Genomic DNA, 72,089 nt, shown 5'->3' with positions numbered 1-72,089 from the left:
CAATGAAAAAAGAAATCTTTGCCTGCGGGTGTCGCTGGTGAGGGATTTTGCCTGTCAATCATCGCCTCTGCTCCGCCCCCCCCAAAGGAAAGGATAGGGGAGGGGAGGGGCAAGGTGGAGAGTGGGCGGGATTAATAGACTGTGACCTCACTGTCGAAGGGCCAAGCTCAGATTACTTTTCAGCCTAATTATTCAGAAAACCCCAGACCACAGAAAATCCACTGAATGTTCTAAGTTCAGGTTTTTTGGGTGTAATTGAGGTCATAAAACCCCAAATAAAACATTGAAAATAAAAAAAGTGAAAATGAATGTCATGATACCTTTAAAGTGCAGAATTGTTTGTAGGCATAACTATGCTCTTATAAGGATGAATTCCATATCCTCGTAACTTGAAAGGTTGTGCCAGTTGATCCTGATTATCATAGGTAGATGCCCCACCAAGCATCCTAATTAGCATAGTTAGCCGCCCACCAATCTCTATAAAATGACATGACTGCATGGCTCTGAAGTCACATCTGTGTTTCATTTTTTTATCTAGATGTTTTGAAAATAGCTGATCTACAAGCTCAAAATGGGTCACGATGCGTTGTGAGCTTTAAGGTTTAAGTGGTTAAACATGTCCCTCATTTTGCTGGGGTCCCCTGGGAGCCCCAAAAGGATGCCTGGGCGTCTCCAGACCCCACTTTGAGAACTACTTCAAAAATATGTTATAAATGAATAATGAATACTATAAAAAAAATATTATTGTAATTTAAATCCTATAGAATTAAAGAAAACAAAATTACAAATGATATGGGCAAACACTATATGTGCCTTTGAGAGTGCGTAGATTCTGTTCTAAACTAAAAACATATTGCAGCTAAGAAAACATTGGTGAATGTCAGAATCTTTGTGAAAACTGTGCAAGTGGGTCTTAAGGGCGCGCTCCCACCGCACTTTTATTTTACCTCAGGGGCAGAATCTGCCAATGCTTTGTCAATGCAAATGCGTGGATTCCTGGTCTTGCGGATTTTTTCCAAGAATCCACGCATTTGCATTGACAAAGCATTGGCAGATTCTGCCCCTGAGGTAAAATAAAAGTGCGGTGGGAGCGCGCCCTAAAGGAGTAGTTCACCCAAAAATTACTTATTGTCTATCAATTACACACCCCATGAAGCCTTGAATTCATGGAGATTTTTTGTTTTTGACGCATTCCTAAGCCAATAATTTGATGACTGGGTGTATTTCCGGTAGGAAACACAAAGAGTCTCCTTTGAGTCTCCGACCGGATACATTCGCATCTTTCCGCCGGTAATCAAATTATTGGCTTAGGAATGCGACAAAAACTAAAAACTCTCCATGAATTCAATGCTTCATGGGGTGTCAAATTGATAGAAAATAAGTAATTTTTTGGGTGAATTACTCCTTTAAAGCTGCACTTTGTAACTTTCCTCTTCTACCCCGGATTTGAACCCGGTGTCCTGTGCAAGTGCTGCATTTCTTTTTACCATTGAGCCAATAGAGCCTGCCTGCTTGCTCAGAATTGAATCTTGAACTTCAGGTCAAAATTCATGTCAGATCCTGTGTCGAGGTGAGACATGACCTTTGACACGATTTGTCTCAATAGAAGAGCAGGGAGACAAAATACAATCAGCCCAATTGTGTATATAACTACTCCTTTAACATACTCTATCATAAAGATTGGACACAATTAAATTGTATTCATTAAAAAAATGCCACTTTAAGAAGAAATGTCTTCTTGAGAATGTTGGTGAATGAGGCGGGTAATCTAGTTTGTGTACGTTATGACCCTGTTGTTTATTTACTAGAGTTAATGCTTACTCTGCTTATTTCTAACTCACACTAAGTCACTCTAGACAAGAGTGTCTGCTAAATGCATAAATTGTAAATTGTATAAAGAGGAAAATAAATAAAGATCATGAGATTTAAGTGCTCAGTCAGTGAATATGACATCTGTAATTAGCCTAAATAAATAAGAAAGATTGGTCTTGGAATGCTACAAGCACAAATCGTATTGAGTTGACTGAATCTGTTTTAATGTAAGACATTTTATAGATCAACTATAGCCCTTTTTCAACAGAAGTTAAAGCTGTTTTTTTTAAAAGCTGTTTTTAACATGATGCGTTGATATATACTGTACTGTACATCTGCCAATATGGTTGTTTATTTTGTCACCTGTATGTCATATTTTATTTATCTATCAATGTACTGTCATCCCTCAATGACCAGAACATGAAACTGTACTGTATTGTACTGTACTGTACTGTACTGTACTGTAGCACTTTGAGATTCGTAAGAATGTAAAGTGCGTTATAAATAAAATTCATTATTATTATTACTGTACTGTACTGTACAATCCAGGCACTGCATGTATAACCCACAGACGTCTGTTATGGTTAAGGCGGAGTGGCATAGATACCATCTTAAGGCCAGTCCATACCAACGCAACTGCTTGCAACAAAACTGTTTTAGAGACCGTTGCAGTGGTCTGGACTGACCACTTGTAGACCGGTGCCATTTAGAGATAATGGTTGCAAGTAGTTGCAAGGAGTTGCATTGGTGTGGTGGACTGGCCTTAAGACCTTTTCTGCAAGAAAACCCCTGCACACACACAATTGGGAAACTGTTCTGCATACCTGATTGGAGGAGGAGAGTTGTGTTAAAGGGATGTCTCGGTTCCAGATGTGATCAGCCAGGAGGAGAGTGGTGTTGAGGTGATGTCTCTTTTCCAGATGTGTGTCAGTCAGGAGGAGAGTGAGAGGGACGTCATGGCAGTGTTTCCACAGGTGTTTATATAGCAACTCTGACATCAAATATCCAACCTCTTTTTGAAAGACAGCCAACCCACTTTAAGTCATGTGATTTCAGGGAATGCAGGCAAGTTTTCAGCACTGGTAATTTAAGTCATAGACCGAGTAAATGAATAACTTAAAGGTCAATGTACACTGTAAAGCCATAACAGGCTTTCTTTCTTTGTTTAGGCTCAGTGCCAGTGTAGCCCCCACAGTCAAATTAACCAGAACAGGCGTGCAACAGACCTGCCAATCGGGCTCAGCCCTATTGGCATGACTGGTAACACGTCGGACTGGCAAGTGGGAGCTTTGGGTTCAATCCCAGCTCACTGCGTTCCACTGCACCAGCATGCCAGACCTTCAGTGAAATGACAGTGTTGACATCTTGCTCTACAGTAACTGATAGTTACAACGCAATAACTAGACTACATATGGTATATTAATAATTCAATGCTATTAATTCCATTGTACTAATCTACTCTTAATTCCCAAATACTAGTAGTCTAATGTACAGTATCCTATATGTTCATGTTATCATGCCATTAAATGTTCTATTTTATTGTATTTGTCCTGTTTAGTTTCATTCTATGTCATGCTATCTGCTCAATACATGAGCAGTGCCTTAGGTAAACAAAATATTACTCAAAGGAGCACTTCACCCATTTTCAATATCTTCATATAACTGGTCTTTATTAATAATATAATGATAATGAAATAAGATATGCACATTATAAGATACGAAGGTACCTTCATCAGTAGGCAGGTTTGGAATAAAAGTGCAAACATAGCACTTCACCTCACCATCATCCTTCACCTCATCGTAGGTGTATATATGTTACAGGGAAATTGGAAAACCAGGGAAATTGAAAAAGGAGTGCTCGTTTTCAACCCCCCCAGAGCAATTCTGTAAAACCAACACTAGAGGGCAATGCAAGCCACACTAGACTAGAGCCCCCCACCACACACACACAGTTCTGTAGTGCGTGTGCGTGTGTGCGCACATACACACACGCACACATGTGTGTCGTGGATAGTAACCCATGAAAAGATCTATTCTCCCCCTATCGGTTTACAACTTGGACCAGACCATCGGATCATTTTGAATGATCAGATTCAGAAATTGAATTGTTTTTTTTTCTTTCTTGCTGTAAACAGTACTGTAAAGAGCCACAGAAAATGTCTAGCTAAATAAAGATTCAGAAAACTGTTTTTCAAAAACTGTTTTTCTTCTTCTTCCTTCTATCCTCATGTTGGAAACATTTGCCATCAATCATCTTTAAACATCACTTTTCTCACTTATAGAGAATTCAATATTTGTACAAACAAATTACAGACATATGAAGTAGGCTACTGTACAAAAAGTGTCATGTATTGATAATTGACTTTTTTGACACTTTAGCTTGAAATATGCCTAAAGTGACATCCCTCCCCTGCTGCTATTGTTAAATCCTACTGCTAGTGCTCTCAGAAGGAAGTGGTAGCAGAGTGGAGGTTGTTAGTGGGAGGAGCTGTTTCAGTGCTCTGTTTAGGTCCAGTGTGGTAAGAAGGGCAAACCTAGTCTTGCACAGTCAAACGTTTCTATAGCTAGGTCTCTGAAAGTCTGGTTGTAATGTGAGACTAGGGAAAAACTGCCTTTTAGCCTTAGTTAGGCTTTGTTTACTTTAGAGTAACCTTATGTGGGTTTAGGTCAGCGTTCTGTGAAGGGAATCCATGGTGGTACAGAAAAAAAAGAAGCTTAACACTGAATAGAATCCAAGGAGATCTTTCTAAAGTAGAAAGCTTTGACATGACAGTTGGCTCAAAGACAGTTACTTCCCCAGACAACCAGGTTTATGAACAATTGATACTAAAAGCCTGTCTGTCTACTACACACATGCAAGCACGCACGCACGCACGCACGCACGCACGCACGCACGCACGCATGAATAACATTGTTATTCTTGATTCTTGCTACAATGTTGAGGAACCGAAACCAATATTTACCACATCAAACTGCTGGCTATAGGCTGACAAGAGTGATGAGCCCCCCTGTAGAGACCACTAGGAACTTTCCACTCTGTCTCAATACAAGAAGAGGTTTATTACACAGGAAAATGTGGTCTGCTGGTACATCACACATCACATTGTTCTCACACATCTCAATTCACAAAGTGTACTTTTAAAAAAAAACTCTCACGTAAGTAAAGAAAATGTACCTTTGAAAAACAATGATTCAACAACATTAAGTCATATTAATCACAGATTTTGATAATATAAGAAATATCATATATTAAAGATAGTAAAATAAGTAATCTAATCTAGAATAGTCTAATCTAGAATAGTCTAATCTAGAATAGTATAGAATACAATAATAGAATAATAATATTTTTGTTCATAATGTCTGTCTGAGTCTGTCTGATAAAGCTATTTTGGATGCAATTGGAAATATTATAATGGTGGCTTTATAGAGCATTATGAAACAAAATCAGATGAAGAGGGTCAGCAAGCTAAACAAGTGAGAGACAAATAATAATTTATGTATTGTTATCTGTCCACAAGCTGACATAATGTCAAGTCTATGTACATTTTCTGCTCATGTAGATGATGGTGAAGATGAGGACACAGCAGAGCACAACTCCAATTCTGCTGATGGAAAGAAACACCAGCATCTTCATCTGGTTACGATACTCATCTTCCTCACCTTCTACACCCCCTATCTCCTCACATGAGGCCACAGCATAGTCAGCACCAGCAGTGTGGACGGTACAGTTCAGATTCACAGAGTCTCCTGGCTGGACTGACTTCTCTGGAGGCTGCTGGACAATCGCCTGGATGCTGGGCGATGAACCTTTAACATGGAGCCTGATTCCTTCTTGGAACTGAATTGCAGTAACCCGCAACATCCCACAATAATACACTGCAGAATCTGACATTTGCACATCCGAGATTTTGAGATGATTTATTAGTTCCCCTGGGATCACAGAGAAACGGGAACTTTGAAATTTCTCGAACCAAGTAGCTTCCTTATCGTACTTGGACCGGAACGCTATCGGCTCAGGTTTATCTCCAAAACTTTGCTTGTACCAGTAGTACATCTGGAAGCTATCTTGACCGAAGCAATGCAGAGTCACGTTGTCTCCAACATCCTTCTGCTGTTCAACCACTGACAACTGGGCAAAATGAACTGCAACAGAAATATATACATATAAATAAAAATAAATAGTTGTTTATTTATTTATTTTTAAAAAGGAAAAAAAGGAATTGTGGTATTTTACCTTCTCCCCATAGAAGGAAACACATTAGATGCAGGGCGGTCTTTGATGCTGCCATCCTCTTCAAGTTTGTCTCTTGAGTGGAAAGGGTTTACGGGTGTTTTTGACCACATCTAAAGAGGTGGAGCTACGTGTGATTTGACAAACTGATTGCTTTGTCTTGCGATGATGTCAAGAGAGATTGCTTGTGACTACCATGGCCATGGAAACATTATAAGTGAGGGGTGCTGTGTGGCCGACCGGGGGTGTGGGGGTTGGCTACTGGCTCGTAGAAAAGACAGATTAAGACACAATAAATGATAATAACGCAGCGAACCCCAGCACTATTGTTAACTCACAATGCAGGCGGTGTTCTGATAGCAGGCATGTACTACGTAGCCAAGCTGTAATTCTCAGCAAACCACCTGGTGGTAAGGTTAGTCATGTACTGACTTGCCTATTTTAGTACTGTACCATGGCTGGGAGTAGAATGATTACAATAACATGTAGCATTTAGTAAAACTAATTAAACCTCCTCCCACATTTACACTGTTGCTCAATTGATGCAAAACTCACAGACTTCCTTCCACAAATGATCCAGCAACATTTTTTATTTATAAAAAAATTAGCCCACCGGGCATTAAGATGTTTTTTCGGCTCAGAAAAGCTTCAGAACTGTATCTCAAAAACATGTTTTGACAGTATTTGTATTCATCCTCACATGTCTAATTGCAGTCAATGCAAATAGAGCATCTTTAACCAAAAATATTTTCCCCACTTATAGAAATTAAGCTTTGTAAAAGACTGGTACTGATTATGCTCTACTCATTAGTGGAAGGTGCTCTGTTTGGATCCAGTGTGGTATGGTCAAAGCGTTGGTTAGCTGAATAATTTTACTTTGGTGTATTTTGCAAATAATGAGTTGCTGTTTTCTGTTAGCAGTTACCTCTGACTTTCCCATTTCTCTGTGTAGCTCAATGTGATCACAACATGCCATTGTAAGAATTGTTGTGAGTTCACTGCCTGGGTGATGCAGAATGAGCATCGTATCATCTATTCAGGCATTGTGCTGTGTAAATTAGACACATTCCATCAATGTTTAATGATCCAGACAGTTCTGCTGATCGATCCTCCTGTATTTCTCATTTGTTTAACTTTTCCTCCTCTTCCTATTTTTCTCAGTCCTCCTCTTCCTCCTTCGTCTTCCTACTCAAAATGCCCAGCCCTGACCCATTATACTATATACTATAATATTTGTTTTTTAAAGCTTGACAGCTTATGTTAGTTTATGTTCACCTTTTACTTTTTTACTGATTATAATCAACCTCAAGCATGTTGCAATTAAATTAAAGGGATGTATCACTTTCCAAAAAACTTTTGGTCATTTCATCGTCTACACAGGCTTGTGTGAAACCCCCAGACCGTTTCTAAGTTGCTTGATTCAGTATTTAGACATTTGATATTCATTTTATCAGACACGCCCCTTCCTATACAAACCCATTATAACTTTTTAACATCTTAGATTCATCAAAAACACCCGTCCTTGGTTCTGGTGACTCACCCTGCCCTCCTAATACGCGAGGGGGCCGTGTTTTTTCGATTACTTTTTTCATTTATTTTAGTTTAAAAAAAAATTGTATTTAATTTTTTTCATTTTCCCAAAAAAATATAAAAAATAAATGAAAAAAAGTAATCGAAAAAACACGGCCCCCTCGCGTACTAGGAGGGCAGGGTGAATCACCAGAACCAAGGACGGGTGTTTTTGATGAATCTAAGATGTTAAAAATGGAGTTTGAAGTTATAATGGGTTTGTATAGGAAGGGGGCGTGTCTGATAAAATGAATATCAAATATCTAAATACTGAATCAAGCAACTTAAAAACGGTCTGGGGGTTTCACAAAAGCCTGAGTAGACAATAAAATGACCCAAAGTTTTTTTTAAAGTGAAATATCCCTTTAAGCATGCATACTTTTTTTTAATTCCAGTGCAGAGGGGGAAAAAAGGTTTAATACTGAAGAGATAACAAGGAGATCTTTATATTTATATATATATATATATATATATATATATATATATAGAGAGAGAGAGAGAGAGAGAGAGAGAGAGAGAGAGAGAGCTTTATATTTTTAACAAAAACCTTTTTGTTATGTTATCTTTATATAAATACAAAGCTGTGACATGACCAGTAGGCTCTGAGACAGCTAATTCCCACCAAACAACCAGGTTTATGAACAACTGTTGCCTGTTTGCCTACTACACACTTACACATGCACGCACAAACGTGCACATGTACACACACACACACACACACACAAACACACACACACACACACACACACACACACACACACACACACACACACACACACACACACACACACACACACACACACACACACACACACACACACACACACACACACACACACACACATACTCTATACCACATTTTCAAACTGCTGGCTGCAGGCGGACAAGGCTATAGCAGTGATGAGGCCCCCTCAGAGATGTAGAGACCACCAGGTACTTTCCACTGCCTTAGCAAGAAGAGGTTTATTATACAGGAAATGTGGTCTGCTGGTATATCACATAGCACACTGTTCTCATACATCTCAATGCACACAAAAAATTACGCCTACGCAAAGTAAAAGAACATTTGAAAGACAATAATTCAACAACATGAATACAAGAAATACAGTAAAATGTGTCATAATTGCAACTTTTTGACAATAATATAAAGACGTGTCATTATATAATAAAGACAGTGAAATAAAGAATATAATATAATATAATATAATATAATAAAGTATAATAGATTTTTGTTCTGTTATAAAAGTTAAGCTATTTTGGATGCAAATGGCATTATTATAATATTGGCATTAGAGAACATTATGAAACAATTGAAATGAAGTAATGTGAAAATATTGGTGTGTTTTTATCTTTCCTCAACATAACAGGTGTATTTTCTGGCCATGTAGATGATGGTAAAGATGAGGACGATGCAGAGAACAACTCCAGTTCTGCTGATGGAGAGAAACACCAGGATCTTCATCTGGTGACAACAGTCATCTTCCTCACCTTCCCCAGCCTCTATCTCCCCACTTGACGCCACAGCACAGTGGTAAGTACCAGCAGTGTGGATGGTACAGTTCAGATTCACAGAGTCTCCAGGCTGGACTGACTTCTCTGGAGGATGCTGGACAATAACTTGGAAGCTGGACGAGGAACCTTTAACATGGAGCCGGATTCCTTCTTTGAACTGGATGTCAGTATACATCTGCATCCCACAGTAATACGTTGCAGAGTCTGTCACCTGCACAGCCGAGATATTGAGATGATTTATTCCTTGTCCTGAGAGTGAGACCACAGAGAAACGAGGATCGTTTTTGAATTTTTCGGACAAAGTAAGTTCCTTAGTGTACCTGCTCCGGGATGCTAACAGCTCAGATGTATCGCCAAATCTTTGCTTGTACCAGTAGTAGCTCTTGAAGTTATCTTGATCGAAGCAGGGCAAAGTCACGGTGTCTCCAACATCTGCCATAATGAAACCCTTCCGCTGTTCTAGCACTGATAACTGAACAAAATGAACTGGAAACAGAAATAAATGTATTTAAATATATTGAAACACATTGAATAATGGATGTATGTTGTGGTTGTACAGTAGGTAAAATAATACCTTGTCCCCATAGAAGTAGACACATTAGATGCAGGATGATCGTTGATGCTGCCATCGTCTTCAAGTTTGTCTCTTGAGTGGAGAGTTTACGAATGTAGACCACATCTTAAGAGTTGCGTGTTGTGTGTGGCTGAGTGTGATTGGCCAAACCGATCTTTGTCTTGCGATGATGTCACGAGAGACTGGTAACAAATCTATTAGTGGCCCAGGCTACATTAGAACTTGGAACATGATAGATTCAAGCATGCAGTATGTAGATGGTGGAGACAACAGAACTTTTCTATTATCAATACTCTACCACAGAATTCTTGCACCAAGTGTACAGTATATTGATGCATGCAAGGTATTTAGATATGTTATTTACATAGATGTTAGCTATGTTATTTAGATAAATATGTTGTTTATACAAATGCTATTTATGTTTATGTATGCTAATTGTGCTACATAAACAAAGTGGGGTACAGGGACCCTCGGGTGTCCTTGAGGGGGTTCCAGGGGGTCCCCAGCAAAATGAGTTGAACCACTTTAAACCCATACAACGGCCATTTGAAAATAGCAGATCTACAAGGTCTTTTTTAACATTTTAACAATTCACACATTTTGAATGGGGATCCCTGGCACAAAATGTTTTCAGATGGGGGTCTGTGGCCAAATACATATCAATTTGGGGGTCACTGACATGAAAAAGTTTGAGAACCATTGTGATAAAGACCTGTAGTGGTCTTGAACACTACCCTGTGTATACTAACTCCTCATTTGGACAAACATTATTGTGCAGCTAGGAGACCTTTTATTGATTTATGTTTGCAGGTCTTTAACTTGCTATTTGCCTTACTGGGGGTCATTGTGCCTTAGTTTTGTGTTTCTTATTTGTTGTATCAGTGTCTGATTTTTGGAATCAGCTAGTCTTTTCCTTTTTACAGCTGTCCTGCTAAAGGGCAGCAGGTTGAGGGCCAAGTTTGGGACTGACTTTCTTTCCGAGCGATGGGATGTTACAATGCATTTCAATAGACTGTGGAGATTTCTGGGGGGCTGACTTTGCCAGCGATGGGATGTTCCAATTTGAATGGGCCGAGGGAACTATTTGGAGACTGACTTTGCCAACCAATCAGGGCAGTATACTCCCGGGAAAAAAAACGATTTGGGAGCAATGGAGGCCCAGACAGACAGACATGGGAACGGGCCAGTGGCGCAGGTACCTCCGGTGGGAGACTGACCGTGGATACTCTCAAATTGGGGTCCAGGGACACCCAGGGGTCCTTGATGGGTCCCCAGCAATATGAGTTGACAACCCACCTCTTCAGGAAACAGTACTCTTCCTCTTTGCCTTCCCTACTTGTTGTTAACTAGTTGTACAAACTCTTGTTTTATTTTTTTATTGTATCTTGTTTATTCGATACACTTATTTGTTTTAGCTCTTGCTCATTTGATTTTCCTATTTTGTCTCATCTGTTTATGAAATTAGGTAGCTGATATATTGCACTTTTACTTTAGCGCTAGGTATACTCCTGGTTGCATGTTTTAGAAGAGAATGCACTTAATGCTTCTGGTGATTAGTAGTTTCGTTCCCTACGTATGTTGAATGCACTTATTGTAAGTCGCTTTGGATAAAAGCGTCTGCTAAATGACTGTAATGTAATGTAATGTAATGTAATGTAATGTAATATCAGTTGATCACTTTAATCACACTATATGCATCGGCTATTTCTAAATTGTGAGCACGTAGACCAGCGATTTTCAAAAAGTCTTGAAGAAACGTGACAAATTTGGAATAGTTTTGAAACATTTTAACAACAGAAATCTTGTATGGGGGTCCCTGGCACAAATTATCAACAAGTATAGGCCTGCATCTGCACATTGTTTTATACAGCAAAAGAATAAAACCAAATACAGAAATTCACTATAGGGCACTAGATGTGTCAGACTGGCTATGATGTTACGTTGCCACTGCACACAAAAGGTGTGCCAGAACAGTTGGGATGAAATGGCCAGCATTAATAAAGACAAATGGAGGTCAATATGTGATTGTTTTGTTGTCTTATCCTGCCCTCTAGTGGATGAAATGAACCTCTATTATCCACTTGCATCATTGCAACTTATTGAGGTTGCATATTGCAATGCACAACATTATTTATTGGCTGGGCAGATGTGCTGGACCAGGCAGCTATTATGTCACTTGTATTTCTGATGCTTCTTCTTTCCTCTATCTAACCAGGAAATGCCTTCCCATGCATACACATAAACATTACTTGGCACATAGGTCGAGTCCTATGCCAAACATACTCAACTGGCATTGTGGGCTAATAGTCCTGATGATGGCGCTACAGCAGCCATCTAAATAATTATTTTTGTATTTATTATTAATTACAAACCAGTCATCATCACTTTGCAACTTTTAATCAAAAAGTTACTAATAATAAAACCTATTTCCTCCCACATTTGTTGCTCAATTGACATGCTACATAGACTTTCCTCCACAAATGATTCAGCCATATTTTTGAATAATCAGAAATCGAGCCCATCAAAATGCTTTACTGTAAACTGACAGGCCTACTGTCAACATCTGCAGAAATGTCTTGCTCATTACATTTTCAGAATTGTATCTCTGTTCTGTAGATGAAGTAGCCTATTGTACAAATATTGTCTTGATAATTGACTTTATAGTTTTAAATCTGGCTTAAGTGATATCCCCCCCCCCCCCCCCACTGCTGCTATTGTTATATCCTACAGCTTTCCCTCTCCTCCATGAAGTGGTAGCAGAGTTGGTGGGAGGTGCTCTGTTTTGGTGCTCTGTTGGTCCTAGTGTGGTAAGGGCAGAACTGGCGTTTGGCCTTAGGCATTGTTTAGAGTCTCTTCCCTTTTGGTAGGTTTAGGCAATCACAGCTTCATCATTAGTTACTCATACTGTTAATATGAGTAGGCCTACTGGAAGTATTGTTATTTTTAAAGGATATATGATCAGTCTGCAAAAATACTGTTACTGTAATAGGGTCTCTGCAACCCTATAAATCACTACATCATTAATACACTATGGCTAAAGATTTCTTTAGATTTCATTCTAACCCTCACACATCCTCACACACCCTTTCTGCACAGAATGATATTACAATTAAATAACAGTAATATGTAGTTTTGTGGGCTTCCTTCATTTAAGAAACGTGTGTAGACAAAGTCTAAGTGTTGTGTTAGCCAGGGTTTCTTTACATAGATATTTCTTGACCTTGGGGTGAAATTATGTGTAGTCTGGTTATAGTGACCCCTGTCACTAAGTTATTTAGACAGAGACTTGGTTTGTTGTCTACTTTTCTATGTCCTTTAGTATATGATCTAAAGCTTGTCTTTATTGTAAACCACAATGTGTCTGTCTGTATGTGTGCACTACTGTGTGTGTGTGTGTGTGTGTGTGTGTGTGTGTGTGTGTGTGTGTGTGTGTGTGTGTGTGTGTGTGTGTGTGTGTGTGTGTGTGTGTGTGTGTGTGTGTGTGTGTGTGTGTGTGTGTGTGTGTGTGTCTGTGTGTCTGTCTGTCTGTCTGTCTGTCTGTCTGTCTGTCTGTCTGTCTGTCTGTCTGTCTGTCTGTCTGTGTGTGTGTGTGTGTGTGTGTGTGTGTGTGTGTGTGTGTGTGTGTGTGTGTGTGTGTGTGTGTGTGTGTGTGTGTGTGTGTGTGTCTGTGTCTGTGTGTGTGTGTGTGTGTGTGTGTGTGTGTGTGTGTGTGTGTGCGACATATGTGTATGTTTGTGTGTGTGTGTGTGTGTGTGTGTGTGTGTGTGTGTGTGTGTGTGTGTGTGTGTGTGTGTGTGTGTGTGTGTGTGTGTGTGTGTGTGTGTGTGTGTGTGTGTGTGTGTGTGTGTGTGTGTGTGTGTGTGTGTGTGTGTCTACCATGAGTGAGTGTGGCCTTTAAAACCGATCTGTCTGAACAACATAAGAGGTAAGATAAACACCAATAGAGACACTGCAGATGATGTGTTTCACTTATAATTTACCCCTTGAATGTGTTTTACCCATAACGTTAACAGAGCAGAGGGGAGACGGCACACAGACAGGTAGTCCCATTTCAGAGGGGAGACGGCAGACAGACAGGTAGTCCCATTTCAGAGGGGAGACGGCAGACAGACAGGTAGTCCCATTTCAGCAGTGGTGGAAAGTAACTAAGTACACATTGTAATGGTATTATTAACCCTCCTTCGGTATAAAGGAAATAATTCCCACAAAGGGTAGAGTGGAATGAATCAATGTATTTATTATACAATAAACAAGAGCTCTAGGAGACTGTCCCATGCAGATGCAGCCTCCCAGTTGTTAGACATGTGTCTCCTTTATACACAACAAGAAGAGAACACAAATAGCTGGAGGTGTGGTTAGTGGACACAGTCATACATGGCTCTATAAAGTAAAAGTTATATATTTTTTTACATATAGACACACTCACAACAGTCAACAGTGCAACAGTCACCTAGGCACACACACGATACACACGCTCATGTCTGGGGAAGTTCCATAAGACCGTATTCTCACCAGAGTATCGGCAGGCTTTTTCTCTTGCACCTCGTTCACATTTCAAGCATGAAAGGTATAAAACATGACTTTTTCTCTATTTTCAGATGAAATATATTTGGTGTCAGATGTTTAAACCTTCCTAGATTTTATTTATATTTTTATTTATATTTAAGTACACATTTGAATTGTGAATGTAGCTGAATTGTGAATGTAGCTGAATTGTGAATGTATGCTGAATTGTGAATGTAGCTGAATTGTGAATTAGCTGAATTGTGTAACTAAACTTGGGAGAAACGCAGAGTTGCTCCAAGCAGTAGGTATATGATGAGAGTTGGTTACGGCCATTTGGCACATGTGTACCACGCACAGTGCATATAGGGCACCACGGTGCCGAGGGGGAACCACGGTGCCGAGGGGGAATTAATTTGCCCCTTGAATGTGTTTTACCCATAACGTTAACAGAGCAGAGGGGAGACGGCAGACAGACAGTTAGTCCCATTTCAGCAGTGGTGGAAAGTAACTAAGTACACATTGTAATGGATATTATTAACCCTACTTCAGTATAAAGGAAAGAATTCCCACAAAGGGTAGAGTGGAATGAATCAATGTATTTATTATACTATATAATAAACGAGAGCTCTCGGAGACTGCCTCATGCTGATGCAGCCTCCCGATTGTTAGACATGTGTCTCCTTTATACACAACAAGAAGAGAACACAAGTAGCTGAAGGTGTGGTTAGTGGACATCATACATGGCTCCATAAAGTAAAAGTTATTCTGACAGGATACCAACAGGTGAGACCATGGCTTGCCTATTACTGTGAGTTGTAAATAGACCTGCAGAGTGAGCAAATGTCCTTTCTGTAGAAGGAATATGAGTTATAACTATAATCACATGGAGAAATGGGTGCTTTTTTGCCTGCATAATGACTACTGTCTACTTTTAGTACTTTAAGTACATTTTGATACCAATACTTTTGTACTTTAACTGAAGTCAATTTTGAATTCTGGACTTTTACTTGTAACAAAGTAGTTCTAAATTGCAGTATTGATACTTCTACTTAAGTAAAAAAGGTGAGTACTTTTCCACCACTGCTAAATAGGAGAAATAGATTCAAGTTATGTAATGTCCACCAACACAACACTCCTTACAGAGAAATATGGAAACACACAGGACACTTCTGATCGCCGGTAGGGGCGAAAACCCTTTCCTTTCTATGCATTCTTTTGGGAAATTCCACCTACGATCCTCTTTACTGTTTTTTCGTGAGCGATCACTTGAAAGCCAGCATTTTTTTTAACATGAGCTCAAATGTCATTGAATCTCTCTTCTCTCCTCGTGGCTACAGTTCCAAGCTGTATGGCATTTGTCTTTTTCTCCTTGTTTGGGCACCGACAACTGTGCTCGCTTGGCCTCCCAAAAGGATCTGAAACAAGGGGCGTTTACGGTAGCCTGGAACCAGACGAATATGCCGTCGCATATTATGCTATTAGTCGGCCAGGCTAGGTTCACGGTGCTCCTCTCAACCAGTGCACCCATCACAGCTGTCACTGGGGATATAGGATAGGCGGGCACTAGGGACATCCGGGCACCTTGACGCAACATTGGCCATCCTGTTACAGTCACTGGTACCCATACGTCACTGCATATCCTTTGATTTTCCATTACTTTCACTATGTCACTTTTTGCACTTTTAAGTAAACTATTTTTGAATTTAAAGAGCCTCAATTTGTTTTTTTCAGTGTGCAAGCCTTTTTGGTGTTTATTGTCTCCGCCAGGCCGAAAGGCATGGCGAGAGAGTATGTTTTCGCCCCTGTCCGTCCGTCCGTCCGTCCGTCCGTGTGTGTGTGTGTCCGTCCGTCCGTGTGTCCTGTCTGTGTGTTAGCACCAAATCTCCGGCACCGTAGGCCCGGTCGCTCCGAAACTGTGCACACACACTCCCTGGCTGCCAATTCAGAACCTCTGCCTCAAATTTTTCACATGGGTCCGTTATAGCGCCACCTGGAGGCCGATTTGTTCAAAACCCATTTTTTTTACATTACTCCTACAGATTTTTTCCAAACGTCATGCAAATCGGTACACAGTATCTCTATAGTCATGTGATCAACACGGATCTGTCCCATTCCCCATATTCCATCCTCATTGGCTAAGGTTGCCTTCCAAAATTTTCAGGATTGGTCCGTTTTGAACAAAATGCCTCAAATCATGAACGCAGCTTGTGATTTCCGTGAAATTTCACAAACACATTCCCACTAGGCCGAGGAAGAAATGCCACCTGCCATTTTTCACATCAGCCTCATGGTGGCGCTATAAAATGCTGATTTGTGTTTTTAACTATAACTGCACCGATCTGCGTGAAACTTTTCACGCACACTCCCTAGAGGCCAAGGAAAAACATCCGCCCTGCATTTTTCACATTTGCCTTTTATAGCGCCACCAAGAGGCCGACTTATGTAAAATACATATTTGGATATTAAGCCTTCACATTTTATCCAAAATTCACACAAATCGGTACACATGATCTCTATAGTCATGTGATCAAGATGGAACTGTTTGATTTTTCATATTTCATCCTGATTGGCTAACAATGACATCTAAAGTTTGCAGAAGTGGCCCGTTTTGAACAAAATGCCACAAATCATGAACGCAGCGTCCGATTGAGGTGACACTTTACAAGCACATTCGCACTAAGTTGAAGAACAAATGCCACCCTTTAACATTGCCCTATTATAGCGCCACCAGGAGGCCGATTTTTTCAAAACTTTTCTTTGTTGTATTACTCCTACAAATGTTGTCCAATCATCATGCAAATCGGTACCCATTATCTCTATAGTCAAGTGATCAAGATGGTTCTGTCCCATTTTTCATATTCCATCCTGATTGGCAAATTCCGAACATTGTTGGCCCACTATAACCTACCTGACCTGGCGGAGACCTGTGCTCCGAGGAGCACTTTTTCTAGTTGTTTATGTCTTACATATAGAAACATCAAGCTATCAGATTTAGATTGTAACGTTTGAAGAAGCACCATTTAGGAAGAGTCAGCAAATCCACCATCAACCCCTGAGAACTCAGGGTCCAGCTGTTAAAGTGGAGTGTAGCCGTAATAGTTGTTGACAAGATGGGAATTTTATTAGAATTTATTTTATGTTGAAAAGCTCACTTTAGGATATAGGCTTAACATTATATTATCAGTACATATGCTTAAAGAAGGAATACGATAGAGGAAACTACAGTTTGTATTGAATGGTTGAACAGACTGCTGAGGCACACTCGAACACTAGCAACAGGAAGAGGCTTTTTGTGGTTTTACATCCTGTGTGTGAGCTGCACACGCTATCTGACATACAGTCTATATTTACAAGTAAGACGCGCGAACGCGGGAAGCGAACGCAATTTTTTTTAAATAAATATGAAAAAAAAAGATTAAAAAAAAAGTAACCAATAAAAAGATAATTCACTAAAAAAAAACTTTGAATGTTTTTGAACAATTCAACAAAGTGTTTGAAGTGCCTGTTTCACCCACTTCCGGGGGGCGGAGCCAAAATCCGAGCCCGAAGTATTTGTTCGTAGAAAGGTAGAAAAAGTTTCGGAGCGATTCGGGCACTTTTCATTTAACATGGGGTTTCAATGGGGAGTTTTTAGGAGCCTTCTCCAGGGCGTGGCTTCCGGGGGAAGGGGCGGGCTTAAACGCAACCTTGACAGGTGTGTTCAGTTTTCAAAGACCTTTCATTTGATGTATGGTACGTCTAAATTGGACATTTACTTATCTCAGAGGAGCTGCAGGCAGGCAGTGCACACAGACACACACACACACACACACACACACACACACACTCACAAGCCGAGCACGGTTTCATAGTAAGCTCCACTTGCGCGGAGGCGCGCCTCCTTCCGCTGCGTTCGCAATGACTGATTAGTGAGAGAACTTGTTCCATATTTTGAGAGATTAGAGGTTACATGCACACATGTAAGCGTCAATCATTAGATTTTCTCATTTATTTAACATGATATTAATAATTTAATTTACTCATATAAATGTAATTGCTGATAATATACAGTTTAGTAGCTTTTAACTGAATTATTATGCTCACTTATAAGACACACATGTCATGGGGGGGGGGGGCTTCCCCTTCCCCTGATAAACCACAAATCCTGTGTTGTCTAGACGTTTCTAGCAGACAGAAAACTGAGAAAAATAAATAATGAACTGAAATCTCAGCCTGTTGTACTGGGAGCTGACCAGTACAACCCTGACTGGGGCATACCAAAGACTACGCCCCCCCGCTCCCCCCCCCCTCCCTGTTGCCACATGATGTTGCCACACGCACGCACGCACGCGCGCACGCACGCACGCACACACACACACACACACACACACACACACACACACACACACACACACACACACACACACACACACACACACACACACACACGCACGCACACTCATGTCTGGGGAAGTTCAATAAGACCGTATTCTCATTCAGAGCATCGGAGGGCTTTTTCTCCTGCACCTCGTTCACATGGAAGATTACTTTGTAAATTTCTCCATGTTGAGATGAAACATATTTGGTGTCAGATCTACTCTGTGGGTGACAGTTGGCTGCACCGGTTGCTTGAAACTCCCTTCAACAGCCGATCTTCACCCTGTGTAGGTTTATTATCTAAAACATTTTGGACCTACCAAATTTAGACTGGCCTTTATGGCTCAATGAGATCTAAATGGAACATTCTCTTAAAAAAAATAAAAAAATAAAAAAAAATATTAATTATTATAACAAGCCCAAATTATGGCATTAGTAAATCTGATCAGACCGACATGAAACCTTCCTAGATTTTAATTATATTATTATTTTATATTTTCATTAAAAAAATGTAAGTACACATTTGTAATCCCACCATAAACTGAGCAAATAAAGGGAAGCTTTTAAACTTCCAAAAAGACACATTTCTGAGTTAGTAGGCTACTACAAAGGTAAATGGACTAGGTTTCTTTGGAAGGACATCTGAATTCCACACGACAGCTGCAACACAACTGATAAAAACTTCACATACTGTAGGTAGAGAATGTAGCTGAATTGTGAATGTAGCTGAATTGTGTAACTAAACTTAGGACAAACCCAGAGTTGCGCCAAATAGTATATGATGAGAGTTGGTTATACCGTCACTTGGCACTTGTGTACCACGTACTGTGCGTATAGGGCACCACGGTGCAGAGGGGGCACCACGGTGCAGAGGGGGTAACACGGTGCAGAGGGGGCACCACGGTGCAGAGGGGGTAACACGGTGCAGAGGAGGGCACTACAATGACCCAAGCCGATCATCATAATAACTAAATTATTAATTATTTAGTTTAACCCCTATGCCTTGCTAAAACGTAGGGAGTGTTAAGTACAAGATTTGTATTTTGAAAGATATTCCCCCCGCCATTATTTTCATAAAGTAGTTCTTGCTTAAATTATATTTTGATGTATTTATCACATTACAATATTAACCCTTTAGATGGTTTTGGTTTTGGTTTAGTGGTGGGAAAAGTACTAAAATGTTTTAAGTAAAAGTATCAATACTGCAATGTAGGAACTGCAAAAAGGCCTGTGTTCAAAATGTTACTTGAGTAAAAGTACAAAAGTATTGGCGTCAAAATATACTTAAAGTACCAAAAGTAAAAGTACTAAATGTTTGAAAATAGCCGATCTACAAGCTCACAACGCGTCGCGGTGCCACACGTTGTGAGCTTGTAGATCGGCTATTTTCAAATAGCCTATAAATAGGGCTAAAGTGGTTAATGTATATTTTATAATATAATAATTTATATGTGAAAAGTAACTAGTAACTAAAGTTTTCAAATAATTGTAGTGGAGTAAAAGTAAAATATTTTCCTCATGAGGGTTCTGGGGACTGTACGAGCAAAAAGACATAAATGTAAGTTTGCTCATCCTAGCGCTTCATTCACTATTTCAGGAATATGCTTTGCACAACAATGTTCACTATAAAGATAACGATGTGGCCATCCACATTGATGAATCGTCTATTCTTATATTCTGTATTATTCTATACCTGAATATTATTCTATGCATGCATATTTTCATCCAAGGCTCTGGTCCAGCTGTGTGAGACGTCATAAGTGATCGCGGAATTTGCCGTCGCTTTGAAATGACGCTTGAGTGCATTCCGATCCTGTGAGGCCAACCTGTCGACCACTCCGTCCTCGCAAATAATCCTCGGCTCCTCGCAGGGGCTTAGGCGCGAGTGGAGGAAGCGAGGAGAGTGAGCGAGTGACCGAGCTTTGGGGAATGGAATTTAGCTTATGAGATTAATATGAGAGTTAGCCTATGTAGCAGGATGGGCGTTGGTTCCCACTCTACCCACGGCCCATCCTCCGCCCACTCATCAGTGGGCTGATTGGCATCAGTATTAAAGCAGCGCACCTCCTACCACAGTTAGCTGTCTGTCTCCAGACAATGGCGGCTCGTTCCATTTTTGTCGGCTGCACTCGGTTCCATTCGGTTTCACTCGAACAGTTCACACGGACACGCACATGCGTGCGTTTCATTTACGTCCCTGATACCCGGATGTCAAAACATAAATAGTAGGGAAAATACGGATTTCAGAAAGAGGACTGTAGGAAAACACCCCAGCATAATTATATAGTGGCTGATAGAGGGGAAAAAATGCTAAATATATATATGTAAATATTTTTTTAATTTAGGCTTAATGTTGCCTAGAATCCCTTTAAGTCATAATTTGTATTGTTTTTAGTCTATCGAATGTCTTGCTATTTTATTATTGATGATGATCTCCATCTAAGGTTACAATAAAGCGTTTTATACTTTTTGCTAAACACTGTTTCTGCCTTTATTGTAAACGAACTGTGTGAGGAGCAATCATATGTTCAGGTGGCGTAGTTGGCTATACCTTACCGACGATATAGAGATGAATAAAAATATGTTCCCAAATGTATAGAGTGTTTTTATCAACATATCTTCTGGTTTGCTCAATAGTTTATGTGTTTCACATTTAATTTGTCACTTGAATGGGTTACCCATAATGTTAACACAGCAGAGGGGAGATGGCAGACAGACAAGTAGTCGCATTTCAGTGACATCACTGTCTTTACGCATTGAGAGCTGCAGTTCATCGTTCTAACTGACCTCGAGTAGCGTCTCAAAAGTGGGCATGAAATTTGTAGTTCCTGTGTGTCTTTATGTGCCGACCTGGTAGCCTTTAACAGTATAATCTGAGCACATTTTCATTGGATTTCCTGTGTGCCTCTCAGTGCGTGAAAAAGCAAGTGCTGCCTTTGTGTTTCATCATAATGTTGCCTGCAGGTTAGCCGAACATTCTAGACCAGGGGTAGGCAACCGTAGGCACGAGTGCCAACATTGGCACAGCGGAGGGTGATCACTGGCACACTGGCATAAGTGTGAGAGAGAGCTTTTTTTCTTTTAAGAAACAGTCCACACTCACATAATACATTTTCTGTGTGTTTTTTAATATACTGCAGCAGCAGTCTGACAAACAAACGGACGTGTTTCGTCTCTCAGGACTTCATCAGTGTTTCTTTATTCTGTGAGTGCAGGATGTTTCTTAAAAGAGGTTTTACTCCCATTACATCAAAGAACACGGAACAGTGCTGTTAATGCATTTATACATGTATACCATTCATGTACATATACCATTTGAGCCATCAAACTATTTAAACTATTAACTAATTAATTTGACAAACTCATTTCTATCCTTTATGGCAAACATGTTGTACTATTTGTATGTGCATTGGTAAAAATGCTTTAAAAAAATAACAATAAACTGACCTCTAAATGAGCGAAAAATAGAACAAAAAATGAACAAAATATATTAAAATATTTTCATAATTTTATGAAAGCTAATGTGAACTAAATGCGTTTTGATAATTTTATGATTTAAATTTAATTTTTGTGTACCACAATCAACATTATTCCTTTTGCAAAAATATTAACCAAATAGGCTATATCATAATAGCCTACGTTATTTTTCCCAAAATGTATTTTGCGATGAGAAATTGTGCAAATAAATGCCAAAATCTTCTCATGCCTTTTTCTCAGAACTACAATTTTGACAAACATGAAATATAGATACCAGTGACCTGGGCACTAAAACAAAAATCTCACCATGAGATGGCGCTGGTTACCAAACAATATGGTGTTCTTTTACACATGGACAGACATAAGGTAAATATTAAATGCAGCTGTATATGGTTATGTTGCATGTATGATTTTAATTAATTTGTTTATGGTCAGTGGTGGACAGTAAATAAGTACATTTACTTGAGTACTGTTGGCTACTCTACTCAAGTTGTGTGTGTGGGACTGTGTGTGTGTGTGTGTGTGTGTGTGTGTGTGTGTGTGTGTGTGTGTGTGTGTGTGTGTGTGTGTGTGTGTGTGTGTGTGTGTGTGTGTGTGTGTGTGTGTGTGTGTGTGTGTGTGTGTGTGTGTGACTTACCACACTGACTACGTTAGTCAACGTCTTGAAAATGTTGACGACGACCTCTCTTCTTTTCAGTAACGTAGATGTGGCGTGTGTGTGTGCGTGTGTGTGCGTGTGCGCGTGTGCGTGTGTGTGGTGAGGCTCACAGAAGCAGCCTATTTAAGTTACCACGTGCTTGTCCTCAGGGGACCTCGCTTCATCAACTTTCCACAGTAGCCTACCAGTCTGATTCTAGACTCTAGACCAGAGGTCTTCAACAGGGGGTCCGCGACCCCTAGGGGGTCCGCGGAGGTACTGCAGGGGGTCCGCGAAATTGTTGTTTGATTAAACAATATTTTTGTTTGGAAAAAAAAACGTTTTTTTATTTTTTTCTTCAAAATTTCAAATTGTCTTTAAACATTACATGAATCCATAGCAAACAGATAAATGGAGGCACAATGCACAATAACATGGTATGTTTATACATATTTTGTAGAGATTTTTTTTATTTTAGACGCCTACTGGGGGAGGTGCGTATAGGAGCAGGCAATGTAAAACACAATTGTATACATAAATATACAATATATGTGGTAGCCCCCCCTACCCTACGAGGTAGGGGGTCCCTGCTCCATCTCCCCATCAGTTTGGGGGTCCCTGGTCTGAAAAGGTTGAAGACCCCTGCTCTAGACTGGTTACATGTCGACAATTCGACATGCCGCCATCCCGACATGTCGGCAATTCGACATGTTGCCATTTCGACATGTCACCATTTCGACATTATTCTAACTGTCGGAGTGGAGGCACTTTCCATAGTTTTCAAACGACCCACCATTCCGACTTGATTTTGGCCAAGGATGAGACCTCCGTTGGGGCCGTCAGCATCGATGTTGGGACCTCCATCCGCCGACGCTGCCATGATGCAGCCCCGACCCGCCGCTGACCCACCGACCCTAACGACCATATCTGTAGTCTTCTGGCCCAGCTGTCCCCCCCCCCCCCCCACCCTGGGTGCCCCCCTCCACCGCCCCCCCCCCACCCACCGGGATCCCCCCCCGGACCCCCCCGTGGCCCAAGGTGTCACTCATAATAATGTTTTATTTTGCGCAATTACACAGAGCGGTTGAGATTTCATTAAGCCCGATATTTGTCAATTTTACTTGAATTCTTATCATTTTAATGTGTATATGATCTGTAAAGTTTATTTCATTTGGTATCAGTCATGAATTTTTTGTAATTTATTATAATTTATTTTCTTATTTTCTGTAATTTCTTTCCACGCGCGTAATTACGCACGTAACATAATCTATCTATCTATCTATCTATCTATCTATCTATCTATCTATCTATCTATCTATCTATCTATCTATCTATCTATCTATCTATCTATCTATCTATCTATCTATCTATCTATCTATCTATCTATCTATCTGTCAATTAAACTATCATCTGTCACAAGGCTTTTCAGCCCAAGGACCCCCTAGCTGACAGAGAGATGAAGCAGGGACCCCCTCTATATTGCATATAAGCTCACAGCGCTGCGAGACGATGGAGCTGGTAAATCTGCTTGTAGATCGATCTGTCTGTCTGTCTGTCTGTCTGTCTGTCTGTCTGTCTGTCTGTCTGTCTGTCTGTCTGTCTGTCTCTGTCTGTCTGTCTGTCTGTCTGTCTGTCTGTCTGTCTGTCTGTCTGTCTGTCTTTAAATCTATCTAAATATCTATCTATCAATCTATCTATCTCCAGCAATATGTACAGCTGCCCCCCCCCATAAATAATATCAGTCCAGTAATGACAGCCCCAAATGTAAGCTCCCAACGCGGTGATTAGCAACATGTTGTTCAACAAATAGCAGATCTACAAGCTCGGTTATTGTGAGCTTGTAGATCTGCTATTTTCAAATAGCGTATGTATAAAATCGGTCTGAAGTGGTTATTGTATGGTTCATAATATAATGATTTATATCTGCGAAGTGTAGGATTATTATAATTATTATTATTATATTATAATTAAAGTAAGCCATCAGTTAGTGTGATTGAGTGCGCTCCCACGGCTTGGGTCGGTCTGTCTGTCTGTCTGTCTGTCTGTCTGTCTGTGTGCGTGCGCGTGTCTGACTGTGCAGCGTGTGCGCACAGACAGACAGACATCTTTCCTCTACAAATGAGACTAACAAGTCTTTCGAATCCCATGCTATCAGCTTGTAGATCTGCTGTTTTTGAAAGCATCTCTCTCCTATAGTCAATCAGACCAAGACCACAACGTCTTTTGTTATTACCATTCATGTTCAGTCCATTAATGTTGTATTCAGAATAATAAAAAAAATATTATTATTATTATCATGCTATTATTATTATTATAAATATTATTGATATTATAAATATTATTCATATTGCTACAACTACTATTACGCTATTGTTGTTATTATTATTATTATGCTATTATTATTATTATTATTATTATTACTACTACTATTATTATTATTACTACTACTACTATTACGCTATTATTATTATTATTATTATTATTATTATTATTATTATCATTATTATTATTACATTAATGTTGATGTTCTGTCACAGCTGTTGTGCGCACGTTGATTGACGGGTCAGTAATCACGTAGGCCTACTCAGAGACGATGCTCAGGTTCCTCAGATGTTTTCTCGTTAATTAAACCACAGCATCTCGTCACATCTCACATGAAGTAGTATACGCATCAGTGGTGGAAAAAATACTCAAATGTTTTACTTTAGTAAAAGTAATAATGCAATGTAGAAATAGGCCTACTCTGTAACATGTAAAACTCCAGAATTCAAATTTGAGTAAAGTATCCTACATAGCCCAAGTATTGTTATCAAAATGTACTTAAAATACCAAAAATAAAAGTACTCGTTATGCAGACATAGCCGGGGGAAGACATTTTAAGTGTTTTTTTTTTTGCAGTTCTGGGCGGATTGGGTTAATTTTGTTGCGGTTCTGGGCGGATTGGGTTAGTTTTCCCCCCAGTTTTTGGTTTCTTTATTTCGGTTTTAGGGTTAGGATTAGGGTTAGGTTAGAGTTATCTCTCCGCGGACAAAAAAAAAACACTTCAGCACCACGGACAGTGGACAGCGACACTGTCACTGCCGTTGCATAAACCCCTGCCAGAGAGGGGGTGGTAGGGGGTGCGGTACCACCTGGGGGGAGGGGGGGCGGCTGCACCCCCAGCACCCCTACTTCCCGCGGTACTGTATGCAGAAGGTCAAATCTACAAGCTCACACAATACAATTATTTATTTATTTGATATATTTGACGCAGCTGGGGGGGAATGAGTTTACAAGCAACAGCTGTGCAAACTGATTTTGGGTGACATTGAGTGGTTATATTTGCGTATAAATAAAGGCTATATTTACATCGTCTAAATGTAACCTAAAAAATGACCCTATCCCCGTGCCAACCCCCCCCCCCTCCCATAACTGCAGTGTGTATTTATGTAGTAACGTAACAGCCAGGATGGGCACCGAAACATTCTGGGACGGACAGACAGACAGACAGACAGACAGACAGACAGACAGACAGACAGACAGATCGATCCACAAGCAGATTTACCAGCTCCATCGTCCAGCTTATATACAATATAGAGGGGGTCCCTTAGCCTGGTAAACCCTCCCTCCGGAAATCTCATTTCTATTTGATTCCTGGAGTGATCAAATGGAAATGAGATTTCCGGAGGGAGGGTTTACCAGGCTAGGGGTCCCTGACCATGTAAGGTGAATGAGAGGAGGCAGAGGCAGAGAGCTCGATTTAACCCCGGTGTGGTATATGTACTGAAGGAATTTGTGTGCTGTACAAAGGAAACAGAAATACAATATTTGTGCATTAATAATGATATCCAATATAAATAATAATTAGCAATTCAATTCATCTTCAATATTACAATAAGGAATAAGTCATCAATATTTATAATGAAATCATTCATAATGTCATTGAATTAAAGCATCGAATAATATATAGATAATAAACAGTTAAGCAGGGCTTTTAATTTTCGTGTCGGGAGGTTTGAATGTTTGTGGTGAAGATCTGAACCGAAAGGAGTGGCGTATATGTGTTTAAATAGTCCCCAGCAGCTGAGTGGGGCCGGAGAGCAAGCTGCCATGCACGTGCACACATGGCTTGAGCCCCTGCCTTTTTACCCATTGGTAAAAAAGGTGCCCTCTCCAGACCATGAATGCAGCATTTATTATGGTGGAAAATATGTGGTGAAAAAAACGCAAATGCCCTACTCAAAGGCAGCATTCAAGGCTAAGAGAATTGCCCCTTTCTTACTCTCTAAACACCGCATCTCCAGTAAAGCTTGAGTATACCTAATTGAGCGCTGTCGACGCGTTGTGAGCTTATAGATCGGCTATTTTCGGTACGTGATACAGCGCGCAACAAAGTAGCCTATATGTCCAATCGAAACCTATAAACCTGCCGGGCGCACGCACTCACATGTCCATTGTCCATTCAACGAGGAGAGCAGACACACACAGAGAAGCGCAGACAATCAGTTTTCCGTCTTAATTTGAGACAGATAGCCTACAGTAGGTATTTGTGGACAAAAAATAATTATACTGTTCATTTCCTCTCTCTCTCGCTCTTTATCTAATATAGCCTTAGATAAAGACTCTCGTAGATGTATTTTATCGATTTTAACATGTTTTATCTCTACGAGAGTCTTATCTACCTACCACCCCCCCCCCCCCCCCCAGATTGCTGTGGAATGTCAGCTCCAAAGACCGTACTTCTCCAAACATGTACAGATGCTAAATATAAGGTGCTTACCCGCTTGCCCCAAATGTTAACTTTAAGGCGTGTTTGTGCAATGTATTAGTCCATATCTTTCAATAAATAAGTATTTTAATCCCGTCTGTGGCCAATTCTGTCGGAGTTTCCCAATGGGCGGTGGTGACGGGGCGCATCCGGTGAAATCCGGAATTACACTCAATGTAAACAGGAAGTAAATGAGGGGGGGAAATGGCCTTTGGCCACAGACGGGAACAAAACACGTCTTTATTGAAAAATATGGACTAATACATTACACAAACACAACGGACACCGAGTTAACATTTGGGGCAAGCGGGTAAGCACCTTATATTTAGCATTTGTACATGTTTGGAGAAGTACGGGCTTTGGAGCTGACATTCCAGGGCAATCTGGGGGGGGGGGGGGTTGGTTAATGCTCTCGTAGAGATAAAGGATTTCAAAATCGATAAAATACATCTAGTCTTTATCTATTTAAACTGCTCATTTTACTTTGTTAACCAGTAATTTAAGGCTATACTGGATTGTTAGGGCAGGCTGGGTGGTTGTTGTGGCTGTTCTGGCAAATATTGTTTTTTTTGTCAATGTGATCAGGACAAGAAGGTTGTGTCCCACTGTTGTAGAGTAATATGCTGAATTGCTCATATAGATCATCAGTGACAGTAACTTTTGTGTGAATATTGTTCATGTTTGTGGAGTTCTTTTTTCAGTTTAACCCTCGATTCATAGTGTTAATTTAAAATGAGATATTCCTCTAAATCTGGGTAGAAATGTAAAAAAAATGGCGCCAGCAATAGGTGCCCTTTTGAAATTCCAGCCCCTGCCTCTCCAAATCCCTCTGCACGTCTCTGCGAAGCTGCCATTCAATCATGATTGATTTAGGTGATTGAGATGACATCATGATTTCTCCATGAGTCTTTTAACAACTTTGCTTTCGAGGAAAAAAACAACAACAATTAAATAGGTGTGGATTGCTTCAGTCAATGAATCAACAGCGGTCGTTAGCTCCCCACTGGTAGATCAGACAAACTTGATGGCTCATTCGCGCACACATAAAAGGTGATTAGGATCAAATGGCACTTAGTTTGTAGACAGACGCACAAGCCATGAATGGATGCCAGTGATCGTTGGTTTCGATGACTGTCGGGAGGTTTGTAGCGAGCTGTGTGCGGCCGGGGAACGAGCGGCCATTAAATTATAATTATTATGATTATTATGATTATTATGATTATTATGATTATTGTCATAACATAGCTAAACAATCCATTTTACGCACAGCAGCCCAAATACATGTCATGGTCCAGTTCCACGGACAGTTCATTCTTCAAATAGGCCAGTAACATTAGTATTTATCTGATGAAGGTAAATACTATTAGAACATTACAGTCATTTAGCAGACGCTTTTATCCAAAGCGACTTACAATAAGTGCATTCAACATAGGTAGGGAACGAAAACTACTAATCACCAGAAGTCTTTAGTGCATTATCTGCAAAAACAAGCAACCAAGAGTATACCTAGCGCTAAGGTAAAAGTGCAATATATCAGCTACCTATTTCTTTAAACAGATGAGACAAAATAGCTAAATCAAATGAGCATGAGCTAAAACAAATAAGTGAATCGACTAAACAAGATCCAATAAACAATCCAATAATCCAATAAACAATACAGCAATAGAAAACAAGCGTTCGTACAACTAGTTAACAACAAGTAGGTCAGGCAGAGAGGAAGGGTAGTGTTTCCTGAAGAGGTGAGTTTTCAGCCTGCGGCGAAATATGGGCAGTGACTCTGCTGTCCTAACATCAGTGGGAAGTTCATTCCACCACTGTGGGGCCAGAACAGAAAAGAGTCGTGACCGTGTGGATCGGCCAGAAGGACCCTTGAGTGACGAGGCAATCAGTCGCCCCGAGGTGGCAGACCGAAGTGGTCGGGCAGGGGTGTAGGCATCGACCATAGCCCTATACAGTTCTTATAGTATTAAATAAGGTGCTTAGGCTATTTCAATGGCATTCGTCCTGGGTTGTCAAACAGAATGATCACAACACCGTCACCAAGTGATCCAGTTGTCACTGTGCCTACGCTGTTATGTTATATGATGGTTGCAGTCACGTGTAATTGCGCATGACACATGCGTGCCACATATGTCTGTTTATTATAATACAATACACATGACGTTATACAAGCATTATATGATTTTGTTTTGATATTATTTCAACGGGGCATCATTCGAGAAGGCTTTCTGTCCATCAGTCATTCACTGATAGTCATTTTAATAATAATATGAATAATAATAACCATCTTATTGATATGCGCGGACTTTTGATTGGCTCTTTATCCGTCAATGATTCATTGTTTGTCAGGATAATAATGATTGGATCCGTTGAAATCATATTCAGATGTGCATGCTGCCTGCATATAGATAGATAGGTCGAAATGGCGGAACTCTTGAAAAAAAAGAAAAGTGCCATGCTGCCAGTCCGACACTGTCGGAATGGCAGGTCGTTTATGGAAATGGAAAAGTGCCGCTACTCCGACAATTAGAAGTCAATGTCGGAGTGGGGGGATGTCGAAATGGAAGGCTGTTACCCTCTAGGTTAGAGCCCGCCTACTGTATCCGGCAATTTGCACTCACTCATATGAAGGCACGAACCGTTTCCGTATCCGCTCTAGACCAAGACCAGATCAGCAACCTGCAAAGTAAATCGATTTCATGCTAGCTAGTTACAGCGAGCAACTGGTGGAAAACACCACACCCACATTCACACAGAGATGACGTTGAAGTTATCTGATCTTCATTCTTTTTCTCTTTGTCCCGAGTCGACTCCCAACCTGATTCTCTGTACATTCAGTAAATAAGTAAAAGCGGCGTAAATTCAACAGTTTGATGAGCTGTTAAGTGTTAATTCCCTTTGGATTAATCTGTGTGGGTGAATCAAAAAGTAAGTGCGTGCATGATGCCTGCCTTTGTGTTTAATACATGATCTATGTAGCCGAACATTCTAGGTGCAGATACTTTCACAATTCATATTATAAGAAGTGTTGTTATATGTTGTGGGGCAGTTGCACACATTTTCTGCAAGCTAAATTATTGTTTAAGTCAATAAAGGATATTTGCTGACATTTTTTTTTTATTGAGTATTTTATTAGACAAAAATGTAAAACAGCACAAAGTAGCCTACATTAAAAAGCACTTTGTCAAAAAGGTCTGTCCAAAAAAATCCTTAATCTTGTTTCCATTGAGGTCCTTAATTCGTAACCTCACACTAGCTGACGGTTGGAATAATGGGATGTGAATTATGAGCGGACCACGGCATAAAGATGACCAGTGTTGCCATGTCGGCTTTTTATAAGCGACTTTGGGCTTATTTTTCTGTAAAGTTGCTTGTAAAAATGGTAGTTGCGGGTTGATTTTTTTTTTGGGTTTGTTTCTAAAGTGCAGTTGTTTATTTGGGCTTGTTTCCCATTTTTTCCATTATTTTAACCAGTGGTTCTCAAATATTTTCATGTCATGGATATTAATTTGGGGGTCCATGACTATGACTCATGGTAATCATGGACCCCCAAATGAATATGTGTCCCCAACCCCCATCTGAAACTGTTTTGTGCCAGGGAACCCCCCCATACCAGATTTGTGTTGTTAGAAAATAGCAGATCCACAAGCTCACAACGCGTTGCGATGCAACGCGTTGTGAGCTTGTGGATCTACTATTTTCAAATACACAATTAATATAGGTTTAAAGTGCTCATGTGACCGAATAAGTTGCTTCTTTTGGGCTTGTTTTCCTAGACCTGGTTGCTTGTTTCTCTCGCTAAACCTGGCAACACTGAAGATTGATTGAATACTTTATTAACAGTGTCCTGTGACCTTAATGATGATGATGACCTCAAGACCCCAAGACCTTTTTTTTGCTGCGTGTGGCTGTGGGGCAAAATGAACCAAATAATGTGTGCTGAATTGAGCCAATGGTTCAATATACCCCTAATATGATTAACTGTTATTATTATTATTATTTGTATTATTATTGTTTGTTTTATTTTTTATTTTTTTTACTTGTTCACTTTAATTCAGACAAATACCCTCATTGAATAGATCTTTTCAATATTGTTTTACCACTTGCACATATTACCTTTAAGAAAAACAATAAAACAATAAGACTATTTGGAAATGTTTTATTACATTATGTTTAATAATTGAGTACTTTTTACAAATTAAATATCAGATGGGTCAACTTACCCAACTTACCCCTTGGCTTGGATCAATACTGTTAATTCAGGCTTTTTTTGGGAAGTCATATTTTTATGTCCCTTTGTCCTAAAGATGCGTATTACTCAGGATTTCAATCATCCTGAAATAAGAGTAGATAATGTTATTTCTGTCGCATTTTGCCTTGCCTCAAGGACAACTTAAGTATTATGTGGCTCATCTTACCCCACTCTCCCCTAATTGATGCATATCAGGGAGGATACAGGTTGAGTGGGCACAGGGCACCTAAATATTGTGGGCACCTCAATATTAAATTGGTGATTTTTTCCACACAAAAAAAAGGTATGCTTTGTAAATGGATGGTAGGACATAATGTAAAGTATACATGATTTGAAAATGCATGGTACATCATTCATTATCAGACCTAAATGTACCCTTCACTGTTTATTCCCAAAATGGCTTGATATATCCACAGGTTTTGTAACAATTTGTAGCAATTGTAGAAATATTAGGCCTGAATTGTCATTAATTGTTATATGTATTTGGCCCCCCATGTATACAATAAATGTAGGCTTTATATAAAATAAATGTAAAATCAATAAATTAATTTTTTTAAATGGTGCCAAGAGTTGTCAGGTGCCCACTCTTCCACTTATACTACTACTACTACCATATCAGTAGTGTCATTTAAGTGACATTTATGCTTACAATTTAGTGTTATTAACATAACTTTTATGATTAATGAGATCTCCATAGCCTATGAGAAGGCAATTCCTTACAGTTAAATATATGTTTAAACGTAGGGGACTAATAGGTTTATACATAGATTATTCATTAATTCATTAACCTTGGTCCTTGCTGTAACAAAGCATTTTTTTTTGTTATCTTGTATTTGCTGTATTTCTTTCATGGACAGTTAACAGTAGTGTGTATGTAGGCCTTAGTGATTGCATACAATGTGTAACCTGATTCTCCTCTGTGGATAAGTACTGCCTGCTCAGTGTTTGATAAACACAACACACCTTTGTGACCAACAGATGGTTAGCACACCTGAGCCACATCTACATTACTGAAAAGAAGAGAGGTCGTCGTCATCATTTTCAAGACGTTGACTAACGTCTAGTGGATCAGCAGTGTGGTGAGTCACACACGCACACGCACACACACACACACACACACACACACACACACACACACACACACACACACACACACACACACACACAACACACAACACACAACACACACACAGGCCTATTATCTGTGACTGGGCTATGGCCCTTCTAAACCACCATTTGATATGTTATTTATTTATTACAGTACTACTACAATACAATATAAATTGTTATTATTACAAGACATGCCATATGGTACAGACTCACGTGACAAAAATGATTTATTTTCGACTGAAAATGTAACGCTGTCGACAGTGTAAAACATTAAGAGATAATAATAATAAGAAGAAGAAGAAGAATTTAAAATGACAGTAACATTAAACTTTGTCATGTGTGGTGGGTAGCAGGGATTAAAAACGTTATACTGTGAATTATGATGGACCATGGTAGGAGTGGACTCAAGCCTTGGATGTTTTAGCAAAGTCACAGTTCGTATTTTATCTATTTTTTATCACCATGTTATGATGTGCGTCACATTCAAACATATCTTATCCAACTTGCAGTGCAACAATCCTGACAAGCTGCGACATGACTGCATCTGTGTATTCAGACATGTTGGGGGCGGTTCGACACTGAAATAGCTTTACTTCCTGCAGCACTGAGTGTGTGCAGGAAGTTCTTATTTCCTGCTGAGCATAGATCCCACGTTAATATATCAAAATACCAAGTGTTTTATTTAACCAGTTCTTGTTTTTTCTTATGAAACTGAATGTGTATCTACTGCATAATGAAGAGGAACTATGCTAATTCTCCTTCCACCCTCTCTGTTCCCTTTTGTTCTCCTTTTGTTTGTCATAAACACACAGGCATGCAGTCACATGCACAATACCACAAGCCTGTTGAACCATCAAAACAAACTTAATCACATGAAAGAACATGATGACTTAAAGCACAGTTTAACTTTGGTTGAGGTTGGGGGCACGGTGGCGCAGTCGGTAGCGCTGTCGCCTCACAGCTAGAAGGTCCTGGGTTCGATTCCCGCAGGGGACGCTGTGGGCGCTGGGGGCGTGTTCTCTCCTCCGCGCCATCAGTGCCCATACCCTAGGTGGGGTTGGCGAAAGGGCCTTTCTGTGTGGAGTTTGCATGTGCTCTCCGTGTCTCCTAGTGTAGGTACCCTCACAAAAACATGCAGTAATCCTGGTCACTATACTGCCTCCCCCTGGCCAGCCGGGGCGCCTGATGGAGGGGAAGGGAACTGGTTGGAATAACGTGTTCCTTCCACGCGCTACGTCCTACCAGGGAAACTCTCCCCTGTCAGGTGACAAGAAGGTCAGTTGGCTCTCATGCATTGAAGGAGGCATGAGCTCGGCCCTGGCCTCCCTAGGTTGGCAGAGGGAAGGTAGTGCCCAGGATTACATAGACAATTGGCTGAGGTTTGGGTTTTGTAGTTACTAACTTGTTACCTTGCTATAATGTAGCAAATATGGGATGGATATATTCAGTAGTTGCTCCATTGATTAGAAATGGACTTGCATTGCATGGTGAAACAGGTGTCAAGTCACACCTTTAGCACACAAACTAAGCAGATTATGTCAATGTATAAAATCACAAAACACAGTTAAGTGTTTTTATTTGTATTTATTATTTTTACCTCAGTCTAGTGTGCATCAAATACAGAAAATGTATGACAAACAAGTCAAATATACATCAAATGTATGAGGACATACAGTCAGATGTATGAGTATGTAAAATAGAGCATGGAAAAAACAAACAACACACGCAGAACAGTTTATGGTCAGAAGTGCAGCAGGTAGTTCTATGGGTGAATACCTGTACAGACGTCAGGGCACAGTGCCTGTTCAGCAGTCTGATGACCTGGTTATGGAAACTGTATGAAAAAGACATGCTTCACATTCTGAACGGCATACAGATTGTTATCTTGCTAACCAAGTAAAGATAATTTCTTGGCTGTTAACATTTCGCATCCTAAAATCAAATCCCTTTTCTTTAATTGTGCAGTCTGACAGCGGAAACTGTGTGCCAAACAAAGAGCACTTAGATATTTGAATAACTTACAAACAAACCTATCAAGCTCTCATTTACACGTGTACATGGACACGGAATTATTGTAGAATCCGTACATGCATGTAATATTCAGACGCTGTGCTGGGACATTAGCCTGGTAAACCCCCCTCCCTCCGGAAATCTCATTTGCATTTGATTTCAGGAAGGAGTCTGGTCTACAGCCTGTATGGGCAATTTGGGAGCTGGGCTGGATTAGTACAGTTGACTGACAACCCCTTCAGCCAATCAGCAGTTCCTTCCCCTTCAGCCAATCAGCAGCTCATTTCCCCCATCCCCAGCCAAGTATGACGCAAGGGGACTTTTGAAGGGGCAATGCCGAAAATAGGTTGCTTTATTGAATAAAGCAACCTATTTTCGGCAGTGACACGTATGTATCCGAAGAAAGTTTATTCGGATACATACGTGTCACTGCCCGCCCCTGCTGGTTCTCTGAATTTTATCTTTTAAATAGGCTCTGTCATGATTAATTGACCACATATATGAATTATGAAGTTAAACAACTAAATTCTATCCAAACGATATCTTAAAAGTAAATTCCGTGCCTCAAAAAATAAGTTTGAGAGCGTTTTAAAGTTTTAAAGCCGAAACCAAAAATAGCGATAGACAAGATGCCTGTTCCATTTTTGTCGGCTACACTCGGTTCCATTCGGTTTCACTCAAACTCGACACCTGATTAGCCAACCTTCGCTGTCAATCACAGAACATTGAGCGAGGACGCTGATAGGACAGTTCATGTTATGAACTGTGGAGAAACGCCCAGACAGGCCTGTAAGCCAGACTCACTTATGATTCATTCACATAATCATTGTATTCCCTCGCTCTAAACTGAGAATATGGATTCATTTTGGACCCCCCCCCCCCCAACATTCCTCCGGTGGTCACAATGTCGAGAGAAGCCACCGTGCGCCAATTTTTAGCAATTGTAGAAATATTACACCTTGATTGTCGAATGTTTTAGCATGATCTAATCATGTATAGTATACTTAACTTTACTTACACAAACCCCCCGAATTAAAGCCTAAGATACACAGTTATTACATGATGTGATAATATACATTCTGGACATAGGTTCTGTCCTTGAGACCCTCAGGGACAGAAACTGGAGAAATGCAGATATTAAACGAAAATTATACTATACTGTACTGTACATATGAACCCACATTGAATGACAACTGACATAGGAAACCTAAAGCTACTTCCGGAGGAGACTGGGGAGGTGGAGGGAGTTTGTTTACTGATGAGCTGTCAATAGTTTAGTAGAGGGAGATATGCTGATCATGTAAGAGGGAGTGTTGGTCTGCTTGAATAGATCACAGTTGAACTATTAAGATTCGTGAGGGTATGTTATTGCATGGTAAATGAGCATGCAACCGGTTCACCTGCATAGTCGAACTATTAGATCATGACTAGACAGTGAATGAGCGTGGAACCGTTTTGACTGCATAGTTGAACTCTCTTGATTGGGCGGTGAATGAGAACGTTGGTAGTTGCAGGTTGAGGTTTATTGGGCTTGTTTCTAAAGTGTAGTTGTTTATTTGGGCTTGTTTCCCAATGTTTTAATTATTTAAACCTGTGGTTCTAAAATTTTCATGTCATGGTCATGGACCCCCAAATAAATCTGAAAATGTTTTTTGCCAGGGAACCCCCCCCCCCCCCATACCAGATTTGTGTTGTTAGAATGTTTCAAAAAAATAGTTTTTGAAAATAGCAGATCCACAAGATCACAACACGTTGTGATGCGACCCAAATAGCCCATGAATATAGGTTTAAAGTGCTCATTTGACCTAATAAGTTGCTTCTTTTGGGCTTGTTTCCCTAGACCTGGTTGCTTGTTTCTCTCGCTAAACCTGGCAACACTGAAGATTGATTGATTGACCTTTTTTTTTGCTGGGTGGCTGTGAGGCAAAATGAACCAAATACTGTGTGCTGAATTGAGCGAAAGGTTCAACAATATACCCCTAATTTGAATAACTGTTATTATTATTATTAATATTATTATTATTATTATTATTATATTATTACCCTTATTATTATTATTATTATTATTATCATGCCTATTCTTTTATTTTGTTGTTTTTTGTTGTTTGTATTTTAGTTTTTTTTACTCGTTCACTTTAATTCAGACAAATATACCCTCATTTAATAGATCTTTTCAATATTAGAGTAATAAGACTATTTGGAAATGTGTTATTAAATTATGTTTAATAAATGAGTACTTTTAGTTTAACCTTTGAACAAATTAAATATCTGATGGGTCAATTTACCCAACTTACCCCTTGGCTTGGATCAACATACTGTTAATTCAGTCTTTCTTTAAGAAGTCATATTGTTATGGCCCTTTGTCACAAAGACGCATAGCCTACTCAGGATTTCAATCATCCTGAAATAAGGGTAGATCATTTTTATTTCTGTCTCATTTTGCCTTGCTTCAAGGACAAGTTAAGTAAAAAGAGTCTCATCTTGTCCCACTCTCCCCTAATTGATGCATATCAGGGAGGATACAGGTTGAGTGGCCACCTAAACATTGTGGGCACCTCAATATTAAATTGGTATTTTTTCCAAATTTTTTAAAAGAAAGAAAGAAAAATGTATGCTTTGGAAATGGATGGTAGGACATAATGTAAAGTATACATGATTTGAACATGCACGTCATGCTTGTTGTTTATGCTTACTATTTAGTGTTATTAAAGATGGGGTGCCATGATATTTTTCAACCTTAAAACCTGATCATAAGGTATTATTATTATGTAAGGATTTTTTTCAAAAAAAAAAAAAGTGTACAGTAAGTGTAAAATGTTGTTTTTATGTGGACACGCCTCCAGTTCATTAAGTATACCTGGTTCTCACCTTAGCACCTCCTCCACCACCTTAGCACCACCCACCTGTCCTAGTCCCTCCTCCTCCTCATGCCCACACCTGTTGTGTTATGATAATGAGGGGGAGGGTATGGCATTGTGATGTCACTAAAGCGCTGTTTCTCTATTGGCACGTTTGACCCTCAAGGTTTCAGCCTCCAGGAAGAAACTCCAAATAGTCAGAGAAGACATAAAACACCATAAAAACACCACCGGGGGGCTTAATGAAGTTCTATCAACCTCATAGACACATGAAAAACAGAAAAAGTGCAAAACCATGGCACCACCTCTTTAACATAACTTTTATGATTAATGAGAACTCCATAGCCTATGAGAAGGCAATTCCTTACAGTTAAATATATGTTTAAACGTAGGGGACTAATAGGTTTATACATAGAATTTTGAAGTGTAGATTATGCATTAATTCATTAACCATGGTCCTTGCTGTAACAGAGCAGTTTTTTACTTATCTTGTATTTGCTGTATTACTTTCATGTACAGTTAACAGTAGTGTGTATGTAGGCCTAGTTAATGATTGCATAATGTGTAACCTGATTCTCCTCTGTGGATAAGTGCTGCATGCAGTGTTTGATCAACACAACACACCTTTGTGACCAACAGATGGTTAGCACACCTGAGCCACATCTACATTACTGAAAAGAAGAGAGGTCGTCGTCAACATTTTCAAGACGTTGACTAACGACTAGTCTGATCAGCAGTGTGGTGAGTCACACACACACACACACGCACGCACGCACGCATGCGCACACACACACACACACACACACACACACACACACACACACACACACACACACACACACACACACAGGCCTATTATCACACTGTGACTATGGCCCTTCTAAACCACCATTTGATATGTTATTTATTTATTACAGTACTACTACAATACAATATAAATGCATCATACATGAAAGTTTAACACTGTCCACAGTGTAAATCATTAAGAGATAATAATAATAATAATAATAATAATAATAATAATAATAATAATAATAATAATAATAATAATAATAATAACAATAATAATAATAACAATAATAAGAAGAAGAAGAATTTCAAATGACAGTAACATTAAACATTGTCATGTTTGGTCGGTGGCAGGGATTAAAAATGTTGATGGACCATGGTAGAAGTAGATTTAAGCCTTGAATGTTTTAGCAAAGTCACAGTTCATATTTTATCTATTTCTTTATCACCATGGTATGATGTGCGTCACATTCAAACTTATCTGATTCGCCATGCAGTGCAACAATCCTGACAAGCTGCGACATGACTGCGTCTGTGTATTCAGACATAGGGGCGGTTTGACACTGAAATAGCTTTACTTCCTGCACTGAGTGTGTGGCAGGAAATTCTCATTTCCTTTTGAGAATAGATCCCCATGTGATCCCCACACAATTACACAGTTTTATTTAACCAGTTCTTGTTTTTTCTTATGAAACTGATCTGTATCTAATGCATATTGAAGAGGAACTATATGCTACTTCTCCTTCCACCCTCTCTGTTCCCTTTTTTTCTCCCTTGGTTTGTCATAAACACACAGACATGCAGTCACGCACAATACCACAAACCTGTTGAACCATCAAAACAAACTTAATCACGTGAAATAACATGATGTTCAACTTTGGTAGAGGTTTGGGTTGTGTAGTTACTAACTTGTTACCTTGCTATGATGTAGGCTTACTCCCAAATTTTGGATAGATATTCAGTAGTTGCTACATTGATTGAACTTAAATTACACGGTGAAACTGGTCTCAAAGTCACACTTTTAGCACACAAACACAAACAAAGCAGATTATGTCAATGTATAAAATTACAAAACACAGTTCAGGATTTTTATTTGTATTTATTTTTTACCTCAGTCTAGTCAAATGAGTGCATTAAAAAAATAAAACAAAAATAAAAACAAGCAGAACAGGGTATGGTCAGAAGTGCAGCAGGTCTATGGGTGAATACCTGTATATGTACAGACACCAGGGCGCAGTGCCTGTTCAGCAGTCTGATGACCTGGCTATTCAAACTGTCTGAAAAATGTATGAATCCAGGGACTATGGTTTAAAATTAGCCACTCACCCCAGCGCATTTACAGTGTTTATTGTAGGTTAATGGGCATGGTTCCTATAGAATAAAAAAATAACGCTAAGCTTCACATTCTGAACGGCATACAGATTGTTATCTGGCCAACCAAGTCTAAAGGTAATTTCTTGGCTGTTAACATTTCGCGCCCCAAAATCAAATCCCTTTTCTTTAATTGTGCAGTCTGACAACAGAAACTGTGCCAAATAAAGATCACTTAAGATATTTTGAGTGGACATGGACACAAAATGATTGTAGAATCCGTATAATCACGTAACAGAGGCTGTGCTAGGACATAGCTCTATAGACATATAAAAACTAAAACCCACATCCCTCTGCTAACAGTTGGCAGATGGATGTTGTTCCTCTTTTTTGCCAACAGAAATTCACACAGCCTTTCCACCAACCAACACTTTTGGCCAAACTTGTAAACTTTATTCTGAGACTAAAACTAAATCCCTTTTGATTCAGTTGAAAAAGCAACCTTTTTTAAGGGGCCAAGGCCAAAGGGCCTTTTGACCCTTTTTGCATCTCTACACTTTATTATTGAGGGGCCAAGGCCATAGGGTCTTGAACCCTCTTTGCATCTCTTCACTTTATTATTATTATTTTTTTCAGGTTCTTTTAGCCGTTTTTTCTGTCCTGGCCTAACCGTGCAGTCGTTTTTTACGAAACCCGGCAATATGGTAGAGGGCTATGCCAAACAGCTAAGACACGGAACTCAAACTATTGGCGCAATAGACCTCAATTGAAAAATGCAAACTTTGAACAGGTATAACTCATGCCCTGTTTGAGCTACAGCCATGAAACTTCAACACGCCTCAACACGTCTCCTCATGACAAACAACTTCTGACCTTTGACCTTCATTTTAATGATATGAAAAACTTAAACAGTTAAAACCTCCTGTGATTTTTTATCAACGTAAACTAAAATGTCTACACACTGGACCTATACCGACACAAAATCCAGGTGAAATGTTTTTAAATTAAGCTTTTATGAGCCAATGAATATTGCAGTTTTATGAAAATTATTCATCTGCCCCTAACACATACATGCAGACTCACATATTTATTTATTTTACTTTGCAGTAATGTAGAGGGTCATTCCAAATATCACTGAAACCAATCTTACTCCAATTGGCCAAAGGGGGGCGCTATAGCAATTGTTTGAAAATGCAAACTTTAAACAGGCATAAGTCATGCCTCGTTTGGCCGACAGCCATGAAACTTGCTTACACATGTACCTTGACTCATGAGGAACACCTCTATCACTTTGACCAGTAAGCTCCGCCCTTAGATTTTCCGATTTTTTTATAGATAACATGAAATGCTTATTTGAGAGTATATTTTTTTCAATGTATGACATACTTTCTTGTAAAAAATAGCCGATCTACAATCTCACAACTTTTCAGTAGATCAAACATGCCTATAACTGTCCAGCTACGTCCATCTATAACAATAGATCAAACATCTATTGTGGAGAGTTGTTGGGAGTTGACCAAATGTGGGTGCACCAAGGCATGTACTGGAAGGTGTAAGTGCTTCAGATATGGTCTCAGTTGCACATGCCTATGTAGTTGCCCCTGCTAGAACCTATTTGTATGTTTCTTTTGCCAGAGTTATTCCCCGACCGTTGTCCTCTGTGTTTTCAGGTGTAGGCCTATGGCTCGGCTTCCCCTCGCCACATAAGCACATCATGTTTTACTTTGTCACCAGCCTATTACTGTGAGATTTTCAGTTGTTACTTTGTAACATTGCTTCCACTGCCTATATCTAACAGTGAAGCACATTTTCAGTTTAGTTCCTTAGTATTGTTTGAGATACTCTCTGTTTGTCATGCCATTCAGTAATAGCCATTGCTCAATTATTATTTTGGAGCACTGTCTGTTCAGCACGAAACTGTGCTAATGTATTAATCTTATTTTTTGTTCCCCCATCCCTTAGTATTGGGGGAACAAATAAAAAAAAAAAAAATACGAATAAAAACTCCCTTGTGACTGTTACCTTGTCGTGGTAAGGGAGCTTGTGTGCCTCAGTGAACCCCAAGAGCTATGTCGGTGGGAGGCAACCCCTGACAGGTTTTACCAAACTGGACCGGTCGTGGGCGAGGAGTCAGACAAAACACAGTCAAACAACCTCTCTTGACAGAGCCTTTTGAGGAACCCAAAACATTTCTCTGAGAGAATGTATCATTTAAAGATCCACAAGGCGGGCGGAAGTCATCCTGAAAAATGGCCGCCATCTTGAATTTTCAAATGGCTGTGGGCGGTTTCTTGTCAAATGACCCTTTGAGACGGCTCATGGCAATGTTCATGCTTGTATAACTAAATTATTTCTTAAGCCTAACTGTTCCACTAAGGTGGTGGCCATCTTGAAAAATGGCCGCCATCTTGAAATTTCAAGCAACTGTGGGTGGCTTATTGTCAAGTGACCCACAGAGACTGCTCAAGCCAATTTTCATGCTTGTATCACCAAATAAACCATTATATCACTTAACTGCTCCACTAAGGTGTCGGCCATCTTGAAAAATGGCCACCATCTTGAAATTTCAAGTAGCTGTCGGTGGCTTATTGTCAAGTGACCCACAGAGACTGCTCATGCCAATTTTCATGCTTGTATCACCAAATAAACCATTATATCACTTAATTGCTCCACTGAGGTGCCATCTTGAAATTTCAAATGTCTCAGACAATTTTCTTGTCAAGTGACCCATGGAGACTACTAATGCCAATTTTCACACTTGTGTCATCAACTGAAAGATTCTGAAGAAAATAAGCACTTAGCCGCTCCACTATAACTCTGACTGGCTAGGGAGTCTGGGAGATATGTGTGAGTCTAATGATCATTATCCTGATGTGAAAGAAATTATTTCTAAAGAAGAGAAAAATAATAAAGGTTGTTAACCATAAACCATAAACATTGGTCCTGGCATAAGAGCAGTTTATTACTAACCTACCTGTCAGTTTACAGTATATTGGCCTAGTGAATGATTGCATATAATAACCTCATTGTCCTCTGTGGATCTCATGTTTGTTTAGGCTGCCTGCTCAGTGTTTGACAACAGACCTTGGCAACCAAAGACGGCTAACACACCTGGACCACCTAAACTGAAAATAGAGAGGTCCTCCTCGACAGCATTGGCTAACGTCTAGTCTGGACATCACATCAGTGTGGTGAGACACACACACACACACACACACACACACACACACACACACACACACACACACACACACACACACACACACACACACACACACACACACACACACACACACAAACACACTATATATATATTAAGTATGTTAAGTAGCCTACAGATACTAAATGTTACCTTTCCAAGCTAAATATTGTACACTCGACTACATTTAGAACAGGAAAAAAGTACATTTTTAATTAAACTCTTATTAAGCCATTTTTTTTTTGTGTTCTCTCCTCCGCGTCATCAGTGCCCATACCCTAGGTGGGGTTGGCAAAAGGGCCTTTCTGTGTGGAGTTTGCATGTTCTCTCCGTGTCTCCTAGGGTAGGTACCCTCACAAAAACATGCAGTAATCCTGGTCACTATACTGCCTCCCCCTGGCCAGCCGGGGCGCCTGATGGAGGGGAAGGGAACTGGTTGGAATAACGTGTTCCTTCCACGCGCTACGTCCTACCAGGGAAACTCTCCCCTGTCAGGTGACAAGAAGGTCAGTTGGCTCTCATGCATTGAAGGAGGCATGAGCTCGGTCCTGGCCTCCCTAGGTTGGCAGAGGGAAGGTAGTGCCCAGGATTACATAGACAATTGGCACTGGGTGTAAAAAATAGGGTTACAAAATCGTGGGATAAAAATTTAAAGAAAAAAAAGAAATGTGATCACATAGTTAGGTATTTAAAATGAATAAAACATTTTACAGTGTCTGATGGTCCATGGTAGGAATGGATTTAAGTATCGTATCTTATCTCTTTTTCACCACCATGTTATGATGTGCGTGACATTCAAACATAATATCTGATCTGCCAGTGCAATGATCCTGACAAGCTGTCGTGCCAGACATGACTGTGTGTTCAGGCACCATAGTGGGTGCTTCAGTACTGAAATAGTTTTACTTCCTGCACCTTTTGAGAACAGACACCTATTTTTATGTAACCAGTTGTTTGTTTCCTTATTAAATTAAATGTGTATATAATCATGCATAATGAAGCGGAAATATGATACTTCTCCTTCCACTCTCTCTGTACCTTTTTTCTCCCTTTGTTCCTCCTTAACACACAGTCATGCAGTTACATGCAGTATTTATACAGTTATATAATTTTGAGGCCACGTGTCACGTGATGTTATGGCAATACCACAAACCTGCTGAACTATCAACACAAGCATCAAAATTAGTCACATGAAAGAACATGATTACTTAAAGCACAGTTTAACTTTGGTAGAGGTTTGGGTTGTGTCGTTACTAACTTGTTACCTTGCTATGGTGAAGGCTTATGGGATAGATATATTCAGTAGTTGCTCCGTTGATTAATAATTGACTCCCACCGTGAAACAGGTCACAAAGTCACACTTTTAGCACACACACAAAGCATATACTGTCAATGTATAAAATAAATTATTGTTGTTATTACTATTATTATTATTATTATTAGCCTAGTATTATTATTATACGTTTGCAGTGATTAATAAAGGTGCTATTGTCATTATTTACATCTAAACAACAGCCATCTTGATCCTTCTCCACAATATGTTTTAAATTTACTAACACCCAGTGGTGGAAGAATTCAGATATTTTACTTAAGTAAAAGTAGCAATACCACAATGTAGAAATGTAGTAAAATCCCTGTGTTCAAAAATGTACTTGAAAGTTGTTAAAATGTGTCACTGTGTTCAAATCGGCAAATACTTGAATCCAGTATACATGTAGTTGAAAATGAACTACTTTGCTAACTCCAGTACATTCACAATGATTATTGTTGGTTATATGTACTGTCCCTGTAAATATATAAATTCTAACCGTCACATTTTGAATCTGGCTAGAGAAGTCTAGAGGTCATTTTTAAGGTAGCTCTCCACCGCACCAACATCAGCAGCGGTTGCCGAAAATCTGCTGTTGAATGGGCGATGGGTACGCTGTTGCGTCGGATCGCAAGTTGTAGGGAAGAGTCGGATAGCAGCAGGCTTGTTGTTGAAAAACACATCAAGCCATAGGTTATTTTTAGCACCATAGTAGGGTGGGTGTCGGCTCTCAGGTGCATTCCGCAACTTTTTCTCACACCTTCCAACCGACTGATCTCCCGACTTCATTTGACTGCCAGCCTGTAGCAATCTGTAGTAGCCTATAGTCTGCTTGGTGGAGAGATAACCTTTTGGCATTAACATTTAGTGCCCCACAATCAGATTGTGCAGTCTGACAACAGAAACTGTGCGCCAAACAAAGAGTGCACTGAAATTGTGGGGGGAGCAGGAGCAGAGTTACAACAGGGCAAAACAGTGGCACACTAGATAGGACAGGGCTTACATGACAAGGGCAGGTTATACAGGGCAGGGGCAGAGGCCAAGATCGTGACAGAAATTTAGAATAAGCAAGAACAAGGAGATGATAAAATGAACAAGGTTTTCCCCTTTGATTCAGATGAAAAAGCGACCTCTGCTTTATTGATTTATTGATTGATTGATTGATTGATTGATTGATTGATTGATTGATTGATTGATTGATTGATTGATTGATTGATTGATTGATTGATTGATTTGTGTGTTTATGCCTAGCAACTTATTAAGGTTTTGCTCAAGTCTCCAGTAAATATCTTATTTCATAGAATACAAATATTTCTGTTCATGAGTTCAATGATCTATGGCATAATGCGAATTCCATTACATTTTTATATGCGATCTAAGAGTGCAGTCTAACCAACACTAACTCGGGACTCCTGAATCGCTGCCCTTACACCCTCTAATATCAGGGTCTTGAACTCTATGGTGTTGTTAGCTAAGCTGTCGCGCCGCAGTGCATCTACATAGGTGGCGCTCCTCTTTCCTTTCCTGGCTTTGCCCTGGGTTGGCTCCCATTGTGTCACTTTGCTTGCCACTAGCTGGTGCCTTACGCAGTACCCTACCAGCCTCATCCTTCTCCCTCTGACTTTGTCTGTGACCTATGGTAGCATAGGCGGAGGTTAATGAAGGCTGGGGTAGGCTAAGCCTTCCCAAATAATATGCTGGGAAATTCTGGGAATTGTGCAAATTATATATAATATATGTGCACAGCATTATTTAGTAAAGTTTTTTATAATAAATCAGTAAAATCAGGCAAAAATAGGAATTAAATAACAACCCTAACCTAACCCTAACTCTAAAACCGAAATAAAGTAACCAAAAAACAATTGTTGATGCCCGCGCGCAACCGACCCCCCCACCCTCAAGCCAGAACTCCTAGCCTTCCCAATTGTCAGGCCCAAGCCTCCTATGCATGGTAGGTCCCCGTAGAGGACCACATTCCTGATATGGTCCGTCCATGTGACACCTAGTGCTATTCGTAGCATTCTTGCTATACTCCATCCTGTTGTGCTGTCTCAGCCTCATACAGCAGTACTATACTTACTCCACTGTAGCTACGAACAGCTGCCTCCTGAGGTCTTCTCCCATGTCTAATTTCCACACTCTCCTCATCCTATGCAGGGTATTCCAGGCAAGTGCCCTCCGGACCTTCAGGTCCTGTTCCGTTGAAGCAGTCCAGGCCAGAGATATTTGAAAATAAGAGTAAATCAAATAAAATAGAGCAGTCCACTGCATGAACTGTTATATACACATGACGACAACAACACTAAATTCAGTCAGGACGCTTCCAGATGAAGCCATTTATTGCAATGATATTGCATTGTATGTGGTGGTGTGGCTCTGTTCTTGTGATGCTCCAGGACAAATCTGTGCAATAATGACATACTTGCACAGTACAGCATACAGATACACTTATTATGTTGATATGATATGAACCCCTCAAGGACAGAACCTAAAGATACCTAGATATTAAAAGAAAAGTATAATATACATATGAACCCACATTAAATGACAACTGACAGGAACCCTAAAGCTACTACAGGAAGAGGCATGCTGAGGGTGTTTCCTTAATCAGGCAATTTCAGATGACAGTTTGAGTTAAAGTTACAGGAATGAACAATCATGTCATGATAACACCAATCTGGGAACCGGTAACAGCCTTCCATTTCGACATCCCCCCACTCCGACATTGACTTCTAATTGTCGGAGTAGCGGCACTTTTCCATTTCCATAAACGACCTGCCATTCCGACAGTGTCGGACTGGCAGCATGGCACTTTTCTTTTTTTTCAAGAGTTCCGCCATTTCGACCTATCTATATGCAGGCAGCATGCACATCTGAATATGATTTCAACGGATCCAATCATTATTATCCTGACAAACAATGAATCATTGACGGATAAAGAGCCAATCAAAAGTCCGCGCATATCAATAAGATGGTTATTATTATTCATATTATTATTAAAATGACTATCAGTGAATGACTGATGGACAGAAAGCCTTCTCGAATGATGCCCCGTTGAAATAATATCAAAACAAAATCATATAATGCTTGTATAACGTCAAGTGTATTGTATTATAATAAACAGACATATGTGGCACGCATGTGTCATGCGCAATTACACGTGACTGCAACCATCATATAACATAACAGCGTAGGCACAGTGACAACTGGATCACTTGGTGACGGTGTTGTGATCATTCTGTTTGACAACCCAGGACGAATGCCATTGAAATAGCCTAAGCACCTTATTTAATACTATAAGAACTGTAGGGCTATGGTCGATGCCTACACCCCTGCCCGACCACTTCGGTCTGCCACCTCGGGGCGACTGATTGCCTCGTCACTCAAGGGTCCTTCTGGCCAATCCACACGGTCACGACTCTTTTCTGTTCTGGCCCCACAGTGGTGGAATGAACTTCCCACTGATGTTAGGACAGCAGAGTCACTGCCCATATTTCGCCGCAGGCTGAAAACTCACCTCTTCATGAAACACTACCCTTCCTCTCTGCCTGACCTACTTGTTGTTAACTAGTTGTACGAACGCTTGTTTTCTATTGCTGTATTGTTTATTGGATTATTGGATTGTTTATTGGATCTTGTTTAGTCGATTCACTTATTTGTTTTAGCTCATGCTCATTTGATTTAGCTATTTTGTCTCATCTGTTTAAAGAAATAGGTAGCTGATATATTGCACTTTTACCTTAGCGCTAGGTATACTCTTGGTTGCTTGTTTTTGCAGATAATGCACTAAAGACTTCTGGTGATTAGTAGTTTTCGTTCCCTACCTATGTTGAATGCACTTATTGTAAGTCGCTTTGGATAAAAGCGTCTGCTAAATGACTGTAATGTTCTAATAGTATTTACCTTCATCAGATAAATACTAATGTTACTGGCCTATTTGAAGAATGAACTGTCCGTGGAACTGGACCATGACATGTATTTGGGCTGCTGTGCGTAAAATGGATTGTTTAGCTATGTTATGACAATAATCATAATAATCATAATAATCATAATAATCATAATAATCATAATAATTATAATTTAATGGCCGCTCGTTCCCCGGCCGCACACAGCTCGCTACAAACCTCCCGACAGTCATCGAAACCAACGATCACTGGCATCCATTCATGGCTTGTGCGTCTGTCTACAAACTAAGTGCCATTTGATCCTAATCACCTTTTATGTGTGCGCGAATGGGCCATCAAGTTTGTCTGATCTACCAGTGGGGAGCTAACGACCGCTGTTGATTCATTGACTGAAGCAATCCACACCTATTTAATTGTTGTTGTTTTTTTCCTCGAAAGCAAAGTTGTTAAAAGACTCATGGAGAAATCATGATGTCATCTCAATCACCTAAATCAATCATGATTGAATGGCAGCTTCGCAGAGACGTGCAGAGGGATTTGGAGAGGCAGGGGCTGGAATTTCAAAAGGGCACCTATTGCTGGCGCCATTTTTTTTACATTTCTACCCAGATTTAGAGGAATATCTCATTTTAAATTAACACTATGAATCGAGGGTTAAACTGAAAAAAGAACTCCACAAACATGAACAATATTCACACAAAAGTTACTGTCACTGATGATCTATATGAGCAATTCAGCATATTACTCTACAACAGTGGGACACAACCTTCTTGTCCTGATCACATTGACAAAAAAAACAATCTTTGCCAGAACAGCCACAACAACCACCCAGCCTGCCCTAACAATCCAGTATAGCCTTAAATTGCTGGTTAACAAAGTAAAATGAGCAGTTTAAATAGATAAAGACTAGATGTATTTTATCGATTTTGAAATCCTTTATCTCTACGAGAGCATTAACCAACCCCCCCCCCCCCAGATTGCCCTGGAATGTCAGCTCCAAAGCCCGTACTTCTCCAAACATGTACAAATGCTAAATATAAGGTGCTTACCCGCTTGCCCCAAATGTTAACTCGGTGTCCGTTGTGTTTGTGTAATGTATTAGTCCATATTTTTCAATAAAGACGTGTTTTGTTCCCGTCTGTGGCCAAAGGCCATTTCCCCCCCTCATTTACTTCCTGTTTACATTGAGTGTAATTCCGGATTTCACCGGATGCGCCCCGTCACCACCGCCCATTGGGAAACTCCGACAGAATTGGCCACAGACGGGATTAAAATACTTATTTATTGAAAGATATGGACTAATACATTGCACAAACACGCCTTAAAGTTAACATTTGGGGCAAGCGGGTAAGCACCTTATATTTAGCATCTGTACATGTTTGGAGAAGTACGGTCTTTGGAGCTGACATTCCACAGCAATCTGGGGGGGGGGGGGGTGGTAGGTAGATAAGACTCTCGTAGAGATAAAACATGTTAAAATCGATAAAATACATCTACGAGAGTCTTTATCTAAGGCTATATTAGATAAAGAGCGAGAGAGAGAGGAAATGAACAGTATAATTATTTTTTGTCCACAAATACCTACTGTAGGCTATCTGTCTCAAATTAAGACGGAAAACTGATTGTCTGCGCTTCTCTGTGTGTGTCTGCTCTCCTCGTTGAATGGACAATGGACATGTGAGTGCGTGCGCCCGGCAGGTTTATAGGTTTCGATTGGACATATAGGCTACTTTGTTGCGCGCTGTATCACGTACCGAAAATAGCCGATCTATAAGCTCACAACGCGTCGATAGCGCTCAATTAGGTATACTCAAGCTTTACTGGAGATGCGGTGTTTAGAGAGTAAGAAAGGGGCAATTCTCTTAGCCTTGAATGCTGCCTTTGAGTAGGGCATTTGCGTTTTTTTCACCACATATTTTCCACCATAATAAATGCTGCATTCATGGTCTGGAGAGGGCACCTTTTTTACCAATGGGTAAAAAGGCAGGGGCTCAAGCCATGTGTGCACGTGCATGGCAGCTTGCTCTCCGGCCCCACTCAGCTGCTGGGGACTATTTAAACACATATACGCCACTCCTTTCGGTTCAGATCTTCACCACAAACATTCAAACCTCCCGACACGAAAATTAAAAGCCCTGCTTAACTGTTTATTATCTATATATTATTCGATGCTTTAATTCAATGACATTATAAATATTGATGACTTATTCCTTATTGTAATATTGAAGATGAATTGAATTGCTAATTATTATTTATATTGGATATCATTATTAATGCAAAAATATTGTATTTCTGTTTCCTTTGTACAGCACACAAATTCCTTCAGTACATATACCACACCGGGGTTAAATCGAGCTCTCTGCCTCTGCCTCCTCTCATTCACCTTACATGGTCAGGGACCCCTAGCCTGGTAAACCCTCCCTCCGGAAATCTCATTTCCATTTGATCACTCCAGGAATCAAATAGAAATGAGATTTCCGGAGGGAGGGTTTACCAGGCTAAGGGACCCCCTCTATATTGTATATAAGCTGGACGATGGAGCTGGTAAATCTGCTTGTGGATCGATCGATCTGTCTGTCTGTCTGTCTGTCTGTCTGTCTGTCTGTCTGTCTGTCTGTCTGTCTGTCTGTCTGTCTGTCCGTCCCAGAATGTTTCGGTGCCCATCCTGGCTGTTACGTTACTACATAAATACACACTGCAGTTATGGGAGGGGGGGGGGGTTGGCACGGGGATAGGGTCATTTTTTAGGTTACATTTAGACGATGTAAATATAGCCTTTATTTATACGCAAATATAACCACTCAATGTCACCCAAAATCAGTTTGCACAGCTGTTGCTTGTAAACTCATTCCCCCCCAGCTGCGTCAAATATATCAAATAAATAAATAATTGTATTGTGTGAGCTTGTAGATTTGACCTTCTGCATACAGTACCGCGGGAAGTAGGGGTGCTGGGGGTGCAGCCGCCCCCCCTCCCCCCAGGTGGTACCGCACCCCCTACCACCCCCTCTCTGGCAGGGGTTTATGCAACGGCAGTGACAGTGTCGCTGTCCACTGTCCGTGGTGCTGAAGTGTTTTTTTTTTGTCCGCGGAGAGATAACTCTAACCTAACCCTAATCCTAACCCTAAAACCGAAATAAAGAAACCAAAAACTGGGGGGAAAACTAACCCAATCCGCCCAGAACCGCAACAAAATTAACCCAATCCGCCCAGAACTGCAAAAAAAAACACTTAAAATGTCTTCCCGCGGCTATGTCTGCATAACGAGTACTTTTATTTTTGGTATTTTAAGTACATTTTGATAACAATACTTGGGCTATGTAGGATACTTTACTCAAATTTGAATTCTGGAGTTTTACATGTTACAGAGTAGGCAGTGGTGAGCTGTGGATTTTTTAACTAAGGGGGCTATATTTTATGACGTCACGTGCACGCGCGCGCGCAGGCATGTGCACATAGCAACATGCCTGCATATCCAACATAGCAACATTATTTTCCTTTTTTTATATAAAAGCCCTTTACATATATTCACCCACACATAAGTACTTAAAATAATCAATCAACTTGTCTTTACTTGAATAACTTTTTTTTAAAGACTTACATTGCTTTTAAAACAGTGTTTTTTAAAACAAGTAAAAAATAAAAAAAATACCCTTTTGCCACTCACCAAAACAAAGACGGTTTTATGGAGTTGAAAGCCTACTTTACTAAATGGGAACACTGTGAGTCCCCACCTCACGTCTAAAATACACTTTTTGGCCTGAAAAGAAAATATTTCACCGGAATTAAAACCTGTTTTTCGTTACTCCACAGTGCCCTCTACAGATCTGGTCAATGGAATTTTCCTATTAGACCAGATTCTTCCTTCCGGTGAAATATTTTCTTTTCTGGCCAAAAAGTGTATTTTAGACGTGAGGTGGGGGCTCACAGTGTTCCCACTTAGTAGAATAGGCTTTCAACTCCATTAAACCGTCTTTGTTTTGGTGAGTACCAAAAGTGTATTTTTTATTTTTACTACAGACGAGAGGCTGCGCTACCGCGGTGCGAGGGGAAGAATCGAAAGTACCATAACGTTAAGGAGAACTCCTTCTAACGCTATGGACCAGAGCTAGACAGGGATAAGTTTGTGAGTGTCTGGCAGGCTACTAGCTCTTGTCCTCTGCTAAGCGATTAACCCTTTCACACTCCATGGCTTAAAGGGGAAGACCACCCATTTTCAATATTTAACTATGTCATTAATATAGCATAAAGGAGTTGTGTGGAAATAAGAAAAATTTTAAATGTTAAAAATTTTAAATGTTAAACCCAAATTGATTTTGGGTTTAACATTGCAAATTACACCGTGATGACTCATCATGGTGTAATTTGCAATGTTAAACCCAAAATCAATTTGGGTTTAACATTTAAAATTTTTAACATTTAAAATTTTTCTTATTTCCACACAACTCCTTTATGCTATATTAATGACATAGTTAAATATTGAAAATGGGTGGTCTTCCCCTTTAATGTTATGCAAAGCAGCCAGGTTGAGGCCATTGTTAAAGGTGTTAAAGACGGCTCGCCCCCATAGAGGTATAATATAGCTCGCCCCTGACGGTGCGTTGTTGTGTTAATGATTGACGGCTCGCGGGCGGCTGACGGTGAGTGCTCGCGCGTGCATGTGGAGCTCGTGCATGTGGAGCACGCGCGAGCCCCCAGCCTGGGAACTAAGGGGTCGACGACCCCCCGTAGCACCCCCTTCAGCTCAACCCTGAGAGTAGGCCTATTTCTACATTGCATTATTACTTTTACTAAAGTAAAACATTTGAGTATTTTTTCCACCACTGATGCGTATACTACTTCATGTGAGATGTGACGAGATGCTGTGGTTTAATTAACGAGAAAACATCTGAGGAACCTGAGCATCGTCTCTGAGTAGGCCTACGTGATTACTGACCCGTCAATCAACGTGCGCACAACAGCTGTGACAGAACATCAACATTAATGTAATAATAATAATGATAATAATAATAATAATAATAATAATAATAATAATAATAATAATAGCGTAATAGTAGTAGTAGTAATAATAATAATAGTAGTAGTAATAATAATAATAATAATAATAATAATAGCATAATAATAATAATAACAACAATAGCGTAATAGTAGTTGTAGCAATATGAATAATATTTATAATATCAATAATATTTATAATAATAATAATAGCATGATAATAATAATAATATTTTTTTTATTATTCTGAATACAACATTAATGGACTGAACCTGAATGGTAATAACAAAAGACGTTGTGGTCTTGGTCTGATTGACTATAGGAGAGAGATGCTTTCAAAAACAGCAGATCTACAAGCTGATAGCATGGGATTCGAAAGACTTGTTAGTCACACAGACAGACAGACAGACAGACAGACAGACAGACAGACAGACAGACAGACAGACAGACAGACCCAAGCCGTGGGAGCGCACTCAATCACACTAACTGATGGCTTACTTTAATTATAATATAATAATAATAATTATAATAATCCTACACTTCGCAGATATAAATCATTATATTATGAACCATACAATAACCACTTCAGACCGATTTTATACATACGCTATTTGAAAATAGCAGATCTACAAGCTCACAATAACCGAGCTTGTAGATCTGCTATTTGTTGAACAACATGTTGCTAATCACCGCGTTGGGAGCTTACATTTGGGGCTGTCATTACTGGACTGATATTATTTATGGGGGGGGGCAGCTGTACATATTGCTGGAGATAGATAGATTGATAGATAGATATTTAGATAGATTTAAAGATAGACAGACAGACAGACAGACAGACAGACAGACAGACAGACAGACAGACAGACAGACAGACAGACAGACAGACAGACAGACAGACAGACAGACAGACAGACAGACAGACAGACAGACAGACAGACAGACAGACAGATCGATCTACAAGCAGATTTACCAGCTCCATCGTCTCGCAGCGCTGTGAGCTTATATGCAATATAGAGGGGGTCCCTGCTTCATCTCTCTCTCAGCTAGGGGGTCCTTGGGCTGAAAAGCCTTGTGACAGATGATAGTTTAATTGACAGATAGATAGATAGATAGATAGATAGATAGATAGATAGATAGATAGATAGATAGATAGATAGATAGATAGATAGATAGATAGATAGATAGATAGATAGATAGATTATGTTACGTGCGTAATTACGCGCGTGGAAAGAAATTACAGAAAATAAGAAAATAAATTATAATAAATTACAAAAAATTCATGACTGATACCAAATGAAATAAACTTTACAGATCATATACACATTAAAATGATAAGAATTCAAGTAAAATTGACAAATATCGGGCTTAATGAAATCTCAACCGCTCTGTGTAATTGCGCAAAATAAAACATTATTATGAGTGACACCTTGGGCCACGGGGGGGTCCGGGGGGGGATCCCGGTGGGTGGGGGGGGGCGGTGGAGGGGGGCACCCAGGGTGGGGGGGGGGGGGGGACAGCTGGGCCAGAAGACTACAGATATGGTCGTTAGGGTCGGTGGGTCAGCGGCGGGTCGGGGCTGCATCATGGCAGCGTCGGCGGATGGAGGTCCCAACATCGATGCTGACGGCCCCAACGGAGGTCTCATCCTTGGCCAAAGTCAAGTCGGAATGGTGGGTCGTTTGAAAACTATGGAAAGTGCCTCCACTCCGACAGTTAGAATAATGTCGAAATGGTGACATGTCGAAATGGCAACATGTCGAATTGCCGACATGTCGGGATGGCGGCATGTCGAATTGTCGACATGTAACCCTGGGAACCCATTTGGTAAAAAAAAAAAAAAAATCTTTGTTTTACTGTTAGCAGAATCTGTCTTGAGAGATTATGATAATGCACTGCAGATGAATGTATAGTAATATGCTTTAACTACTATGTGCGTTTAGCCTCCTAGTAAACCTTTGTAGTATAATGTCATGGCTTGTAAGATGCTGTGCATTAGTTTTTCTGATATGGTTGTTTATAGATTATTAGGTTTGTAACAAAAGTCAACTATGGCTACAGTTGGGTATTGTTTGGGTTTTATCTGATATCATATCGGTGCTACTAAACCAGTACTTTTAAAACCGCGCCGGGGCCTAGTTCGCTATTACAATGGAGTATTTGGGGATTAGTGTCTCAGTTGGACACGTAGCCTGGAGAACTGGGGACTTTCCTGGTGACTGTTCTATTTATTCAGATTTCAATAATTAAAAACAACCTAACCTTATGTTGACCGGACACAGGATAAGTGGGCACTATGGACACGATGTGAACCTGCACGGTACATCATTATAATAATAATAATAATAATAATAGTGATGTAAAGTATACATGATGTGAACATGCACGGTACATCATTATCAGACTTAATTTTATCCTTCAACTTATTGTTTAAGCCCCAAAAATTACTGGATATACAGGTTTTGTAGCAATTTGTAGCAATTGTAGAAATATTAGACGTTAATTGTCGAATGTTTAAGCATGTTCTAATCATGTACACCGGTACTTTACATTACTTAAAAACATTTTCTAAATATTAAATATTTTAACATTTTTGAAAAAAAATGCCAATTTAACACAGAGGTGCCCTCTCTTCCTTGGTGCCCACCTATCCTGTTACCCGTTGACCAACTGAGTCACATTACAGTTTATTTGCATGCACATTTAGCTGTTTAAACATGTCAGCCCGGTCAGAGTCCACTGGCAGAGAGTCACTGCCAAAGACCGGTAATCAAGGAGAGTGGTTGGGGGTGGAGTTAACCACCTACTGTACTGTTCCCACACTACCTGCCTGCAGGGCCGCAGGAAGGGTAGTGCGAGCGGTGCGGCCGCACAAGGCCCGCACTTTTTTTTTTTTTTTTTAGTGAACAGAATCACATTTATTAAGAGTTATAAAAAGAAATAACCACAAATAACCACCAAAAACTCGGAAATTGGAGCACGCAGGCGCGCTACGCTCGCCGACTTCGCACAGGGCCCCGCATTTCTCCCAGACGGCTCTGCCTGCCTGTGTGACAACACACACACACACACACATACAGTAGGTTGCAAACAAACAAGTTCCAACAAGAGAGAACAAAAGAACCAGTTCTCTCTCACTCACTCACTCACTCACTCACTCACTCACACAAGATTGATCCCTTTGCCGTTGGAGAGAAAAGAATAGAAAAGTTCCCTTGTTTCTGTCCCTCGGCAAAGACATTGGCCCGGATTCATAAAGGGATTTACGACCATATTTTGTGCTTACCGGCATTTAGGACAAATCCTACACCTGCAGTCGGATTCATAAAAGTTTTTTGGTCTGTGTTTTTTGCGTCAGGTGCGCACGTTCTCAGGTCAGCCCCGAGGCTGTCTTACCAGGGCTGAAATGTGCGTATGTCTTTAGAATGCTTTATTCTTAACAGTGGCAAACCTCAAATAAAATATGTATGTGGCCAACTTGTGTCACCACATTTTTTTAAAGACAAAATATGAAAAAAAAATAATAATAAGTAAATTAAAATAAAATAAAATAGGCCGAGGCCTAATCATGACCAGCTTGTTCAAAGTGATTAATGGTGCTATATAAAGGACTTGGGGCGGCTCTCAGACTGGGCACTATGGCAGATTTTATGCTGTTAGAGCATTTGGCCAACCAAGCCATGAGAAGAGGACTGCGTGTCTTCAGGGACCGCACGAACATGTTTGAGGAGAGCGACGAGTGGCTCCGGTGTTGCCAGATTCTGTGAGAGAAATAAGCAACCATGTCTATGAAAATAAGCCCAAAAGAAGCTAGCCATATGAGAACTGTAAACCTATATATATATACACTGTATATATTGAAATGATATACTGTAGTGTATACATTGGAGATAGACGATCTACAAGCCAATCTACAAGCTCAAAGCGCTTTGTGATGCGTTGTGAGCTTGTAGATCTGCTATTTTCAAAAATAAATCTTGAAATAAAATGTGGAATATTTGGAAGATTTTTTAAACATTCTAACAACACAAATCTGGTAAGGGGCTCCAGCTGGCACAACACATTTTCAGATGGGGCTTATAGGGATAAATTAGCCTACATATTAACTTGGGGGTCCATGACATACAAATATTTGAGAACCACTGGTTAAAATAATTGAACAATTGTGAAGCAAGCCCAAATAATGAACTACACTTTAGAAACAAGCCCAAAAGAACGCACACCACAGCTACCAATATTTACAAGCAACTTTACAGAAAAATAAGTCCAAATTCGCTTATAATAAGCGGACATGGCAACACTGTTCAGTAAGGTGACAGATTTGATCAGAGAGAAACTGCTGAGTGGGGGCGTGGAGCAATGTAAATGAACCTCTCGGGATTTTCACGCCCAGCTGGCTGTCATTATAATATAGAGCTGGTCGTACGCACGTCTGTGATATACGAACCCCTTTGGGAATTGCACGTCCGTTTGTGAGTACCAAAAATACGACCTCCTTTACGAACTTTATTTACCCCATATTTACGACCCTCGCTATGAATCCGGGCCAATGAAACAGAAGGAAATAACATAGACAAATGTCGAGCAAGAGAGAAATAATTTAGAGAGAGAGAGAGAGAGAGAGAGTGACAGAAGACTGACATTTTGTTCTGGCAAGAGTGAGTATCTGCATTAACCACTGAGCCACAAAGAAATATAAGCCATTGTTTTAAAAGCCAATCTACAAGCTCACAACACATTACATCATGACATGTTGAGAGATTGTAGATCTGGTATTTTCGAAACATTTCAGAAATGTTTCAAATTATTTATTTATTTACCTGGCCTTTAATAACATGCCCAAAATGCGGATGCCAGGGTTAAAGAGGTTACCAATTCTAAAGAAAACCTTAAGACTGCCAGGAGGCTAAGACAGGCATTAAATGTGGCATGGTGAAAGTCTATTCCGTATTTGGGATTTCAATAATTGGGTCTTATCAGTACAGTTAGTGTTTCTATTGCACATTACATGAGCAAATGGCCATTTAGGTGCAGAGGTGAGTGGGTGAGTATTAATATGTACAGTATGTGTGTTATTGTAGAGGTGAGTGGGTGCGTGTCATATAGTTATTGTAGAGATTGCTGGCTTTTCAGAGAACAGTGTTACTTGAGGTCAGGAGGAGATCGAGTTCTACCAGTTCTACCATACCAATCCCAAACTATTTTTCGGATTGGTATGGTAGCTTCGATAGTTGTGGTTTCTTTCCATAGTGATATCTTGATGAGAAATGTTCTATCATGATGAGAATATCTTAGACCTAGCATATTTGTTTTTGATTGATTGATTGATGTACTTTATTTAGTAAGACATGAGAATGGCAGTACATGGAAGTACAAATTCACAATACAAGGTCTACTAAACTGGGAGTCTCATTAAGCATTAAGCTTGTTTAAGATGAGATCCCCATGCACACAAATCATGATACATATAAGAGACAGACAGATATACACACTACTGTACAGAATGTCATACGATCAGTTTACAGGTTACTGGTATGAAGAGTAAAAAATGTGTACAAGAGAAGAAGGAGAAAGGGGGGGGGTAGGGGGGTAGATTAGGACTTGGGGTAGGTTAAGACTTGGACAGGGGCCATTTTAGAATTGCAGCCTCCTGAAGGTGTATCTTTAGGGCAGTTTTGAAAGTGAGTAGGGTTTTACACTCCTTTACTCCTTTTGGTAGGGCATTCCACATTTTTGTTTAATAGCATGAGAACGAGTTCATTCCCTTTGTTGAGCCAAATCTGGGTTGAACATGATTAGTGGAGCTGCCTCTGGTGTTATGATCATGGACTTCTTTAACATTTTGGAAGTATTTTGACAAATACAGGGGGATCCCAATGTTGTGGTGTATCTTGAAGACCAGGCCCATAGCAAGTTGCTGTACAAGTTGCTGTCCTCAACCCTAAGCCATCCAATCCTAGCAAAATGAGCAGGGGTTAGATGGGTTTTGTGATTGAGGCCAAGAAGTAGCCTTACAAGTTTGTTTTGGGATGTTTGGAGCCTTGTTTTTAAATCCTTGGAGGTGTTGTGATACCATGAAGTGCATGCATAATCATAATAACCTTGTATGAGGGCCCCTGCAAGAATCTTCAGAGTATTCTTACTGACTAGACGATCAATCCTCCACAAATAGCGTGTTCTTTTGTTGACCGCTTTTTCTGCGTTTTTGTTACCGGAGAGGTTTGCCTCCAAGATGGAACCCAGATAGGTAATTTCCTCCTTTCTTGTGATTACATCATCACCCACTTTGATCGTGAAACTCTCAGCCTTGCTAAGGTTAGGACTGGACCCAAAGAGGATGGATTCAGTTTTACCCAGGTGTAATGAAAGTTTGTTGTCGGAGAGCCAGATGCAGATCTTGTTGAGTTCAGAGCTGAGAGTTTTCTCAACCTGCAGCCTGTCCCTGTCCGAGACTAGCAGGGCCGAGTCATCTGCGAACAGGAACAGTTTGCAGTCACAGGCTGAAGACATATCATTCACATATATCAGGAACAGTAAAAGTCCTAGTATACTTCCTTGAGGAACGCCACAAGTCACTGGGAGGGGAGGGGACTGGGTGCCGTTTACTTCCACTACTTGCTCCCTCCCTTCCAGGTAGGATCATCCAGTTCACCGACGTATCATCAAAACCTATTGCTTTGAGCTTATTGATCATAATTGGGTGATTAACGGTGTCAAAGGCCTTCTGGAGGTACAGCATGACCATGCCGCAATATTTGCCCTTGTCGACATCTTGTTTGATAGAGTCGTTCAAATAGAGAAGGCATGTGTTAGTGGAGTGGTTTGTTCTGAAACCAGATTGGAATTTGTAGATTAGATTTTTCTCGGCAAGATACTTATCGACCTGTTCACTACTTTTCCATGACTTTCGAGATGGAGCTAAGAATATAAATAGGGCGGTAGTTGCCAGGGTCTAATTGGTTTCCTTTTTTGTACAGAGGGGTCACCCTTGCTTTTTTGAAATCGTTAGGGACCCGTCCCTGTATGATGGAGAGGTTTATTATTTGGGTAATGATTGGAGCAATGGAGGCGGCTGAGTCTTTTAGAAATTTGGAGGGGATATTGTCGAGGCCTGTGGCTCTGTGTTGATGAAGTGCACTCAATTTTTGAAACACCTCTTCTGTTGTCACAGGGGAGAGTTTAAAATCATCTTTGCGTACACCCTGTTTTTCGTAAAATGAGTCAACATACTCTTCACCATAGCTCCCAGAGTGAGGGGGTAGTTTTTCAACCAAATCTGACGGTCGTGCTACGGTCGTGAAGAATATGTTGAGGATTTTACTCACTTCACGTTTGGTTGTAGTGAGAGTGTCATTCACCTTGAGGTTTATGTTTGTAAACCTGGTTTTAATTTTTTTGCTGCAGCCTAGTACGTTGTTGAGTAGCTTCCAAAGCTCTCGTGGTTTGCTTTGATTTTCCTCAATTTTGTCATCGAGGTAGCTTTTTTCAGCTAACAGGAGCATGCCATTAACCTTGTTTCTTAGCATGTTTTTTTCTTTATTGAGTTTAGCTACGTGGGATTCGAGACCTTTGTTAAAGTATTTGGCGAGTTTGATCCTGCCTTTATGAAACTCAGAACACTTTTTGTTTCTGACTTTCATGGCAGTAAGGATGTCCGAATTCATCCATGACGATTAATTGTCGATTGTCGTTGAACATTGGAACATTATGGATAAAAATTACATTTATGCTTTTAGGCTTCGTAAACAAAAGGTGCACAGGGCATATATGACAAATAACTTTAATTTAAATGTAATAATGTTATACTGGATAGTAAACAGTAGCTCAAACGTTTTGAGCTTGTAGATCTGCTATTTCCAATATTTTAGATTTTTCTTATTTCAAATGATTATGACGATTTTGCAAAAGATAATTGCGATTAGGCGATTATGTCATAACAAGATTGCGGCTTTCAAAACCAGTCCTATATTGTGCTCATCAGATCACCGAGTTATGGCCATTTGAAATGTTAGACACTGCTTTAGTGCCCCTTATGTATGCAATTCAGTTTTTCAGACCCTGACGTGGCTCCTGGTGTGACTATTGTCATGGCAGACCCCTGAACAGTGTTTTTGCCAAGTTTGGTAAGGATTGGCACAATCAAGCTTGAGGACACCATTCAAAGTAATAGGGCGACAGAAAAGAACGGGGCACCTGGCCCCTGGTGTGACTCATGGCAGACCCCTGAATAGTGTTTGTGTCAAGTTTGGTGAAGATTGGAGCAACAGTGTGCCTGTGGACCCCGCCTGTGGACCCCTACATGGGCCCTGGGGGCCATGTAAGGGGCGGCCTTATCCATTGAGTTCAATGGAGAAATGGCGACATGTTATATTCGGTTCCTCAATGTTTTATTCAATGTTAAGGGCCCCCAGGGGCCCTTAACATTGTATAAAACATTTCTAACACAGAAATAACACATACTTTTGCCACACCACTGCCAGCGATTTTCGAGTGTTTTCACTAACCTTTGAAAAATCATAGAATATTTATCTCCATTATGATCGATCCCCCGATCATAGTTTGGTGCGTATTGAAGCAACGGTGCCTTACAAGTCTGCATGTTACGTTTGTGACATCCAACGTCGGTCTGCCTGCCCGTCCACCCACCCTCTAGGCAATTTTAATATAGGAAGGATTATGACAGGCCTAGATTCTGGTGTGCAAGTTCCAACTCGGCTAATAGCAACGAGCAACGGTTTGCTCACAACGCAAAACTTTGGTCTGAACTAGACTTTAAATCCCAAATCTTCGCTTTGCGGCTATATTTTATTTGATATTTTTCATTTTGGACTCTGACTTATGGCTGTATGATTGTACAAGCACACTACAGCAAATTCCTAACAACTGATGTGTACCTGTAACGTGTCAATGATGATAATATTGTTTTTCACTTACTTATTTTACTGTTTTACAGCCAACAACAGCTGACAGGATGTCCAGTGGAACCTCGACTTCTGTCCCATGTGAGTTCTATTAAAACAGACAAAATTAGCAAACTGATACTGATTTGGTCTCATCTTTGATCTTCATGAATATAACTTTTAATTTTCCAAACAGGGGAGAACAGAATCCCGACAGACCTGAGAATTGTTCTGCTCGGAGAAAGACATGGTGGAAGAAGTTCTGTGGGAAACACCATCCTGGGCAAAGATGTTTTTGACACAAACAGAAGAACAGCTAAGACCGTTGTGAAACAAGAGTTAGTGTCAGGGAGAAAGGTCACTGTAGTCAACACACCAGGATGGAAGTCTGCTTATCCCTTAGATCTGACCCCAAAACAAACTCGGTTAAAAGTCCAACAGAGTGTGTATAAGTGTCCTCCAGGACCGCATGCTTTTGTCCTAGTGATGCCATTAGACACCACAAATGAAGGGACATGGATGTCTGTAGAGGAGCATATGAGTCTTCTCGGTGACCGAGCATGGAGACACACTATTGTGGTGTTTACTGTAGCTGATAAAGATAAAATGAGACCCGTTAGAGATCTCATTAAGTCTGACTTAATATGTCTCACTAAGAAATGTGAAGACCGCTTCCATGTTCTTAACATCTCTGACAGAGGAGATGAAAGGCAGGTTACAGAGCTGCTGGAGAAGATAGAGCAGATGGCTAGAAATAGTTGTCACTATGAGACAGAAAAACACACCCCAGATGAACTAAAGGAGATGGAGAAAACTATCAGAAGAAGAGCAGAGCAAAGGAGGGCAGATGCTCATAAACAAACAACTGGTCATCCAGATATTGGTATGTTTTGTTTTACCTTGTCAAAAATAATATTTTATGTACATTTCCAGTTGATTTAATGTGTATCAATTAGATTTATTAGATATTGCTAATACTACTTGTGGCTATGCATGTTGGGAACAATGTGTTCTCACACAAAGATGCCTTCCTTTTCCTCCGTCCCAACATTACTGCGATTCTTCACATCACATTCTTCCATATTATGGCTATTGTCCACTTTCTGTTCCATTTATATTGGCTATGCAGCACAAACGTTATGTGAAGCTAGGCCAATCACTTAAGCCGACGGGTCGATTAGCCAATCAGGGATATATACTGGCTAAGCAGCTCAAACGTGAAATGGCGCTCCAGTAATCCATGAAGAGCGAGGAGGCAAGGATTAGATGCGAGTCTGGAGGAATTGAGCAGGTTGGACTGAATGCCATATTCCAACAACAAACAGCATGATTGTGTAAATAAAGATCAAACCATTATTTAATTTGTTGCTTCAGTAGCTTTGATCACTGTTATTCAGTGGGACACTTTCACTCTCAGACCGTTCCTACATATGCATGCATGCACTGCGTTGTAATTTTTTTTAGGATAAGAGCAGATTAAAGTTTTGTCGGCTCCAAAATATCGTGCGGAATGAGCGTGTGAGCAGAGATTTGGGTATTGGAATTTGGCTACTGAGAATGTGTGAGCGCTGGCGCTGCACACCCCGGAGTCGTATGAGACACACACACCAAGTGTGAGACCATTCGGTTGGACGCTTTCTGCGTTACGCCAGCCACAGAGTGAGACAGACACAGAGATGTCACAAATTAATAGAAGGAAGAGCATAGCTTTTATTAACCTGGATATGGTGGCATTGTTCCTTAAACAAAAAGGCATCAAAGTGAAAGTAAGCAAATGTTTTGTCTGTCTCTCTGACAGGAATGACTGACCTCCGGATTCTGTTGATGGGAAGGCGTCGGTCTGGGAAGAGTTCGACAGGAAACACCATTCTAGGAGAAAGTGCTTTTAAAACGGATCAGAGGTCAGCGCACTGTGAGGTAAAACATGGTGAAGTAGCAGGGAGACATGTTACAGTGGTAGATGTACCAGGCTGGTTCTACAACAGTCAACTACAGGATACTTCAGAGATGGACAAACTGGAGATCCAGAGCAGTCTCTGTACTCCTGGACCACATGCTGTTCTTATCTTGGTTCCTGTTGATCAAGCATTCACCAACGCACAGAGAGTAGCAGTAGAAGAACACATGACACTTCTGACACAGGGAGTGTGGAGTCACACTATTGTAGTGTTCACCTATGGAGACTGGCTGGGAGACGGCATAATAGAGCAGCACATTGAGACCGAAGGAGATGACCTCCGCTGGCTTGTTGACAAATGTGGGAACAGGTATCATGTCTTCAACAATAAGAAGAAAGAAGACACTCAGGTCACAGGGCTGCTGAAAAAGATAGAGGACATGGTGGCAGTAAACAGAAGTGGACACTATGAAGTTGGTGAAGATGTTTCAGAGATGTTGTCAGAGAGGAAGAGCAACATAGAGGAGCATGTCCAGACATACATGACCAACACACGCAAACAAAGAAATGCTCTGAAAGCTCTCTTTGAAGGTGATGTTTATAAACCTATCTATCTAGTTATCTGTCTGTCTTATCTATCTTATTTTGATTGAATTGATTGAATATTGTATTATCATCATTATCATCCTTGGGCTACTATGGGATGCAGTATCCAATAACTAAACAGATTTCAATTCTTACGTCACTCCTTCCTTCTGTTTATAGCGCCAACAGGAGGCCGACTTATGCAAACAATTTTTTTTATATTACTCCTTCAGATTTTTTTATTTCACGCAAATTGTCTATAGTCAAGTGATCAAGACGGATCTGTCCGATTTTTCATATTCCATCCTGATTGGCGAATTGCGAACATTGCAGGCCCACAATAACCTACCTGACCTGGCGGAGACCTGTGCTCCGAGGAGCACTTTTTCTAGTTCAATTATCCTTTTATTATGCGTTTCTTTTGCTTAATGTTTCGTATAAAGCACATGTAATTGCCTTGAAGTTGAAATGTGCTGTACAAATAAACTTGCATTGCCTTGCCTTGCCTAGTATGTAATTATTCACAGCTGAGACTGTGGATCCAGGCCCGAGATACAGTAGTTGAATCAGTGTTAAGTGAACTAATGATGATGAGTTTGTGTCTGTCAGGAGAACATCAGAGTCTACCAGATGTGAAACTTATGTTGGTGGGTGGAGAACAGTCTGGTAGGAGTGCAGCTGGAAATCACATACTGCAGAAAACTATGTTTATAGAACGTACATTCAAGGTTAGTAATATTATATGAATGTTATGTTATATTCAATAACCTCAAAATTAACATTAAAGAGATGAAATATAAATGTTTTCCGATGACAATGTGTATCTGCTGTCATAAATGTTGGAGCCATCATGGGACCAATGTATGTTTAGTATGTTTCCACTTAAATTAACGTGAAACAATTAGATATGGTCAGTGGTTTAAAGTAACTAAGTACATTGACTGTACTTAGTTACTTAGTACTTAAGTACTGTACTGTACTTAAGTACAATTTTGAGGTACTTTTACTTTACTGGAGTATTTCCAATTGTCTGTACTTTTACTTCCACTCCACTATCTTGGAGACAAATATTGTACTTTTACTCCACTACAATTATTTGAAAACTTTAGTTACTAGTTACTTTGCAGGTATAAATGATTACATCATGAATTAACCACTTCAGCCCTATTTTATACCTAGGCCATTTGAAAATAGCCGATCTACATGCTCACAACACGTCGCACTACGACACGTGGTGAGCTTGTAGATCTGCTATTTTCAAACATTTTAGTACTTTTACTTTTGGTACTTTAAGTACATTTTGATACCAATACTTTTGTACTTTTACTCAAGTAATTTTTTTATTCCGTACTTTTACTTGTAACAGAGTACTTCTACATTGCAGTATTGATACTTTTACTTAAGTAAAACATTTCCGTACTTTTTCCACCACTGGATATGGTATATACATTTACATGAATTTGGTATATACATTTACATGAATTTTTTATTTGTCTTTACTATTCTGGTAAGACAGGAATGTGTAATACAATTATTCACTGTTTCGTGTTAGCAAACGGTCACTGTTAGCTATTGTGCTTACATATTGTAGCTCTATGTTGGTGGCTATTATTACTATATTCAGATACATTTAGGTTGTTCAATTATTCGATTGTGTTCCTGTGGCACTGTTAGACAAAGTGGTGGCTAATAACATTGTAGCGTTTAGTACCCTGAACCCGGATAACCAACTCACCAGTCAGGCATGTAATGGGCAAGGCCAAGGGAGCTAGCTCCCTTAGAGGAGCGAGTTACGGCCGGCATTTTGTGGGGTCGCTACACTACATTCAGAGAGTTAATCTCTGCCAAGTTTCAGCAGGAACTCTTCAATGAGGACAGAATATTCTGACTAACATACAGTAAACCTTATATTTCAGGAGTTTAAACCCCAGACAAAGCCGATTGCAGAATGTGTCATACGACAGAGACGAGTTTCTGAAAGAAATGTGAGTGTGGTGAACTGTCCAGACTGGCCGACTACACCTCCATCACAGAAGACCAAAGATGACCTTCTACAAGGACAGACTCTGTGTTCTCCTGGACCCCATGCTGTCCTGCTGACTGTCTCCGTCAGGTCCTGTTTCTCTGAAGCTGACAGGAAATCAGTGGAAGAATACATGGAGCTGCTAGGGGACAGAGTCTGGAGACACATTCTGGTTCTGTTCACTTGGGGATGGTGGCTGGGAGGGAGACATGTTGAGGAGTACATCGAGTCTGAAGGAGAACCTCTGAGGTGGCTTCTGGAGAAATGTGGCTACAGGTACCATGTACTGCAGTTCTCTGACTGGGACATTTCAGAAGTAAAAGAGCTGATGGAGAAAATAGAAGACATGGTGATGAGGAACAGAGGACACTTTGGACTCTTAGACTCAAGACAAGACTCTTCTCCTGTGTCTGTCAAGAGAAGGTCTTTCAGAGACACAGGACACTTCCTGGTGGGACATCACACAAGACAGAAGACACTGCTTGAAAAACTGAAACAAAAGCGACTATTTACTGCTGAACAGTGGAACAAACGAGAAGAAGGATGTAAGAAGACAGAGGAGGCATGGAGGAGGAGAGACGAGGAATGGCGGAAGAGAGAGGAGGAATGGATGAAGAGAGATGAGGAATGGAGGAGGAGAGAGGAGGAGATTATAAAGAGGATGTTGAAGTTAGTGGTGACAGAGTCAGAAGAACCAACCCTGCCAGCTCTCAGGAGAAGGAACAGCATGGAGCACCTTCCTCCAAGTTGTGAGTATTGATCTTACTTAAATGTGATCATGCTTATAGTGAGCTTTCTTAAGATAAACACTTGAAAAAAAGTTACATACACTTTCATAAAGATTCCACTTTTAGCAATGGTGCTCATAAACATAATATTATTATTTTATTATCACTATTATTGTTATGGTTAATGACATTTGCAGTTCTTTCTTCTTGTATTAATATCATTGTAAATGTCTGTTGTCTTCTGTTCCAGTGAGTGGTGGAACACCCTCTGAAGCAGGAAGTTTTTACTGCAGGTCACCTGCCAAGGTTTCTGATTGGCTGTTGAATCAACCTGGACCAATAGCGCCCTCTTCAGGATATGACACAATGAGTGAATCAAATTGGCTTCTGTGGACAGACTCTTCAGAATATGTGTCCACGAGTGAAGCTTTCAGGCAGACAGTGCATAAAAGGAGTGGATCATGGTACAGTATATAGCAGTATTTCCTGTAGGGATATGGGTGTATTTGTGGCATTTGCTACCCACAGCAGATACCCACAGCAGATTTTCAATATGTCCAGGACTCATCTGCCTGCCTGCTCACCAGTACCTGTTCCAGACACCATATTACACCAGTCCTCCACGACCTTCACTGGCTCCCGGTCAAACAAAGAATCCACTTCAAAATACTACTCACCACCACCTACAAGGCACTGAACAATCTGGCTTCCCCCTACCTCTTTGACCTCCTCAAATGTCACTGGTGATGCCAACCTCCTTGAGGTCCCCAGGACCAAGCTTCCCCAACCCATATGGAATGCACTCCCCAATACTCTCAGAGAAGCCCCCACCCTCCAACCTTCAAAAATGCTCTCAAAACCCACCTCGTCAATATGGCTTTCCCCAGCTAACTCCACAGCCCCCTTTCTCATCATTCCACTGTTTTTATTGATTTCATTCCTTGTCTTAGCCATTTCTTAGTTGTTATTTTGTTGTTTTCTCCTCCCCCAAATGTAAAGTGTCTTTGGGTACTTAGAAAAGTGCAACATTTTTATTTATTATTATTATCATGCCCACAGCAGCTGCCAAAATTGTAGTGTACATACTGTTCAACTACTCTCTGTGACCATCTATGAAAAAAGGGGGGAAAAGAAATACTACCATGATAAGCCGTCAATATGGATGAACCCCTGTGGTATTCTGCCAGGAGACTTGGAGATTTTTGCACTTGATACGTTACTGCTTTCTTGTTAAAGTAAACATACTGAGCATGTTCAGTAGAGTAGACTTGATTGGTTGAAGTCTATTCATTTTTGGGTTCTGTCGTGTGCCTTCTACCAAAAATGTCAACTTTGAATAACCCAAAGTTTGAATAACCCAATAACTCTGTGTGGAGTTTGCATGTTCTCCCCGTGTTCCCTAGGGTAGGTACCCTCAAAAAAACATGCAGTAATCCTGGTCACTATACTGCCTCCCCCTGGCCAGCCGGGGCGCCTGATGAAGGGGAAAGGAACTGGTTGGAATAACGTGTTCCTTCCACGCGCTACGTCCAACCAGGGAAACTCTCCCCTGTCAAGTGACAAGAAGGCCAGTTGGCTCTCATGCATTGAAGGAGGCATGAGCTCGGCCCTGGCCTCCCTAGGTTGGCAGAGGGAAGGTGGTGCCCAGGATTACATAGACAGTTAGCACTGGGTGTAAGATATAGGGGTTACAAAATCGTGGGATAAAAATTTTAAATACATTTAATAAAATAAATAACCCAGTCATTTTTTTTGTGTGGCTGTCTATTTCTCAAAATGTGAAAACCAGCAGGGTGTATATCTTGTATATATTTTTATATGTATTGTTTTTTACAAATCTCTTAGTTACACCGACATCGTTCTTGTGAAGCAGTTTGTGATTATTGATGAAGATAATAAAGATCACTAGATCTGTGGGAGGGGAGCCGGGGAGGGAGACGACAGCTTCTGTACAAGCTCCACCACTTTGTTTCGTAGTTCTTTGCTTGTATATGTATATATTGTACAGTTGAGAGGGGAACTACATTTTTAAAACAACCAAGAGTTAGTTCTACTTTGAAAAGTATATGTATTTCTGTTTGTGGTGTGAAGCTGTGGAATGGTTTGCCTGAGATTGTTAAACAGAGTATTCATTATGCAATTAAAAAAAAGGTTCAAACAGACTACTGGACAAATACAGAATGGAGTGATTGATGGATTTATTGACCAACTTGTTAATTGATCAAATGTTGAATTGACAGATTAGGGTACTTATGTACATTATGGATTTATGTTTTTGTTTAGTTTTGTTTGTTATGTTTGTTTATGTTCTTCACAATTCTTCTTTCTTGTTAAAAAGTAACAAAATGTAAAAAGGATAGGCATTAATAAGCTACTAGCTTCTGCCTATACCTTTTCAATCAGGCTAAAAGAAAATGTTTTTTGGAACGTCTCTCTGTGCATTGTTCAAAGAGTATCGAAATAAACAAGTAATTCATTCATTCGTACTTGTATATTATACACTCTACTCATAACAGGACTATTTGAATATCTTACCTGTTCTTCCCTTTCCTGAAAATTACAAATGATGGTAGCTTATACGAATATCAATTTCACCCACTTGTTACACATGTAAATCTGTGATATGACGATAAAGTTGGATATGAAGTTCAAGTACTTGTCATTGCGATTCTGCAGTAATATAAACAGTGCATACAGTTTGAGTCTCCCCTGAGGAATATGACATGCCAAGCATGCCAGAACACACACATATAGGCTTCCAATATTTATGTCATTACGGACATAGGTATTTCAGACAGCAGGTCTTTGTTTGCATGCCATATGAACCAATTTTGCGAGGATAATAATCTTTATTGTCAAGCTAACAGTGTCTGCCCGCAAATAGTTATACATATATCAGTGAGGCCTGGCATACCACATCTAGCCGGACCGCTGCATCTGGACTGCTGATGCGAATGCCTCCCTGGGATGTATGGACTTGTTGTATGGCACAGCAACAACTGATCATATCCCTCTTGCAATGTCAATAAATGTTGAGCAGTGTCTGGCTTATCAAGTGATGATGGGCACAACAGCATAGTAAAGGTAGACTGGACTACACTTACAGAGGTAGATTTACAAAAACTTTTTATGCTCATACAGAAAAACTTTTAAGTAATGTTCATATGCAAAAACACGATTCTGTGCAGGGATGCTAACTGTAAGGAGAAGGAGCATAGGCAAGCTCTCTGTTTTATGTACAGTATAATGTATAATATAGTGGGTGCTCTGCATGAAAGCATTAAACTATACCACAAGCATAAAAATAACAGACCATATAACATCAGACCTGGTTGGAATGAGGTTGTAGCTGAGCCTCATGCAGAAGCCCAGGAAGCTTTTAAATGTTGGGACAGGGCAGGCAGACCTAGACAAGGGCAGGAGCTTGAGCACAAGAAGCTCACCAATGGCAGGTTTAAATCTGCTGTTCGCTTCATTCATAAAAATGAACAAAGCATGGGGACTCCATGGCAAAGACGCTATTAAGTAACACCGTTGTTGACTTCTGGAAAGAAGAGTTCTTAACAACTGTAAAGCATCCTTACCATATACTGTAGATGGAACATCAGGGGCACACAATATAGCTGAGGTATGGTGCCAGCATTATTCAATTGTGTTAACAGTGAACTGTATAGTGGCCTATGTCATTGCTGCTGAGCACCTTAAATATGCCAGTGTAAGAACATCTCCTCTCCTTGGGTTGTGTTTTACTGGTTTCATGATTCATGGTATGCTTCCTGATTCCATACTCGCTGTTTTATCAGTCCCAGTTATAAAGGACACGGCTGGTAAAGTTAGCCTAGTCCTAGACAACTACAGACCCAAAGCTTTAGCCAGTATACTGTCTAAAGTGATGGAAATTATTTTGTTGGACAAAATAAATGAGTACATTGACTCCACCGACAATGGCACTGTCCTCTGCATTTATGTATTAAACAAATATAGAGGGCAAAACTCATCATAGTCCTTATTTCTTTTATTGATGCATCAAGACCCTTTGATCAGAATCAGAATCAGAATCAGTTTTATTGTCACATCACAGGTTTACAAGGTAAAAAAGTGGGTGAAATTCTTTTTTGTACATCGTTCCCATCGCAACGTTAGTTTCCATAGAAAGAAGAGGGGGGGGGAGAAGAAGAGGTTGGGGGGTAAGTGGGAAGGAGATCAAAACAAGAGAGCAACAGAAGGCCAGACAAGTTATCTACATATTTACAAATTACCTGAGATAATAAAAACTAAAAAAAACAACTAAACTAAACTAAACTAAGGTGCCTGAGCATAGCAGCAATGTATTGTATACTGTGCATGTTATACTTATACTGTGCATGATAGACAATGGACGTTAAGGTGCTTAGAGGAAAAGGAGCACAATAAAAAAAGACCCAAAAAAATAAAAATAATAATCAGTGCGTTATTCACGGGATTAAGGTGCAAAAGGTCAGTGCGTGTCCACCTAGAGTGGACTGACCCTAGTATAATCCGCAAGTAGCTCCATGAGAGAGTGCAACAAAAAGTCATTTGTACCTGGTGTAGTCCACAGGTGTGTCCGAGGGGGGGCTAAAGTCCAAGTCATTGTCCCTGGTATAATCCACAGGTGTGTTCAGGAAGAGCCAGAAAAAAGTCTGCGCTGCCTGTTGTCAGGCTGCTGAACAAGGCCTATGCCTCATTCAGGCTTATTCCCCATTCAGCATTCTGACAGCTGCCGGATAGAAACTACACCAGTACCTGGTGGTGGAACTCTTGATACTGCGGTAGAGCCCCT

The 72,089-nt window shown here is 40.2% G+C and overlaps 1 protein-coding gene across 1 annotated transcript; it reads left to right on the top strand.

Moving 5' to 3' along the window:
- Positions 1 to 30,221: 30,221 nt before the first annotated feature.
- Positions 30,222 to 69,768, top strand: LOC308102270 (GTPase IMAP family member 8-like). Its single transcript, XM_080451905.1, has 10 exons — positions 30,222 to 30,349; positions 32,652 to 32,752; positions 38,291 to 38,392; positions 42,808 to 42,942; positions 62,109 to 62,157; positions 62,252 to 62,938; positions 63,854 to 64,543; positions 65,147 to 65,265; positions 66,454 to 67,309; positions 67,539 to 69,768. The coding sequence occupies exons 5-10, from the start codon at positions 62,127 to 62,129 to the stop codon at positions 67,763 to 67,765; spliced, it is 2,610 nt and encodes an 869-aa protein (XP_080308031.1). The 5' UTR covers positions 30,222 to 30,349; positions 32,652 to 32,752; positions 38,291 to 38,392; positions 42,808 to 42,942; positions 62,109 to 62,126; the 3' UTR covers positions 67,766 to 69,768.
- The last annotated feature ends 2,321 nt before the right edge of the window (positions 69,769 to 72,089 follow it).

Source organism: Gymnoscopelus braueri (assembly GCF_963280865.1).
Source record: "Gymnoscopelus braueri genome assembly, chromosome: 15".
Taxonomy (NCBI): Eukaryota; Metazoa; Chordata; class Actinopteri; order Myctophiformes; family Myctophidae; genus Gymnoscopelus; species Gymnoscopelus braueri.
The sequence above is the reverse complement of the archived record's forward strand: the minus strand, read 5'-3'. Positions and strand labels throughout refer to the sequence as shown.

Coding starts and splice junctions, on each gene's coding strand:
- LOC308102270 (XM_080451905.1), top strand. CDS start 62,127: ATGTCCAGTGGAACCTCGACTTCTGTCCCAT. Junction 62,158..62,251: donor AACCTCGACTTCTGTCCCAT/GTGAGTTCTATT, acceptor TTTTCCAAACAG/GGGAGAACAGAATCCCGACA. Junction 64,544..65,146: donor TCTGAAAGCTCTCTTTGAAG/GTGATGTTTATA, acceptor TGTGTCTGTCAG/GAGAACATCAGAGTCTACCA.